At 31.7% G+C, this 60,948-nt stretch overlaps 9 protein-coding genes and 1 pseudogene across 15 annotated transcripts in view; 8 read left to right on the forward strand and 2 right to left on the reverse strand.

Moving 5' to 3' along the window:
- Positions 1-86, reverse strand: part of LOC114169987 (equilibrative nucleotide transporter 1) — a 2,347-nt gene extending 2,261 nt beyond the window's left edge. Inside the window, exon 1 of the mRNA XM_028055415.1 lies at positions 1-86. This exon is cut by the window's left edge and continues 511 nt beyond it. The gene's annotated coding sequence lies outside the window, so the exon portion shown is untranslated.
- Positions 87-1,932: 1,846 nt separating this feature from the next.
- On the forward strand, positions 1,933-4,876 carry LOC114168809 (annotated as a pseudogene). The gene is made up of 6 exons (XR_003600757.1): positions 1,933-2,173; positions 2,487-3,210; positions 3,402-3,627; positions 3,825-4,016; positions 4,109-4,265; positions 4,413-4,876. The product of XR_003600757.1 is annotated as a pheophytinase, chloroplastic-like (transcript).
- Positions 4,877-5,407: 531 nt separating this feature from the next.
- LOC114169031 (structure-specific endonuclease subunit slx1) lies at positions 5,408-7,884 on the forward strand. 2 transcript variants are annotated; one of them, XM_028054042.1, is made up of 3 exons: positions 5,408-5,666; positions 6,119-6,225; positions 7,421-7,884. In XM_028054042.1, the coding sequence occupies exons 1-3, from the start codon at positions 5,458-5,460 to the stop codon at positions 7,612-7,614; spliced, it is 510 nt and encodes a 169-aa protein (XP_027909843.1). In that variant the 5' UTR covers positions 5,408-5,457; the 3' UTR covers positions 7,615-7,884. The 2 variants fall into 2 exon arrangements, with proteins under 2 accessions (XP_027909843.1, XP_027909844.1); XM_028054043.1 differs by lacking the exon at positions 7,421-7,884 and adding an exon at positions 6,498-6,867.
- A 1,165-nt stretch (positions 7,885-9,049) lies between these two features.
- On the reverse strand, positions 9,050-10,811 carry LOC114169084 (acyl-CoA--sterol O-acyltransferase 1). Its single transcript, XM_028054104.1, has 2 exons — positions 10,603-10,811; positions 9,050-10,400 (listed from the first exon to the last, which is right to left on the reverse strand). The coding sequence occupies exon 2, from the start codon at positions 10,350-10,352 to the stop codon at positions 9,150-9,152; it is 1,203 nt and encodes a 400-aa protein (XP_027909905.1). The 5' UTR covers positions 10,353-10,400; positions 10,603-10,811; the 3' UTR covers positions 9,050-9,149.
- A 5,122-nt stretch (positions 10,812-15,933) lies between these two features.
- LOC114169885 (serine/threonine-protein kinase-like protein At3g51990) lies at positions 15,934-18,043 on the forward strand. The gene has a single exon (XM_028055265.1). The coding sequence runs from the start codon at positions 16,188-16,190 to the stop codon at positions 17,700-17,702; it is 1,515 nt and encodes a 504-aa protein (XP_027911066.1). The 5' UTR covers positions 15,934-16,187; the 3' UTR covers positions 17,703-18,043.
- Positions 18,044-23,319: 5,276 nt separating this feature from the next.
- On the forward strand, positions 23,320-27,789 carry LOC114170070 (kinetochore-associated protein KNL-2 homolog). 4 transcript variants are annotated; one of them, XM_028055548.1, is made up of 8 exons: positions 23,320-23,637; positions 23,719-23,804; positions 23,975-24,119; positions 24,491-24,638; positions 25,434-26,180; positions 26,366-26,424; positions 26,552-26,624; positions 27,493-27,789. In XM_028055548.1, exons 1-8 carry the CDS (start codon positions 23,572-23,574, stop codon positions 27,510-27,512), a joined length of 1,344 nt encoding a protein of 447 aa, XP_027911349.1. In that variant the 5' UTR covers positions 23,320-23,571; the 3' UTR covers positions 27,513-27,789. The 4 variants fall into 4 exon arrangements, with proteins under 4 accessions (XP_027911349.1, XP_027911351.1, XP_027911350.1 ...); XM_028055550.1 differs by having other exon boundaries at positions 25,446-26,180; XM_028055549.1 differs by having other exon boundaries at positions 26,552-26,628; positions 27,493-27,676.
- Positions 27,790-29,928: 2,139 nt separating this feature from the next.
- Positions 29,929-37,922, forward strand: LOC114168575. The gene is made up of 19 exons (XM_028053455.1): positions 29,929-30,422; positions 30,577-30,651; positions 30,746-30,861; positions 31,000-31,114; positions 31,222-31,350; positions 31,506-31,553; positions 31,850-31,971; positions 32,060-32,256; positions 32,352-32,644; positions 32,798-32,947; positions 33,060-33,572; positions 33,680-33,826; positions 34,770-34,845; positions 35,950-36,077; positions 36,261-36,461; positions 36,538-36,678; positions 36,759-36,890; positions 36,995-37,231; positions 37,340-37,922. The coding sequence occupies exons 1-19, from the start codon at positions 30,288-30,290 to the stop codon at positions 37,505-37,507; spliced, it is 3,123 nt and encodes a 1,040-aa protein (XP_027909256.1). The 5' UTR covers positions 29,929-30,287; the 3' UTR covers positions 37,508-37,922.
- Positions 37,923-40,643: 2,721 nt separating this feature from the next.
- On the forward strand, positions 40,644-44,259 carry LOC114169863 (peptidyl-prolyl cis-trans isomerase FKBP42). Of its 2 annotated transcripts, none has more exons than XM_028055214.1 (8): positions 40,644-40,766; positions 40,860-40,918; positions 41,032-41,217; positions 41,828-41,917; positions 42,034-42,218; positions 42,287-42,409; positions 42,540-42,692; positions 43,673-44,259. In XM_028055214.1, the coding sequence occupies exons 2-8, from the start codon at positions 40,879-40,881 to the stop codon at positions 44,006-44,008; spliced, it is 1,113 nt and encodes a 370-aa protein (XP_027911015.1). In that variant the 5' UTR covers positions 40,644-40,766; positions 40,860-40,878; the 3' UTR covers positions 44,009-44,259. The 2 variants fall into 2 exon arrangements, with proteins under 2 accessions (XP_027911015.1, XP_027911016.1); XM_028055215.1 differs by having other exon boundaries at positions 40,878-40,918.
- A 5,105-nt stretch (positions 44,260-49,364) lies between these two features.
- Positions 49,365-54,386, forward strand: LOC114169316 (protein OBERON 4). The gene is made up of 2 exons (XM_028054424.1): positions 49,365-52,751; positions 53,483-54,386. Exons 1-2 carry the CDS (start codon positions 49,733-49,735, stop codon positions 54,040-54,042), a joined length of 3,579 nt encoding a protein of 1,192 aa, XP_027910225.1. The 5' UTR covers positions 49,365-49,732; the 3' UTR covers positions 54,043-54,386.
- A 3,395-nt stretch (positions 54,387-57,781) lies between these two features.
- Positions 57,782-59,695, forward strand: LOC114169317. Its single transcript, XM_028054425.1, has 3 exons — positions 57,782-58,029; positions 58,284-58,778; positions 59,035-59,695. Exons 1-3 carry the CDS (start codon positions 57,942-57,944, stop codon positions 59,553-59,555), a joined length of 1,104 nt encoding a protein of 367 aa, XP_027910226.1. The 5' UTR covers positions 57,782-57,941; the 3' UTR covers positions 59,556-59,695.
- Positions 59,696-60,948: the final 1,253 nt, after the last annotated feature.

Consider the following 60,948-nt stretch of genomic DNA (forward strand, 5'->3'; position numbering starts at 1 on the left):
CTCGTTCCGTTCCGTTCCGGGTTACGAATGCTCAACCACCACCTTGATCACTGCCAACGGGGAAATGTAAAGTGGTTACTCACGCAACGCCATTTTAAATTAAGATATTTCAGATTCTGATTCTTCTTCCTCTTTTTCTTTTTTTCTTTTTTTTTTCTTAGCCAGTAATTCTTTTGACTCAATATTCAAATTTATTATTACCACTTTAATTAAATTAATATCACTATTGCTTTTTTATTAGTTTCTAAAACAGACTTACTTACTTTAAGCATGTGCAGCGAACACAAGAATGAATAGACACGTTTTTCTGCAGTACTGCGCCTAAGGCCCGGTCCGCAGCGGCTGAAGCCCATTATCATTCTTATAAACAAATGGGCCTTTCTTCCTGCACCACCAAAATTTCTTTTACACCTCCAACTGATTTTAAATGTCAAAAATACCCTCTAACCATTTAAGTAAAGTCACGGACATTACACCCCAAAATTACTTTCATGTCGACTTCCGAAATTCAAAATATATAACCGAAAGTTAACTTCCATAAGACAAAATATATAATCGGACGTAGACTTTCGGAAGTTAAAATATATTATCGGAATGGACTTTTAGAAGTCAAAATCCGAAAATAAAAATATATTACTAGAAGTCAACTTCCAGAAATCAAAATATTGTTTTAAATTTTATTTTTTAGTTTAATTTTTTAATACATTATATAAAAAGGTTATATATCTATCTATATATATTATTTTATTTTTTGAATATATATATATATATATATATATATATATATATATATATATATATATATATATATATATAAAATGCTTAAGAAATAAATTACATTAAAAATACTTAAACTTTATATTAAAAAATATTAATTCTGTTTTAACTATTTTTAATTTTATTTAAAGTTTATGTTTTCTAAATTTTAATTGTTTTTTTATTTTTTATTTTTTATTTTATTTATTTTTTATGTTTTCATATTTCTTAATATATATTTGAAAAATAAAATAAAATATTAATATCTATCTATATAATTTTATTTTTAACAAAATATTTAAAAAATTAAAACAATGATAAAAGATGTTTATATTTTTTTATTTCTAAAAGTCGACTTCCGATAATATATTTTGACTTCCAAAAGTCGACTTTTAGTAATATATTTTGACTTTTGGAAGTCGACTTCCAATTATATATCTTGACTTTCGAAAGTTGATTTCCAATTATATATTTTGATTTTCGAAAGTCGATTTCTGATTACATATTTTGACTTCTATAAATATTTTTCACCAAAAGTTGACAACTGAAAAACAATTTTGATAGTATAAATTACGTAACTTCACTCAAATGATTAAAGGATATTTTTAAAATTTTAAATTTTTTTGAAAATACATAAGAAATACTTGGTGTTGCGGGAAGAAACCCCCTAAAGAAAGACCAAATCAAATTATTCTAGAAGCACGTTTTTTCTTTTTCTTATGAAATATTCCGTTTACGTAAAATACGTGAATTAAATTAAAATAAAGCAATGAAAGCACATGAAAAATCTTCAGATAAAATTTCATCCATTGATAATGAAAGATTGTTGCTATGAGCTCATCACTGCACTTCACCATCACATACAAGTTTGAAGCTAAAATATCTCTTAAAAAAAGAAAAAAAACATACACGACTCTGTAATTTGACATAAAACATTCAGATAATTTTTAAATATTATTTGGATAGAGAAATCTGCATTCACCATGTTCGTGGCTGTCGATGTTTCCACGTGAGAAATTACTTTTGTACGAATAACTTGTATATTTTTTTTACTTTTATAAAACAAAAATAAAGAACATGAAGACCACGAAAAATGATATTTATAAAAAAATTATTATATAACTGGTATAATATAACTGTTGTCATTTTAGTTTTTTCTGTAGTTTGTCTGACATGTGTTGTCTTTCTCGTTTGTCATCTGCATCTCCCAGCGCTATTTTATTCATTTTTCTTCTTCTCAAAGTCGCAGAATATGAAACAAAAAGTTCAGATTTTTTTCTACTTGGCTTATGAAGGAAGAAAAACCTTCCTAGAAAGGAGGAACAAGTCGGAATCTCCTTAAAACCTGCGAGGTTTCAAAAGAGAAGCAGATTCTCATGTCACTTCCTTCATTAAATTAAAGGGTACATTGTCGTAGGTCACTGTTTTTTCCTTTTTTTAATTATCGTTCGAATTAAATATGCATGAAAAGAAAAAAGAAAAAAAGATTGTAAATTGATGTGTTCCTATTCCATGCTTGTGTTTCTGGTTAATTCTGTTTGCTCTTTCTTCTATTCTATCCCTTGATTATGCTTCTAAAGACACTGTATAAACAGTTAAAGACATTACTGGTTTTGTTTGATAGATGAAAAAAAAAAACAATTTTAACTTCCAAACTATGAATTCTACCTTTTTATTCCTTTCTTTACGATGATCATCACAAGTTCATTTGGTGGGGGTGATTATTGCAGAATTCAGTATCTGGGTATGGAAATTCTCTCGTATAGCTCTGGACCATGCTGTCAAGTGGTGAACTTGCAGAGGAAATCGGATGAAAAATGTTCAAATTCACGGTTTCCCATTTTCAGAGAGCGTGGAGTTTGTTATAGCAACACCATTTATAGAAGAGGATCAGTGAGATTTCATGAAAACAAGGAGCAGCAAAGAGATTTGGTTGGGTCTGTGACTGTTACTGAAGGGTGTAAAAGAATCAATTGCAAGGCTTATAGTGACAGATACGAGGGGTATGTGATTAATGGTGAAAAGGATTTAACAGATATTTCAGGGATAGAAGAGTCTGCAACTACGAATGTTGTGATTCCAGGTTTACCAGATGGGTCAAATGGAGAATGTGGTGCTCCGATCAGTAGTTGTTTTTGGGAATGGAGGCCTAAACTCAACGTTCACTACGATAAGGCAGGGTGTGAGAACGTGGATTCTCCACCTGTTCTTTTTCTTCCTGGTTTTGGTGTTGGATCTTTCCATTATGAAAAGCAACTGAGAGATTTGGGGCGTGATAACAGAGTTTGGGCACTGGATTTTCTAGGCCAAGGATTGTCCTTGCCCTTTGAAGATCCTACTTCAAATGGAAATGGTTCTTCATGGGGCTTCGGAGATGAAACGCAACCCTGGGCCACTAATCTTGTGTACTCCATTGATTTATGGCATGATCAAGTTCGACACTTCATAGAAGAGGTTGAGAAGCTTATAGTGTATAACTGAATGTAAATCTTATCTTATAAATCAATTTTACGAGGTTGATATAAATCAATTTTACGAGGTTGAATTAGGTTTAAAGTCTATTACTAAAATAGGATGATTTGGTGTAGTTCGGTAAGGAAGTACCTTTGTTTGTGGACATCGACCATGAAATTGGTTTTGTGCAGGTCATTGGTGAAGCAGTGTACATTGTGGGGAACTCACTGGGAGGATATGTGGCATTGTATTTTGCGGCACGTAACCCTGATTTAGTGAAAGGTGTCACACTTCTTAATGCAACACCCTTTTGGGGTTTCTTCCTAATCCAAATAAGAATCCACGCCTAGCAAATATTTTTCCTTGGGCTGGAACATTTCCCCTACCAGCAAGTGTAAGAAGACTCACAGAGTTGGTGTAAGTAACACTTCATTTTATGTTTTGCTTCGTACACATGTTAGCGTGTTTTCGATGTAAGTTGAGTTAGATTTAAAGTTTACTTCTTAATATGGTACCAGAATCATGCCTTAGAGTCTATCCTAACAAAATTTAACAAAATTTAATTGTTAAAACCTGAAATGTTTGATTAAATAGGTGATTTTATTCCTCTTTAGGTGGGAGAAAATTAGTGATCCTGCAAGTATTGCAGAGGTACTGAATCAGGTTTATGCAGACCATTCAACGAAGGTAGACGGTTTAATTTCACACATTGTAGAAACCACACGGCATCCTGCAGCATCAGCAGCTTTTGCTTCGATCATGTGTGCTCCTCAAGCAGAGTTATCTTTCAATGAATCATTATCCAGGTGCACATTACTTCTTCTCTAACTGAGTAACTAACTGGTATTAGATTTTTGGTTCCAACCTAATAATGATTTTGAGTTTGTTTGCATTTTAGATGTGGAAGAATGAATGTGCCAATTTGCCTCATGTACGGAAGAGAAGATCCCTGGGTAAAGCCACTCTGGGGAGTCCAAGTTAAAAGCAAGGTTCCTGAAGCTGCATATTATCAAATAAGCCCTGCTGGTCACTGTCCTCATGATGAAGTTCCTGAGGTACATACATCACAATTTCTTCCATGCAAGAAATCGGTCGATAACGATAAAGATATCATATATCTTCTGTTTTTAATTCTTTCACTTGTGTTTTATCAAACACCGATATCGAAAAATAATACTTTAAAGCGTTGCTATGATATGTAGGTGATAAATTTCTTGCTACGTGGGTGGATAAAAAATGTGGAGTCTCAAGGTTCTATCTCACTGCCACTGCTTGATGACTTGGTCTCTGAGGAAGAAGGTAATGTGTGGGAGTTAGAATTTATGAGAGAAGGTTCAAGAAAATCAACCATGGTGAGATTCTTCGGCTCCAGAATCTCCATTTTGGACAGAATAAGATCTTACATCGATAATCCTCGTTCCAGGTTGAGAAATTCAGCAGCTAAATCTCAATGACATGACGAAGCTGTGGCACAACATTCCTCTTATGAAGGAAATAATGTACATTAGTTATTATTTGTTTGTGCCATGTACATTAGTTATTAATGAGAATCAATCGTCATTGTTGGATGTTTTGCAACCATTAAACACCGGTCTCTAATTAAGTCATTTTTTTTGGGTTAAATATCATTTGGATCCTTTAAGTTTGAATGAAATTTGAAATTAGTTCATTTTTAAAATTTTTAACCAACTTAGTTATTTATCTTAAAAATATGTAAATTTAATTTTTTTAACCAAATTTTGTTAAGTTTATAAGACGTTTCAACTGCATTTTATGATAATATTTGAATTATTTACACTGTTTGACGCATTTTTACTTTAATGTTAATTAAAATATTATCATAAAATGCGTTTGAAGTGTAAAATAAATTTAACAAAATTTGGTAAAAATGATTAAATCCACATTTTTTAAAGATCAAAGACTAAATTGATATAAGGTTTCGAATATGGACTAATTTCAAGATTTACTGAAATTTGAGAGACAAAAAACATTTTTAACTTTTTCTTTTTTACGGAATCGATACAATTAAATATTTTTTAAATAAAATTGATGCAGTAAAATATAATTAAGTTGAATTGAATTTTGTAAGAAAGGTATGCTTAATTTAAAATTTAAAATTTAAAATTATAATTTAAGTTCCGCTGAATCTTATCACCGAAAAGTTTTATTGTAAATTTAACGAATTATAATATTTGTTGTTTGAAATGGCTGGCTACGCGAGTAACTGCTCCAACGGTACAGAGGTAGATGATGAGAACGCTGTCTACCCAATTTCGTTCCATCAAATGCCCTAATCCAAACCCTAAATTATCTAAATCGTCCTCTCCGACAAAATCAGAACTAAAATTCGATGCCAAACCAAAACCAGAGTCAGAGTCATGGTGTGTTTATCTCATCCTTTCCACCAACCATCCAATCAAAACCTATGTTGGCATCACAAACAACTTCCCTCGCCGGTAAGTTCAATTTTCCGATCTTCCCAGCTGAATCATGCCTCTCTTTTAACTTCAGTTTTCGATTAATTTGTCATCTGATTTAATTTCTCATTCTGTCTTCTGGGTGCTGATTTTATTTTTATTTTTTTGTATTTACGTGTGAAAAGTGTCGTGCTTTTGTATCCTCGTGTCTATGTTTTTCGCATTCCGAGGTAAACTACAATGCCTTTGTTCTGTAATGTAAAATTTCATAGGATTTTTGGCCCAGGAATCTCCAGTTTGGGATACTAGTTAAGCTAAAGTTTGACGAATGTAAAAATCCTTGCGTTAATGAGCTCTCATACACCCCATTCAATATTTGTTCTTTTGATCTAGCTGATTTTGCAATTTTTTTAATTTTACGAAATTGTGTTTGCAATTTACACTGAAGTTAAAGTAATAATAGACGTTTGATTCTTACTTAATTGATGTAGTTTGAAGCAGCACAACGGGGAACTTAACGGTGGTGCAAAGGCATCCCGTGCTGGAAGGCCTTGGATTTGTGCATGCCTCATTTGCGGTTTTGCAGACCGACGTGAAGGTATATGTCTGGTTTTTGTGTTCTTTTACGTACATCAGGGTACTACATGATTGTTTTTCTGTTGTTATAGGCTCAACTTTTATGGAGGCAGAAAATTGATGATTTCTTTTTAATGTTCTTGTAGATTTTTTTAAGGATATTTTCGGTTCGATGTTTTCTGTTTGTTGGGTGCTATTTGTGACAAGCCACCTGCTAATTACATGATGTAGTTGTGTTGTAGTTTTTGTGTCTAATGCGAACTCTATCCTTAACTATGTTGTTGTTGAAAACAGGACCTTCTTTGAGTCCAGAAATGTTGTTTTCAGGAAACTACCTTCGGTTTTCTTACTCTCCTGTGCACAAATTTTTATCGTGATCAATTTCCTGACTTGGGAATAATACCAATTCCTTTACCTGAGGAAATAGATTACAAATTACAAGAAGGCATACAAATTACAATAAGATGAAGAAATAGATAGAACACAGACAAGAAACAGTTTAACTAATTGGCAAATAGCCCAATAAACTAATTAATTTCTGTTGTTTGTAATGAAATCATTTGTTTTACTAGCCAATGGGGCATTTTCTTAGCTTTATAGTAATCTGATGTAATGTAACTGAGTGCTGAGATGAGAAATAAGATGAAATTTATGTATTGATTTATATTTCTCATTTTTACTGCATTGCCCTGTAATCTGTTTTCTTTTTAGGCACCATATGTATCTTTGTCTTGAGGTTAGCTATTTGATAGCCATTTTAATCTAATGGTGATTGGAAATTTGAGGTTTTTTTATCTTTTGCACCGACACATAATTCCTCCACTCTTTTGTTTTATCTTTTGCAATACCTGAAGTCAACAATTTTCAAGTGTGAGTCTAAATCTCACGTTGTAGAGAAATAAGAAAGTGAAATATTATATAAAAATGAAAACATATGAACTTATTATTTTAAAGTTTTGGGTTGAGAGTAATGTCATGGTTAAACTCATATTTCACTGTTGTGTCTCCTCGGTGAATTCTCCCCTCAGTAAAGATCCATCAAAGCCCTCTTTGCAACATAATAATCCAGCTATCTTTTACTGAATTCACTGGGATACTGTTTCTATGCAAGATTGTCACATCTTTTTGTGTATGCTTGGTTAATGATTTCAGTATTGCCACTTTCTCTTAACTAAGAAGCTGAAGCATTCTGGTTTCGTTTTTCTTGATCATTGTAGCTAGTATATTTGAATCAAAATGGAAAGCTATATCAAAGAGAGCTCCCCGCAAAAATAAAAATGAACATCTCTCTGAAGAAAGTGAAGATCCATCATTACCTCTGCTGCGACACAGACAAGCAGCTTTGAAAAAAGTGAAAGGTTCACTCGACTGCACTCACTTAGAATTCATTTGGCTTTTGGATCCATCGTGATTCAACTGCCAATGTATATTATGTATGTGTTTTAATCAATTGAACTAAGTTCATGTGGCAAAATATAGGTCATATATTTAAGAAAAAAATTCAGCAACACCCTTTTGTATAAAAAGTAAAGTCCACAATTTTGTATGATTTTTAATAAATTTAAGTAATAGTAAAGAATATTTCAGAAGGGGTGTTGCTAACATTTATTGGTTCTTAAGGTCTTTGTATATACCAACATGAGAGTGACTGAAGGTTGAATATAAAAGCAGTTATTGAGTATACGAAGCATGATGATGCAGTGGTACGAATTATATTGTTTTGGGTTTTAAAGATTTTAATATATTGTTTTAAATAAATTTATTGAGGTAAATAAGTTTGAGGTTTTAATAATCCATCTTTATTTTGGGTTTTAATAAGTTATTTTTCAAATTAGGTATTTAGTTAATTATGAAATGTTGATTTCAGTTCATAAAATAAGTATTTATTTGTGTTTTGTTCTCATTGTTATGTTGACTTCTAATTTGATACTGGAATATTTTTACAGTTTTTTCTTAACTTATTTCATATATTAGTAATGGACTTAATGTAAATCGTTTTTTTATCACTTTATGATACATGTTTAACTTTAATAAACATTTGAACATTAAAATTGAAGTTTTTTTTTTTAAAACTAAAATAATTAATCTATTGGATACTCATAAAAATCAATCATATAATATGAATTCAAAATTATTCATGTTATTATTTGTATAAGCATTCTCGTATGATATGATTTAATAATAATAACAAAATGTTAAGTAATATTTCTTTAAAGTTAATACTAAAATCGTGTAATTTTAAAGTTCCATCGTGAACTCTTGATTTATGAACATTTAAGTCGTTGTCTTTCTTTTTGATAAGTGTGTTCTATCCATTTTTTTTTTCGATATGTTTGTTCTATCCAAAATTTTTTGTAAGTGTGTTCTATCCTACTTTTTCACACACTTATAACAAGATAAAATGGGTGATGGATGATTATAAATAAAGGTCCAATTTTTCATTCATCACCTTCCAACATCAATAAAAGAACTCTTTTATTTTAAAATATAAAATAATTTAGAAAAAAATTATTTAAAATATAAATATTATTATTTTTATTATGTGTTGAAAGGGACAAGAAAATGGATAAGTGTAAATGTAAACTTTTTTCAAGACAGTAACAAAACAAAGGAAAAAACACTTCAGAGAGGATATTTTCCGCTTTTCAAAATTTATTTTTAATTATTATTTTAAAAATTGATTATTTTATATATAATTTATTTTTAATCATTATTTTAAAATTTTCTTTCATCTTTGATCATTATTTTAAAAATACTTTCTATATATATTTTTTATTTTTCTAATATTATATTTAACAACTAATTAAAAATTAATTATATATTTAAAAATAAATATTATTCCTCAAAATTTGTATAAGAATTAAAAGACAGAACACACACTCATGCTGTGTTTTCGTCGGTAATAATAATAAAGATATACTCATAAAAATTATTTATCCCTAGTTGCTAAGATTTGTTAAGAAAAATAGCCGAGAACGACGAACTGAGAGGTGTAAGGAGGTGGCCCAAGGCGGCGTATTCCTCAAACGCTCTGACTTCAATCCGACACCGGATGAACTCCGGCAGGAACAGGGAAAAGCAGGTGGCCATGACAAACACGACGGTCAAAGGCCCCGACAGAAACCTCGGCAACCGGTACCTGCCGGTGAGGGTCCTCTTCAACGCAATCTCCACCATCAAACACATCCCATGAAGGAGAAAGAAACACGTCATTCTAAAGGTGGGCTCCAACCTCCCCAGGTAGAACAGTATCAACTCGTGCATCAAACCCGACACCACGAACGTGCCCATCACCGCCGGTAGTGGGGCCCACCGGCGACCAACAACCTTCGATGCGGCTTTCACCGTCGGATCGTACACCGTTGGCCGGAGGATGCTGGTGACCATGAGATTCCATCTCCTTCCCCAGAAATCTTGGAGCGAGGTCGAGAGCAGTGGATTATTGAACTGCGGCTCCAGCTCCATCCCCAGCATGGATTTCGCCGCCGCCGCAACCGCCGCCAAGATTATTTCCAACATGAAGTAAATGTGGAAACAGTACATGCACATAATCACCTTCGGATTAATACTCTCACTGTAGTCATAGATCTTCACCAGAACGCCCACAGCAACACCCTTTAGGGCATACCCTAGAAGTGGGGTACCCGTAGTAGCACCGCCCGTTTTGGACAAGTTTTTTTGTTTGGTTTGGGTAACAGAGTTTGGCTTTATCGAAGATGGGTTGGTGTCAAAACCGGAACTTTTGGACGGATCTGAATGTGGGGTGTTACCATTTTTATTTTCATTTTTAGATGAAGAACATTGGATGGTGGTAGAAGGTGTTTGGTTTTGTTGGATCTTGATGGGGAGACATGCCACTGCGACAAAACGTGGGAGAGAGATGAATGTGTCGGAAGAGAGAGGTCCCTTGTCGAAAGCTAAGAGCAAGAGTTTGAAGTTTCCGAGCCACGCAATGAAGAACCCTGTGGTGCCACACAAGTGCACAGAAGAAAGACTCAGAGGAAGAACAATGTATAAGAAGATGATCGGAAGAAAAAGGAAGAGTCGTATTTTTCCGGCAGGAACAAGCTTTCGGATCCAATAACAGTAGCATAAAGATACCACAACTGAGAACCACACCTTCATGAGATTCATAATCTCACCCTCCATAGCTGCAATAAACCAGATTCTGATATTATCTTCTGCAAAACCAGAACTCTGAAATGAAACAGAGCAATTCTCAGAAGATTGCAGAATGAATCTGTGAGCAAGTGTTGTTTGTTAGTTTTAATGTTCAAACTTTGCAGCGTCTTTGTTATAGAATCTACACTACACACGATATTGAAATTATATAATTTAATTTGCATTTATGATTTTTCTATTCATTATCAATGGCACATAAAAATGTTAATAATAATACCTTGCTGTAACGTGAAAAACATCAAATTCAATGTTTTTTCTTTCTTCTATGATGTTCGATGCAGCAGCCAAAATTGAAGCTAAAATCTTTTGCCATTGAAACGATGATGTTGATGTGTTGTTTTTGATTTTGTTGAGGGTTTTGGGTAATTATCTAAATAAGAGATGAAAAGCAGAGGCTAATATTGGAAGAACGATAACTGCAGATGGTAAAATTCGCCTGTTATGGAAAAACTATACAGAGATAGAATAAATGTTTGACTTCGTTGACTTATTTTCTCAACCGTCCGATGCATCCAACGGTTTACCAAGCTATGGATAAGAACTTGGCTGCAGAGATTCCAAGTCATTCTATAGCTTCAACCTGAATCAAGTTATTAAATATTAAATGCAAATAAAAAATATCTGCCGTTTGAAATTTCATCAAAAAAAAATTATTGAAAATTTCATACAAGGCCTTATGGTTTTATGACAGATGTTAATAACCGTCGTAAGATATTTATCAAATAATTAAAAATATAGAAAATTCGGTTTTTAATGTGAATGTGGAGCTGATTTAAATCTTGTTTTGTTTTGTTTTGTTGATTTTCTTTGCTAATACAGTGCTATTTGGTAAAATTTAATAAATAATTTAGAAATATCTTAAATGATTACTTTTGGAATAAAAAATTAAATATTTTTCCCTTTCAAATATCAGAATAAATAATTTAAATCTTTCATGTTTAAAATTGCATTTTTTTTAGATATTAATTAATTCTTCCTACTCTCAAATTAATTATATTCATATTCAAATTCACTGGTTTCCAATGTATATTTTAAGAGTTTAATAGATCTATACATTCATTTATTTATAATTATCTACCTCGCATATATCCATGTATGTTTAATTTATTTTAACTTAAAATTTATAAAAAAAAAATGAATATCTATAAAATATATAACATACTTGTCACTTTCTAAATTAATTTTCCTAAATCTGGCTTCTCATTGTTTTAAAATTAATTTTCATACTTTTTAAGTTAGTTATAACTTTTCCTATCTTAATATTACAATTTTGTTATGTATACTGTTTTCTTCATTTCAATTTTTTTTTAATTTAAAACTTAAATATTTAAAGGTATAACTAAATTGAAGACGTCTTTCTTAAGCAACATTACTTTCAAATTAAAAAAATAAATAAATAAATAAAGGACTCAAAGTAGTCAATCGATTTTTTTTAATCCTCTTAAGTCTTAAGTTATCAAAGTACAGCAAATCGTGCAATCTCGACAATGGTTGGGTTAATTTTTCTTTTTCTTAAAAATTTATTTGCACGTTAAAGTTAAAAATATTAACATCAAAATAAAATAAAAAAAACTTACTTGTAATCTTTTATTTTTGTTACTTTCTTAAATGAGTATTTTAAGATAAAAGTTTTCGGGAAAAAACTTAAAATATTTAATTTTGTTTAAGATTAATCATCACGCTAAAAAGGTATATTTATAAAAATGGAAACTAAAATAATGTTGAATTGATTTTACAAAATTATTTTAACGAAAATAAACAACTATTACAAGTATATATTTAAAACAATTCAAATATAAATGTAAAGAAAACCGGGAAAAAATGGATAAATTGAGTAATATATAAATGAGCAAGAATTTTGAGCTCGGTACGATATTAAATTTGTTTTTATGTATTGATAATTGATTAATATCGACTTTGGTAATGTTTTAAACTTTCTAATTTTAAAGCCTCGATTTTTTTAACAATCATTAATCTATTTTAATTAAAATTCATAAAAATAAATTATCTTTACTTTAAAAATACATCGTATGTAGTATTAATAACAATTCAATGTTAACTATTGATCACAAAAATGCTTAATTTATCGCGCGATGATGTTTAATAATATTTTAAATAAACGAGGAACATGAATTTTTATCACAATCACAGATTACTAAAAAAAATAAAATATTTTTGAGTCCTTACAGATACTGTCAAATTTTATTTTAATTATTGTAAAAAACTCATTTTTTTAGTTTTGTTTTTTTCTTTTAATATTAAATCACAAATAGTTTAATGTTGAAATCATGTTTGATTTTAATTTATGTATTACAAAGTTTAGATATTATATTCATTTAGTATTTCTTTATGTATAATTTGATTAGTACAAGCGATATTTTAATAATGTCGGGTTGATTACATTGACCAGTAATGTTAACTAGTCACAGTCAAAAAATCTTAGCATATGGTCCAATTATGAGAAAAAGACATTTTTTTACATAAATAAATTATTAAATTTAGTATAGTCAAATATGACACATTCATGGTTAATAAAGTACATCACTAAAAAGAAAGTTAAATATGTTGTTGTCTTTTAACTTTTAATAATTTTAAAATTAGTTTATTTTGAAACTTTGAACCAATTTAGTCCTTAATTCGAAATATGTGAATTTAATCTTTTTAATCAAATTTTGTATATTTCAAGCGCGTTTCATAATAGTATTTGACTTAATATTAAAGTAAAAATGTGTCACATAGTATAAACAACACAAATACAATTATGAAATACGTACAAAACATCAAATAAATCTAACGAAATTTGATTAAAATGACTAAATTCAAGTATTTTGAAAGGTAAAAGACTAAATTGGTTTAAAATTTTAAAATTAACTAATTTCAAAATTCACTAAAAGGTAAGAGACCAAAATTATATTTAACCCATAAAAAAAAAAACTCCAATAGAATTGACCTTACTTACAATGTGTTGTACCAAATACCAGAATCAATGGACACTTCACCATCTCACCAACCAAAGCCAAAACCATCAAACACAACAAATCTGGTGACACTATCATTCCTCTTATGGCCAAAAATAATTATGAACATACAGATAATAACTTATTATTGGATTAGATAAGTAATTCAAACATTGAAAACCTTAAATGGTAACATGAACTCATGGTGATAACTACATAAGATGATAAGGAAGAGGAAAATTTTATGTTGTTCTATAACTAACTGTTTTTAATGTTTGTGGTTAGTTATTTGTGAAGAGTTTGGAAGTTATGGGGTGCCTTTCGAGTTTGGTGAAGGGCAGTGTCCATATTAGGCTTATTGGGCTCAGAAGTGAAGTGTCCACTAACTAATTGGGTTGGTTTGATGTGCGTAACAGAACATACCAACTTCTCATTAATTTCTATATAGGGGCCCATATATTATAATGTTTCCATTTTAATTTAATTAAAATTATGTGTTTTTTCGTCTTTAAATTATTTTTAAAAATCATGTTTTATTTTTATTATGATCGAAAGTAACTCTTCTTGACCTACCTAATCTTTGTCACACGACAATCGAAATTGTTCCTTCAATAATTGTCTTATTAGAAATTTTACTATTGGATTGTGACTTGGTCCATCTGCATTCATCATAGAATAATTGTGCAATCCGCAACAATCTCTCCATTAACAATTGTTCACCAAGAATTAGATTTATGATCTTGATTCTAATACCAACGGTTAAGATCGAACATGTACTAATAGACAAAAAATTATAGTCATTAGTTATAACACAACTATTTTCAACACACTTAATCTTTGTCATAAAACAATTGATACCACTCACAAAATTTTTTAAATAAATTAAATATGCATTTCGTCTTTATATTTTACAAAGTCGTGTAAAATATTGCCTTCAGCAAACTACACGTAAAAGTTATATTATAATTTATTGTGGAATTTTCCTTGTAATGAAAAATACTTTGCATTTATTTGGGATAATATTTTACATGTATACAATTTTGGTTAACCAAAAGTACAAATTTTTTAAAATGATTTAGAGACGAAAAGCATCTTTAGTTCATAGTTATTTAGCACAAAAAAAGAATAAAAAAATTTGAACAAAAAGTAGTGACTCCGCGAGACTTTGTGAGATTCAGAGATTGTCATATACTATCCAAACAGGTGTAATGTGTTAAAGAGATTTTACATCTTACTTCATAGTAGAGATATTTTATTGACTTGGTCTAAGTTTTGTTTCTTCTTCTTTGAAGTTTTCTAAGTTAAAATTACTTTATTATTCTCTAAATTAAATTGTAACATCTTTAAATTATAAATTCTACCAAAATGTTATATATATATATATAAAACTCTAGATGGCCAAATTTAAATTGGTTTTTATTTATAAATTTATAAATAACGCGGTTGACAAATCAATGAATTTGTCTGAAGGTGACATTGGGTCTTAAATTATGATTTTGAGTAATATTTTAACAGATGTTAGACATCATATCAAAGAAAAGTTAATTAATGTTTTTAAGAAAAAATTTATTTAGAGTTATTAAGTTATCAATTTCATATTAAAATATACCAGTCACTGTAAGTGTTCCAAACAAAATGGTTATTAAATCAAAGAAAACGCTGTCTTAATAAAGAAGTAAATAAAACGTTTGAAAATAACGTGTTCTAGAATTCTTGATAATTATTTTTTCTACGTTATCAGAAAAAATAAATTAAAACTGAGTAAATGGAATATGTCTTTTCCTATATCTTTTTCCAAATCTATTGGCTGGCACAATAAGAGAAAAAAAAAAAGAAGAAAAAAAAGTAAAAGTTGAAGTACATCACATGTGAAGCCAACCCGTGAGTTTTCTTAATTGGTATGACCCAATTTAAGGGCACACCAAACCTTCGTAAACAAACAACAATACAAACACCAAAATCATCTTATTTTCCTTTCCCTGTACTTTCTGGAAGAGAAACGTGAGATGTACGTTAATTTTGTACAATATTTTATGCTGTGTAAAAAACTATATGATATAATAAATATTTAGTCACTCAGATAATATCCATTCTGATTTAGATGTGTTAGTTTGATATTTACTTTTAAAAATATATTATTTTTTAAAAAATATTTTAATTAAGTTTTTTTTAAAAAAAATTACTAACATAATTAATAATATTGATACATATATTCATATTAAAATTTAATGATAAAAATCATGAGTTAAATTAATAGTTTTAGTAATTTTTATTTAAAAAAATCTGATTAAAATATTTTTTAAACAATTTAAACTAAATTGACACGTCTTTAAAAATATATATCAAACTAACACGTATATACGAAGTATCATCAAAATAATTAAATCTAAAATAAATTACATAGTATTATTATTATTATTATTTTATAAATAAATAAATGATGGACCTTGAGATTCTTGCGAGGGTGGGTCCCTACTTTCTCTTTTTTTTTTCTCTGTCAAATTTGTAGAGAGAGAGACACACATTCACATCTCCCAAGATACACACAGAGCATTTAATTTTAATAATAAATGATGAAACGTTTGCACATTTTTGCAATCCCATAATAAACACAACACAACAGACATAAACAAACGTTATTGTGATACTACTACTGATTTTTGGAACACTCACGAAGACATTATTTATCTCTTACCCCAAATCTTTTCTCTGCTTTGTTTTGTTGGGTTTGGTTTCATCTATCTATCTATATCTTCTTCTGGTTCATCTCCACCTCCACTTCACTCGTTTTGGTCTCTTCTTAGATTCAGAGATTCCAAAAGGGCACACACAAAACCCAATTCAGATGGGGTATCTATACCTTTCTTGCAGAGCCGAATCCGCAGTTTCAACTTCCGATTCGGTGGCTTCTTCTTCCAGAGAGAAAGAGAAAGAGAAAGAGAGAAGCAGCATCAAGATCCAGGAGTTTCAGTACAGCGACCTTGAAGCTGCTACCAATGGCTTCTCCGACCGGAAGCTTCTCGGAAAAGGGAGTCACGGGTATGTGTACAAGGCGGTGGTTCGGGGGCGTCCCGTGGCGGTGAAGCGGCCGTCGCGGCCGCATCATCACGGGGTTGTTGTTCCTCGACCGGTGGTGTCGTCTTCCGCGCCGGTGGAGATCACGAACGAGGTGGACAACGAGATCGACATCTTGTCGAAAATCCAGAGCCCCAGGTTGGTGAATTTGGTGGGTTTCACGAACGATTCAAGAGACAGGCTTTTGGTGGTGGAGTTCATGAGCAATGGGACCCTTTACGATGTTCTTCATTCCTCTCCAAGGCCTCCCAATTGGGGTAGGAGGATTCGTCTGGCTCTGCAAACCGCGAAAGCCATTGACACGCTTCACTCCTCGACGCCGCCGGTGATTCACCGTGACATAAAGTCTGCGAACGTTCTCATCGACCGGAGCTACAATGCGAGATTAGGGGATTTTGGTTTGGCTCTGAGAGGCCATGTTGATGACTACAGACTCAGGTCCACTCCCCCTGCAGGCACCATGGGTTACCTTGACCCTTGTTATGTGACTCCTGATAATTTGAGCACCAAAACCGATGTTTTCAGCTTTGGGATTTTGCTGCTGGAGATTATAAGCGGAAGAAAAGCCATTGACATCACTTATTCACCACCTTCTATCGTGGATTGGGCTATTCCCCTCATAAAAAAAGGGAAGCTTTTGGCTGTTTATGATCCTAGAATTGCACCTCCCAAGGATCCTGTTGTGAGGAAGCAATTGGCTGTGATTGCTGCAAAGTGTGTGAGGTCTTGCAGAGAGAGAAGACCCTCCATGAAGGAGGTTGTTACATGGCTCTGTGGGTTGTGTAAACTGGTGCCTCTTCATTCCTGGAATGGTTTCAACAACCCTTGCATGATGGTTGAGACTGTGGGGCGCCCCGTTGAAGCAAGGAACGGTGAATTCGGTGTGGAAGAGGGAAAGTTTGAAGCTTTGGATGGAAGACTTTCAAAGTCTGCAATGAGGTATTCCAGAAGGGTGTATTCTGATTTGGGGTTCAGCAGCAACTTGATGGATTTGATGGCCACCACTGAGGAGCCTGAATTTCTGAGAGATTCTGATGGGGTGGTGGAGCATAGTTCTAAATCTGCTGAACAAGTTTCTAGCTCCAGGTTTGGCAGTGGAAGGTATTCCATAAGAGGGAGGAACCTATACAAGCCATGTGGCAGTGACAAGGACGCATTTGGCTTGAGTAAAGGCCAGATTGTTGTTGGTCAGAATGAGACCACTTCAAAACAGAACGAGGTTTCTGGTTCAAATTCGAAGAATTTGAATTTGAATTTGAACTCTCTGGTTGCTGAGGTTGTCTAGTTGATTAACTGCAGAAACAATTTTACTGGATGATGATGATGATGATGATGATGATGCGAGGCTTGTGAGCTTTTCTTGCTTGCAAAATTGAGTAGATTTGTTGTTAGTTCATTGTTTGTGGATTTCGGAAATGATCTCTTCATTTTTAGTAGGTTTTTCTTTTTTTGGGATTGAAGGGCACATTACTGATGTCCCCTTAACGTTGTTGAAAAAGGTTTTGTTTCCTCCTCAGTGTATGAATATGATTATTCAGGAACTTATAACTGATGTTGTGTTACATTACAGATACATGAAGCTGAAAAACTGTAAAAACTGGTTGGTTGAATTGAATTGAATTGAATAACCTGTTTGCATGTATGTATGTAGTTCAAATGAATTTTCAACAACACCAGTGTTCCTTTTTTGCAATTCTTTTACCAGGTTTTGGTTTTTTATCTGTCAACTTCTCGTGTTGTTTCAAGCAAGATTTTGAATTATGTGAATTATGGCATGTTGTTGTATGCTGTATTTATTACCTTATCATTCTCTTATTCTCTCTTCATACGACCAAAATATTTCAGCAGTCATTATCTCGTATATGTTTTTGAGCAAAGAGTGAGGTTTCGATAAATGAATTACAACATGCAATTAAGAAAGAGATTTCTTGGCAAGTAGTTAAATTTGGCTTAGACTTTGCATCCATTATATATTTTAATCGAGCAAATATCATTAACTTTGGACCAAGTTTGGTTTCAGAAAATTGTGGCGTAGATTAATGTGGTGGTTTGGAATATGAAGATAATTTAGACAAAACATAGAGAAAGGGACAAAAGATTAAGGTCTCCATTTCCATGAGTGGTGGTGTCTGATGGGTCCCACTAACCCCATAGCAAAGTTTTGGTTCGTCGTCACGTTGTGATCACTCTGCATTATCACAAAACTGCATCTGCTTAGGTAACACTAACAGAGACAGCTACGTAGCAGTAATTGGGAATATTTTAAATGTTGAAGTTTCCGGTTACTTTTCTCTGCAGTACAATTCTTCTGTGCCTGTTATTTTTTTCAACCAGGATTTGGAACTTTCTCTGTCTAATGCATTAAGTGTTGTGTAGGGACCTACAGGGTCATCTCTGAAGATTAATGTGATGCATTCTTGAGTTTATAGCTTTATTCCGTGATCTTTTCGAATTTAGATTTTTTACTGATTTTTTTTATTTTGTCATTAATATATTTTGAAATCACAATATAAGAACTGTAAAAAAAGAAGAAGCCAACAAACAATTCAAATTCAATTTATTTAGTCCAAAATTTGTTTTTCACCGAATTTATTAAAAGAAATGAAAAAGGTCACGCGTTTTAATTGTTAGTGAGATTCACTTGATCAATAATAAATAGCGAGAAATAACGGGGTTAAATATGTTTTTGATTTGTCAATTTTGAAAATTGAAATCAATACTTCTCGAAAATTTTGAATTATTTTAGTCTCTTAATAATGTAAATGTGCAGATTTAGTCATTTTAACCAAATTTTATTAAGTTTATTTGATGTTTCAAACATATCTTATTTCATTATAGTATTTCAGTTTGTTTACACAGTTTGACACATATTCACTTTAATGTTAATATTAATTAAGAAACGCGATTAAAACGTCACCGTTTCACACATATTCACTTCGATGTTAATGTTAACTAAGAAACGCGATTAAAACATCAGATAAACTTACAAAAGTAAATCTATATATTTATGAAGATAAAAGGTTAAATTAATTCAAAATTTTCAATAAAGATTAATTCCAGTTTTCATTTAAAATAACGACTAAAAGTATATTTACTTGTAGATACTCATTTTAACAAATATTATTGAACTTGTTTACTTTTACTTATTCACTTAAAACATTTAATTAAAAAACCTTGCTTTCTTCTAATACAATTTCAAGGGTAAATGACAAAGACAGTGTAGGGTTTTGGGTTCTTGTTCTGAAACTTCTGTTCGTTGAAAATGATTTTAATAACAACTTTTATATTTTAATTGTCAATGTTTGTTGGGTAGTGAGACCCGGTAGTTGGAAACCAATCAACTCAGATGAAATAAAGTGATGTTATGTTCCTTCATAATATAATAATAATAATAATAATATTATTATTATTATATTTCACGATCTTATAAATAAAATTCTTCTTTGGCCATTATGCTTTTGGCGTTCTAAAAATGTAGGTGACATATATAAGATAAGATGAATCACCAATGCACCATCTTTGATTCTCAAATTAACAATCATTCATCCAACTCTCTCATACAAACCCCTCCATTTTTGTTTTTCTAAGCCTTCTTCTATGTTGGTTTACATTAATCATTGCAATTGTCAAACACAACCTTTCATCATGAATCTTAATCCTCACTCCACATCCATCCATGTATTACTTACTTCAATAACTTCCACCAATTTCTATTATTTCTTTAAAATGTTATATGTGTTAACATGTCTATCACATAAGAACTAAGGTTAGAGATTCTTATAATAATAGGATAACATTTTTCTTATACTAAATAAAACAACACAAAAATTAGTACACCCACATACAAAAACATTGAAACGATATGTAGATACAAGATCAGCAATTCATTTATTAAGAATTGAATTTCAAATCTAATTTAATCTTATAAAATTCATTTATAAAATAAAATTTATACTCATTTATATATTGAAAAACTATCTTATCTTTATGATCGTGGGATTGACTTTTAAGTTAAGTTTTAAACTTACTCGTATATTAAAATTTGTTCTTATCTCTAATGGATATGAGATCTTCAAGACACTTTTCACGTCTAGACATATATATTGGCTTCACACTTCTCACGTCTAGACATATATATTGGTTTCATTGGGGAGACACAACAAAATGAGACTTAAGTCCAACCACATAAGATATTGAGATCACTCTCAACCCAACACCTTAACGCGATGGGTTAATGAGCCTTGATCCTTATATGATGCTCAACTTTCTCATTTTTACTCAATCTGAGACTTAGACTCACACTTTGATTCCTAACATTTAAAATATGAAATTAAATATTTATGAGTAATATGATAGTGATATGATAACAATAAAACAATGGATTTAACAAAGGACAAATTTCGTTAGAATAAATTTTTTGGATTATTCTAATACTATATTAAAAAATATACTTTAAATTTAACTCAATCTTACGAAATCGATTCTTAATATCTCAATGTAGGATGTCTAACAAAAAAAAATCCCCTTTCACATATAGAAAACAATAGTTCATTCCATTTTTTTATGACACTTACTAGAATTATGAGTTCTATTCGTAATTAAACTTTAAGTTGTTCTGTGTGGAGCAGAAGATAATAAAAACCAAATTCAAAGGATAATGATATTTTAATCCTTTTTTTATACTGATATTTAATGCATTATTTTAATCATCATTAGATAATCTATTTTGATTCTTTTTAGTTATGTGATATAGTGATTTAATATGATTGAAGTAATAGGATAAAAATAGATAAAAGAATGAGTTAAAATATCACTGTCCATTGAATTAATTGTTGTTACCCAAGAAAGTGACTACACAGAAACCAAGTTATCCTCACTTGGTGAGAGTCATTGGTGCAGCCAAAACAGTTTAGTACAGACAATGGAATCCACTATGAAGACAAACAAGATTAGGTTGAAGAAAGTGTTGCTTCTTTATCCAATAAACGATTGTCTTTTCCCTTTAACTGTTAGCAACAAACAGGTAAGAAAATTCATATTCCCTTTCCTTATATCAAGGCTTTACAGCTCAGAAATTTGCATGTGTTTCTCTTTACATGTGTTGTAGCTGTCTTGTGAGATGAATGGAGAATAATAATAAGAATAATGCATAGTTTAGTCAACATCTCTCTGGTTACAAGTAATTTCTAAAACAATATGCATAAGATGCAATTGGCCCAGGACTTTGGAAATTCATTATAGGAATTGTGTTTGTTTGAGATGGTTTTTTCTTGTGGCTTTTTGAAAAACTTTAATGATGTTTTTTTCCGGTGATGGAAAAGGGTAATGATGAGTGAATGGAAGCTTGGTTCTTTCTGCAAAGGTTGAAAAAGAAAGTCAAAAGGTTCCAACAATTCCATCAAGAGACAGTACTTTTGTGTCTCTGCCTAAATGATACCTTTATGTGAATTCAATCCTTTTTATGGGAGCTTCCAATGAGAATCCTAATCCTTGTCACAGTCTTGATATTTGTGATAATGTTTAATTAATTTTTATTATCAATTAATTAAATGAATAAGCATCTAACAATTATAATAAGTAAATTTTAAATATATATATATATATAAAAGAGTTTTACATAAACTTAGAAACTCAGCTTAATTATTAACTTCTTTTTTGTATTTGAAACAATAGAAAATTTGTCACGAATGATATCATTTCATTTGTCATAAATTTCAATATTAACTTTGTTGTTTTCAATGTGCCCGTGGCGTGGGGTGTGGGGTGTGGTAGTGGTAGGCTTGAAGGTGAAGAAGGTGAATAAAAATAAATAAATATATTAATATACCAATTAGAAAGAAAATTATTTAAAAAAAATTAATTATTTAAATTTTATTTTAAATTAATTTTACGTAATTAAATTCTATTATGTTAATTTTAATTATTAGATAAAATTATAATCTTATATTTAAATCAAAAATGATTTTTTGATAAATAAATTTTTAATAAAATTGACAAAATTATTAAATAAAATATTTTTTTTATTTTTATATGAAAGTTATAAAAATTAAGTAATAAAGTTTTTGTTCTTTTTTTTCACGAAAAGTTGTTGTTTGTTAAACTTTGTAATATCATTTCCTTATTTAAATTTATGTTTTGTTTAGTAATTAGTTTATATGTTTAGTTCTTTCTTTATCATTATTTTTTGTTTATTCAGTTGCGTCTTTATTTATTTTTAAACAAAATTAATATGATATCTTTTGTTAAAGTGCTGTTAACTGTATTTAAAAGTGTCATGTACTAAAATTAAGATTTATTACATGTTAAAATTTAGATTATTTTCTACCAATTTCTTTAATTTAAATTTAAGATACCTTTAAAATAAAAGATAATTTGGATTTTGACACATATGATATCAAAAATTTTATACATATCACTTACAAATGATAATGCTGAGTTAACTGAGAGATCAATTAAAATTTTTCGTTTTTCCCCAAATCAATCCTTATCCATTATTTCAATTGAATTATAAAAAATACCAATACAAATTAAATGTCTCAATATAAAAAATAAATTACTAATTAAACATTTAATTTATTAAACCTTTTCTTTTATACATTATATTCATCAAGTTATTCAATAACTTTTTTATTAATCTTTTAACTTTTAACTCTCTATCTTTAAAATCAAATAACATCACTTTCCTCTCACTTTTTTTCTCAAATCCATCCTTACCCATTATTTGAAATTATTCCCTGAAAACAAATATAGCGTTTGGATTTGAAAATAAATCCAGGGAATAAATTTAAAGAAAAAAAAATGTTAAAATGTGAGTTTTTAAATTACAAGAAAGATATATTGAAATAAAATTATATTTTTCTATCTTTTCTATTTTTTTAAACTGGTCCAAGACAAGGTTCCCGGGTTTAACTCTGGTTTTTGGGCACAGTGTGGCAGCAACTCCACATTGAGGTGTGTGTGGCACGAGTGGTGTAGGAGAAAAATTGTGCGTTCATGAAAACGCATTGCAAGCTGCATCTTAAGTTGTTGTGATCATACCCTAAGATTTGTTACGCTCTCATTTGCAAGAAATTTGGTACTTTGAAAGCACCATTGTAGAAGCTGCACCCATGATTTGGCGCCGGAATAACTGAAGCAGAGAGAACAATCCACTAATGGCTGATTCCACTCCAACTGCTACTCCTTCAAACGACACCCAATCATGCGTTTTCCTACGAACGGTTACTCTTCGTTCTCAATCCTTCTTTCAATTTCCCCCTTCTCCAATTTTCAATTCTAACGCTGTTTTTTCGTTTCCCAAGGTCACTTTATATGATTGGTGGTTGATTAAAGCCACAAACGACTTCCAAGGAAAGCGTTTAGCCGTCGCAGGCATCTCATCGAGAAAGTAAGTCTAAGATTCCTCTCTCTCTTCGGGTTAGGGTTTTCGCGAGCGCTCTCGAGTAATGTCTATGTCGCATTTCAATTGCTTCGAGCCTGTTCGTGTTGGATGGAACGATTGGTGATGGTGATGACGAAATTGTGTGATTAGTGTAACTGTTTGATTTTCTGATTCAGGGATGAGGCGATGCGCGTGTTTGTTTCTGCTCCCGTTATCGAAAGATACGACGTGTTTTCTCTCATGACTGCGGATGGGATATACCTTATAATTAGTGGCTTCATCAACGAGCAGCGCACTATTGAAAACGGTTTCGACCCTCAGGTTTTTAGCATTTCGTGGTTGGGTAAACTTCTATGTAAAAACTTGTGGATAAGAAGATAAAATGAATTGAACCTATCTTAATGGCTAAAACCAACTTATGCATTTTAGGTTTTATAAAAGTTAAAAGAGATAGGTTCTGTGGAAATTAAGTGTGTAAGTTACTTTAGCTTATACGAGAAGTTCAATTAATTCTATTTGGTGTTTTCCCTCTTCCCTTTCTATTTGATAAGCCTTGTTTTAAATTTTTCATGTAAGTATTAATGTTTTTGGTTTGAATATTGAAGGATGTTGTTTATGGTGATAGTTGTCCCTTGTTTTATGATGCGTAATGTCTCAAATTGACTTTTGTTCTGTTTTTTCTTCATTGCCAGATTTTGAACCGGTTTTTATTTGGCTTCCCTCCAGACTGGAAAACCTGTGCTCTAGATTTCTCCAGAGAAGAATCAACCACTGCCAATGATTTGGGTAGTGGTTTTCTTGATGACGTACCAGCTAGCTGTTCAGAAATTTTATCTGATGGTAAATATTCCAATGATGTTTATAATTTATTTACATTTATTTGTAGTCATTTCTTGTACTTGATTGGTGTTTTATCATTTTTTGTGTATCTAGTTTCAATAGATACTTTAATTGTCATTTCAGGTGCGGAAGATTGCATTCGTACTTCTGTTACCTTATGAAATTGTATATATAGTGTTTAAGTATATAGAAACACGACTGAGTCCATGTTATATTATTCACCAGTGAAAAAGGCCAAGTTTATAGACTTCGCTCTACAACTGAATTCTTAGAAAATAGCCCAATAACCCACGTCTAATAATATACTCCTAGTTGTGGGGAAACGCCATAACTGAAACAAATAAAACAGAAACATATAATTCCAAAAAAGGATTTCCTAAACTAAAATTCTCTGACTCAGTCAAAAACTTCTTTGGTATCACCAGAGGAGGCACCGGGAGATCACAGATATGATTGCAATGTGTCAAAGGGGATAGATGGGGTTAATCATTTTTGTAGTGGTGGTGGGAAAAGACGTGGTGCCAGATTGCATGATATTAAGTATGCCAGCAGAAAAAGCAGGCCGCTTCTGGAGGTATTTCGAATCATCCAGATTACGGGAGAACTCTACTTCAATGGCTTCTGAGAATTGTGATGTAGGGGGATCGAGAACTCCAGCATTACCCATATAGTCACAATCGAGGATTAATATTCAGTTGATGATCGTAAATGATTTGCATCTTTTTTATTCGTGTCTTGTATTTGTTTGATGTTTTATCATCTCCTTTCTATCCAATTTCTATATAGATATTTTAGTTGCAATCGCAGGTGTGGAAAATTGTACTCCTACTTTTTTGGCATCACCGGAGAAGGCGCAGGGTGATCAGGAAAAGGCATTCCCTGAAAATGAATGCAACGTGTCAAAGGAGGTGGCTGGTGTTAATGTTGCTTGTAGTAGAGGTAGGAAAAGACGAAGTGCCAGGTTGCATGATGTTAAAGTATACCAGCGGAAGAAACAGTCTGCTTCTGGATTGCCTCCAAAGAATCCAAATAATAAGAACCATATTTCAGAGGCGGCCTTGGATAATTGTGATGTAGTGGGACCAAAAAGTCCGGAAACACCTATTCAGTCACAATCATGGAGACAACTACGCACATCATCTGAACAGATAGTAAAAAAATCTGCATCCAGAATTTCTAGAACATTGTCACCAAAGACCGAAGGCTGTCAAAAGAAAAAAGTGGGCAGGCCTAAGGGAACACTGAATAAATCTGCTTCAGCTGGGAAAAATTCGCGATCAAGAGATCTAAGTCACTTGACCAAGGGAAGCCGACAGAAAAATTCCACTGTTTCTCCTGAGTCATCGAGTTTCAGAACATTGTCACCAGAGACCGAAGGCTGTCATAAGAAAAAAGTGGGCAGGCATAAGGGATCACTGAATAAATCTGCTTCAGCTGAGAAAAATTCGCGATCAAGAGATTTAAGTCACTTGACCAAGGAAAGCCGACAGAAAAATTCCATTGTTTCTCCTGAGTCATGGAGTTTCAGAACATCCAGATCTGGTAAATTTGTTATTACTGTCTGTTCATAAACTACTTATCAGGCTTATAGCTAATAGATGTACTTTATATTATTTTCATGCACTCTCTTATCCAACTCTCACCCAATGCTATTCTTAACCTTTTTGATGTAATTTGAAACGTCATTTACTCCAGACTATAATTTTTTTGCTTGGGTTATGTTGCAGGCAGATTGCTTGTTCGTCCCTTAGAATTTTGGCGCAATCAAATACCAATATATGATGCGGTATGTGATTTCTTTGAGTAATGGTGCAACTTTTTCTTGGTTGCCACCGAATCGTATCTCGTGTACACACTAAACATGTCTTCAAATAATATCTATTAACTTTTTCTTTTTGAATGTTATAATTCAGGATCATGTGCTTAAAGAAATTAAGGATGGTGCATCTTTGATATCACCTTGTAAGGTTTCTTCATCATCATCGAGTAGGTATTGTTAAATTATTCTAATTATTCTTATTAAATTAAATTATAGCTTTCCATGTGTAGAGATCACACTTCCTTAGATTAAAATATCTATGCGCAGTTGTGGGTCTTTGGGAAAATCTAGGATTCAACTTGATGGCTTCATTCATCATTAGGTAGAATATAAACAGAAGTTCTCATACTAATTTATGAAACAAAATATCTTTATATTCTAAATTCTAACCCGTTGACATGCGGAGTTTTTAGTAATAGGATAAAATATGTTCATGGATTTTTCATTTTTCATTTTTAGTTCAATAGCGAAAAATTGACTGGTATAATATGTTTATTTCTGTTTGAGTTTTAACTAGTCCTATTAAGAAGTTAGAGTATTATTAGTGTTGGATCTTCAACAAAAATCTTAAACATAAAATCTATTATTTTCAATGTTAAATATTTTGTATTAGGGGGAGAAATGAAATCTCCATTTTGGAGAATGATTTCTTCTATAAAAGCCCTCAATCTTCAAAATGGTAAAAAAATAATATTTTAAATTTTCTTCTAAAAAATTCATTGTAGAACCTATAAAATTTTACTTCAAACATATATTTGTTTTCTTTTTGTAATTATGCATTTAGGTATGGACAGATCTACACATATTTGAACCTACTCATTTACCACTACATATAAGCATGAGAAAAACATTCTTGTTTATGTATTTTCACCCACTTGATAAATCATTTCCTGGGTTCTCCCCCTGCCACCCTAAAGAAAAACATTCTGGTTGAATTAATTGAGATGCTTCTGTTTCGTCACTGAATTCTTTGGGCTGTATAAGATTTGATTGTCACATATTGAATTTTGGGTAACTCAGCTTCCTGTGTTCCAGGAAGGACTGACTTTGATTGAGGTGGGAATGTTGCTGAATCGACGATGAAGTACAGAATGATATTGTAGCTGCTTAGAGGTTGGCATAGTATTGGAAGTGTAACCTACCTTCATCATTTTATTGTATTTTTAAAATTTCCATCGCAGAAAAGACAATATGCATATTTATGTAGGTCTATATGACATGGAATATTTATATATGGTTAAAAGCTTACGTACACTTTACTAACCAAGTTTCTTAGGGCTTGCACACCTTGTTTATAAGTTTTTTTGAGTAATTTTGATCTATTAATTGTTACATCTGGTTTATTATCTCTGTAATTTTGCGTTTTGTTCGATTTGGATTTATAGATGAATAAAGATAATGTAGACAAGTAGTTACAAACTCAACTTCATCTAATACTTCATTAACATCATACATTAGTTCTATGGGATTATATATATCTATTATTTCACAAATTAATCAACTATATTTTTCGTTATATGTGAGATTTTTTTTACATCCAACAATATCATTTTAATGTCAGCATGAGTTTCACATAAGATAATTTTACACATAATTGCCTATCAAATAACACGTAAAAGAAGAGGACACTTAAAAAGCACGTCACCATCAACTATGTTCATTTCATTTTAACAAATAATTTTACAAGGGAAATACTAGTATTTTTAAATTATTATAAATAATATAATTTAGATGTTCACTCTTAAACAAAAAAAATGATGTTACTATATAAAATAACGATGACATGAGTTTAAGGGACACAATTAAATAAAATACAAAATTAGATGTTTACAGTGTAATACGTTGATTCACCAATTTCTGCACGAGTATCTTACTTCAGTGGTGGACGTAAAAAGTTATTTTTTTAGAAAAAAAAAGTGGAAGGCGATATTTTTTGAATTAATAGAAAGAAAGTGAAAATAAAAAAATTATTGATATGATATATAAAACTATTCTTTTATTAATAAAATATTTTCTTTGAAAAAAAGCATATTCAACTGTGTGGCACCGAAACTAAATAGTCTTGTGTTATTTTTGGTAGTAACCGGGAGAGAATTTTAAATTGTGAATTTCTAAAATATTATTTTTATTGAAAGTTTATTTTTTCTTCACCTTTGAAGAAAGTAAAATAATTTATTAAATGATTATAGGCAAAACATTTTTCTAACTGCTTCGAAGGAGAGAAAAAAATTAAATATAAAAAAGCCTAACGTCTTGCAAAATTTAACCTTAAGAAATACAGCAACGTGTAGCGAGTAACAACGTAAATACTCCAACTTATTTATTTGTAGAGTTAAATGTAAATTGATAAATAAATATCTATATTATTATATACATTAACTATGTTTTTTTTTTCAAACTATCATAAATAGTTATGTTTAGCTTATAAACTAAATTTTAAAGTTTATGTAATAATTTATGAAAATTAATGTAAAGTATCTTTTTAACAATCGACATACATACAGAACTTGTATTTTAGTTCACTATAATGCCGTTTATTAAGAATGATATTTTAGCTTCACGGACTAAATACAATATAATTTAATTTAGAGATCAAATAAATTTTTTTGTAATAATTTGGAAATGAAAAATATATTTAACATTTATAACAGTGATTGCATCATTAAAAATGTTTAAAATTAAAATGATAAAAACTTATTTTTTTATCATGATAATCTTTATTGTAAAATAGATTTTAATTTACAATCAAAAGCTTTATCAAAACCAACTATAATATTAAATAATATAAACATGATAACAAAAATACTTTATTGTGAAAAACATAGAATTTAGTAATTAAAATTCTACACAAATTTACTTCTAAAATTATACTATAAAAAAGAGAAAAAAAATACATTAAAACTAATTCAATAAACTATAGTACAAGTATGCAATGACAACTATAGACAAAAAAGAACAGGGCAAGACTTCTAGGTTGAAAATTTAAGAATACTTTTATCTGAATTTGTAAGTTATTGAGTATTTATGGTTAACGTGATTTAATATCGAAAATAATTTTGGAATAAAAGGAACACGTGTCTATTTCAATGTTTAACAAGAATTGGCGGTGGCTTGAAACTAAATATCTTAAAATAGCGGGTTACATTAAGAAACTGCTTAAATATGCAAGACTTTTACTAATTAAAAATTGACTTTATTAGAGCGTGATTAGAGAGAAAGAGGAATATTTTGAATTTTGAAAAATCGTTTTAATATATATATTTTTTTACAAAAGAATTTAACTAAGAAGACAATAATATCCGAAATTACGGTTGAAATTGAAAATTTGAAAAGGGTAATGATTGGAGAAAGGAAAAGGTGAGTTGGCGGGAGAAAGGAGAAGGAGTGGCGTGGTAAGTGTGAGGTGTCGGAAGCAGAAAGGGAAGACTATAAATACAGAGGGGAAGCAAAGCTTGGCATGATTGGAAAAGAAGAGCATCTCACAAGACGCACAAAACACACGCACGCGGAAAGAGAGAAAGAATGAAAGAGAGAGAGAGAGGATCGAGCCTTCCATTCCGGGGTTCTCTCCTCGGATAGGAATAACAGTTCAATTCTCCTTCTCATTCTCATTTCTTTTCCCTCTTTCTTCTTCTTCTTCTTCTTCTTCTTTCTTCTTCTTCTTTTTCTTTTTCTTCTTCTTCTTCTTCTTCCCCCTCCCTCCCTCGCATCGTTCATTCTCCGATCTCTCATCTTCTTCTTTCTCTCTCCATTTCCAATTTCATGTGCTTTCTCTTCCTTGCATTATTGTCTGCTATTTTTTTTGGAATTGAAAGAAGAAGAAGAAGAAGATGAGCGTGATCTCACGAAACATATGGCCGGTTTGCGGAAGCCTCTGCTGCTTTTGCCCCGCGCTGCGCGAACGATCCAGACATCCTATCAAGCGTTACAAGAAGTTGCTCGCTGATATTTTCCCTCGCTCACCGGTACGTCACGTTTTTTCCATTTCAAATTCGATTCGATTACGTTTCTCGTTCATTCTGATATTCGTTGATTCATTGATTGATTGTAATATTGATTCGTTGATGAATATGAATCATGGAATTGACGATGTTTTTTTTGTGTTATCGGTGAATGCAGGATGAGGAACCGAACGAGCGTATGATCGGCAAGTTATGTGAATATGCCGCAAGGAATCCTCTCCGAGTCCCTAAGGCATGTGTTTAATTTAATCTACTTTTCCTTTTAATTCTAATTTATTTATATGCTTGTAATAAATATAATTATTGCTTGTCTCCGTTTGTTTCAGATAACGAGCTATCTAGAGCAAAGGTGTTATAGGGAGTTGAGAACCGAAAACTACCAATCCGTTAAAGTTGTTATATGTATTTATAGGAAGTTGTTAATTTCTTGCAAAGACCAAATGTGAGATTCTTTTTCCTCGGTTTCAATTAAATGACGCTATGTTCTTTGTGTCTGCATATCGTGTCTTATATAGCCTCTGCGTATGAAAATAGCTTCCTGAGCGAACAAGACAAGCTCATATTGCCCTTCTTACTTCAGGCCCTTGTTTGCGAGTAGTTTGCTTGGCATCATACAGATTCTTCTTGATCAATCACGGCATGATGAAGTGCAGATTTTAGGTTGCCAGACTTTGTTTGACTTTGTGAACAATCAGGTGGGTATTCTTGATAGGTTCTTTATTTATAAGTTTAAAATACACACAACAATTAAAGTATTTTAGTGCGGAAGCTTCAAATGCATGGAATGCTCTTATTTGTGCAGAAAGATGGTACTTATATGTTCAATTTAGATGGGTTCATTGCAAAACTCTGCAATCTAGCTCAAGAAGTTGGCGATGATGACAAAGTACAACCTTTACGTGCTGCTGGCCTTCAAGTCCTTTCATCAATGGTAATTAGAATGTTACTCGGACATATGCTGCATACCGTTTTGTGCTCTTTTCACCGCTGATTCATTTTTCAACATGCCAAACATGATAAAGTTATCAAGGAAGAGGTAATGCAGCGCTGAAGTGAAATTGATACTACTGTTTTCATGTTTTACAGGTTTGGTTCATGGGAGAATTTACTCATATCTCAGTGGAATTTGACAATGTAAGTTAGTAATATATTTACTTGACAATGTAAGGAATTTTCCCTAACTCTTTTTATCGATTTAATCATGCTAGCTTTGATTGTTTAACATAAAACATTGACTCTGCGGGTGAAAATCACCTCTATTGACTAAAATATTGTCATATGAATTTGGCTTTCTCATAGACCATAATTTGTTTTTTTTATTATAGACCATAATTTGTACCCCCTCCAATAATAGTTCCATTGAGTTATTTGTCTTACATTTCGGTATACATCTTGCATCTGACAGATTTATTCGTCTCTTGTTACCTCAGGTTGTTTCAGTTGTTTTAGAAAATTATGGGGATGTCAAACAAGATTCTCAAAATGAGAACTCAATGAGGCTTTATTCTTGGAGAGTGATAGTGAATGACAAAGGAGAACTTAACGTGCCTGTGTAACTGCACTCCTTATCATAATTACGTATGTTTTGAGTTGCTCATCAGTTATAATCACTATTGACTACTTTTTCTCCACCTCCATAGGGATGATGCCAAGAACCCTGGATTTTGGTCACGGATTTGCGTACAAAATATGGCAAAATTAGCTAAGGAGGGTACAACAGTTCGACGTGTTCTAGAGTCCTTGTTCCGCTATTTTGATAATGCCAATCTATGGTCTCCAGAACATGGGCTTGCTCTTTCTGTTCTGCTTAACATGCAGTCTATTATTGAAAATTCTGGTATTTGTTTTCTTGAGTGCTTTAACATTAGCTTTTTATCTCAATTTCTTTCCCCTATTTTAACAATTTATAATTCGTTTTATTGTAATTTACAGGACAGAATACACACTTGTTACTTTCCATTTTAGTCAAGCACCTTGATCACAAGAATGTCTTAAAGAATCCTAATATGCAACTTGACATAGTTGGGGTTATTACGCATCTCGCCAAAGAAACAAGGGTTCAACAATCTGTGGCTATAATTGGTGCATTAAGTGATATGATGAGACACCTGCGAAAGAGCATACATTGCTCTCTAGATGATTCAAACTTGGGGTCCGAAATAATACAATGGAACCAAAAATACCGAACCGAAGTAGATGAATGCCTTGTACAATTAACAATTAAGGTGAAAACAAACTCCCCACTATTGATTTTAATTGACAGTGTAACAAATTAGATTAACATATAGATCTGTATGCACAGTTGGATGTGAACCGTGGACTTTTAATTTTGAATGATCTAATGTTCTTTTGCGCTTACTGGCTATAATGTTATGCAGATTGCAGATGCAGGTCCTGTTCTTGATACCATGGCCGTGTTGCTGGAAAACATGTCTAATATTACTGTTATGGCCAGAACCTTGATTGCTGCAGTCTATAGAACTGCTCAAATAGTTGCTTCAATACCAAATATATCATATCAGAACAAGGCAAGATTAGTTAAATTGCTTTCTTTACCATGATTGTAATATTTCCTCGTTTCTTTCTGACTTTTCTTCGTCCTTTTATGTTTGTCTGCAAATTTGGAACTCTACCCTATAGTCATTCCCTGAGGCATTATTTCATCAGTTACTTCTGGCAATGGTCCATGCAGACCAGGAAACCAGGGTGGGTGCACACCGCGTATTTTCTGTTGTTCTCGTGCCATCTTCAGTTTGTCCTCAACCCTCTCAAGAGTTCGCTTCCGCAAAGGGTGCTGATATTCAAAGAATGCTCTCAAGAAATGTCTCTGTGTTTTCTTCTTCAGCTGCACTCTTTGAGAAGTTGGAGAGGAAACAAAATCCACTGCCAGAAGATAGTAATGCAGATGCAAAGGTTGATAACTCCATTTTGAATAGATTAAAGTCAACTTATAGCCGGACTACTAGTACGAGAAAATCTGGTTTGGGCAGTGCGGAATATATGGATAACAGGAACTCAAAGGGTAATAATAATTCTTCCGTGATGAATAGATTGAAGTCTAGTTACAGCCGTGCTACTAGTGTGAGGAAGTCGCAACCGCTAGTAACCCCAACTGTGGAGGAAAATACTACAAATACTTCCACTAAACAACATGTATATACTTGCACTTTTTTCTGTTTTAAATTTCTGCAATAGTGAAAGAATTACACAGTGAAGCACCAACAAATGCCACCACTATTCTTATGACTATTATGTCGCAGGTATTACCCATTAGATTGAGTAGTCATCAGATTACCCTTTTGCTATCATCAATCTGGGTTCAGTCTGTCTATTCCCAAAATACGCCTGAAAATTTTGAGGCGATTGCTCATACCTACAGCCTTCTGTTGCTAGTTGCTCGGAGTAAGGTAACATGCTCGCTTTTGTCATTTTAATTTTAATATCTATAAATAGATTATAAACAAAATTTTGATATCAATTTACTTTGCTTACTCAACGTTTTGTTTGGTGTTTTACACTTCTTGCTCAAACCAAATTCTGATGACAAAAGAAGCTGAAGCTAACATGCCACGTGTTTTTGACACATTCCACGCTTCCCATGAATGATGAGACAAATTAGTGTAATTGGCATGAACTTCTTGACATATTACCTTCTAATAAATACAATTTTAGAAGCTTGATTGAAAAAAGGCTAAGCGATTAACTAAAACATGATTATAATACATATTAAAACACAAAGAATTATAGTTAAGTAATAAAATCTTTGTTATAATAAAGATTTATGTGTACTGCATTTTAAAAACATTCACTGGTAACCATGAGTACTGTACATCAAAGGTTCTTTTATTAATTTTATGCGCTGCTCACTAGTTACCTCAATATCCATGGTGTATATTACTCCATTTCTTTCCAATGTGGTGTTTAATTGTTACCAACAGTGTGATAAAATAGCTGTGGTCCGAAGCAACATGCTTGATTTGGAAGTTAAATTTGATTAGATATTAAGTTTATTGAGTGGTCGCTTTTAATTATTACCTTATTTATATGATTGATAACTGACGGCATCTCATGTAGATGATGAAGTAATTTACTAGTCCAATAACTTCAATTGAATTTTCAAAGTTCAATTACATTGCTCATAATTTTCTAATGAGTTCTGGTATTGGCAACGGAAGTATTTCTACTCTTTATCGCTGTTCAGATGTTTTTATTTCACAATCAAGTCTGTGTAATCATTATGGGTTTTAGTTCTGTAACTGAAAATTCTTTCAAGTTTTTAAGGCACAAGTTATCTTCTAGGAGTTGCTTTTATTTTATCCTCATATCTTGCAAGTTTTATCTCTCCTGCAGAATTCGTCTCATGAAGCTCTAACTCAAAGTTTTCAGTTGGCTTTTTCCTTGAGGAACATTTCTCTCAATGAAAATGGTAGCGTCTTGATTCCCATATTATTTGATGTGTGTATGTTACAAGTTTTCATATTTTTTTCTTTCCTAAGAACGAGCCTCAATATGATCAATGTTTGCTATAGATGGATATCTTATAATTCATTTTTAGAATTTTGTTATTTATTTCCAAACTTTCCTTCTGAAAGGTTTGGTAATCAAGATTAGAGAGACCGTTCCTGCCTCTATTATGCAGGAATGACATTTCCTTAAATTGTCATCTAGAGAAGACGTAACAATTCCATTTCAATAGCTGATTCTGCAAAGACAAGGATGACTTTTCCATCCTTGTGAGGTGGGAATGATCATTCCCTTCATGTATGAATGAATTAATTCTTGTTTAATGATTCCATTCTAGATTGATTCCAAATACACGAAACATTCTCGCAGTAATATATATAAACTAACATGCTAATTAAACTCATCTCTGGCTTTTCCTAATTGAATCATTAGTAGAAACTCCCAATTTGTGTCTCACAAACAAGTTTAAATATTACCATATAATTAATTCTTTAGGTTAAAGGTGGCATTGCTTGTAATTAAAAGTATGTTTGTCTGCACTTACTTTTTAGATGAAATATGAGGGTAAGGTTAACTAATATGGCAGTAAATTTTCTACAGACAGTTTGTCAATTTTCATTTCATTCTAATCAAAAGAGAACTTTCTTTTTTGAGTTGATGACTATCCAGGGGTTACTTCAAATTTCTCTTGTTTTAAACATGTACCTGAATGGAATAGTTTTATGGCTGATGTGATGTGATGCTGATTAGTATTTTTCCTTTATTGGGTGGAAGCCATAAACATTTATTTGGACTCCTATGCAATATCACCTATCTTGGACTTAAAGTAGCTGACCAGAAAAAATTTAAAATAAGCATGACAGTCTTCTGTGATGTATAGAGTTACTGAGATTATTTCTTACATAGTCAACCAAATCGAACTTGAGAGGTTATAGCACGTACATTTTTTGTTGAATATGTTTTTATATTTGGTTTATTTTATTCTTTTTTCTACATGGCTTTCTGACAAAAAGTATTAAAGTTGGGTTGTTAAGGTGCCTAGTTTTGAAACACTTATTTTTTCCAGTAAAGCTGCAACCATCACGCCGCAGATCTCTCTTTACACTAGCAACAGCCATGATTGTCTTCTCATCCAAGGCCTACAACGTTCTCTCTCTCATTTCTATTGCTAAAACGACATTGACTGATAAAACAGTATGTATATGCTGTTCCATACAAAGTTTTTCATTCAAGTTGTTATATTTTCCTTACTTTCCCTACTTTCTGTTATTTCTTGCTAATGCATTGGTTATTTACACAACAGAACATGCTATCTATTTCCTTTTTTTGGTGGTCAACTGCTGTTTGTTTTATCTCTTAGAATTTTTGTGCTTTTAGATGGATCCATTCCTGCGGCTGGTTAGTGATGCCAAGTTACAAGCAGTTGCTGATACAGCTAGGAAGCCAAGTTTAGCTTATGGATCAAAAGAGGACGATGAGGATGCTTTGAAGTCACTTTCAGCCATAAAGTTAACAGAGAGCCAGTCTAAAGAATCATTTTCTACCATGATTGTGCAGAGTCTTGGAATATCGTTTAATGTAATGACTAAATATCATGTAATGCAGCATCAGCTTATCATAACCAGTGAACTAAGTTTGAGTCCTTTCTCTGTAGGAATCATCCATCCTAAGAGAACGGCTGCTCGAAGATTTTTCACCTGATGATGCCTGTCCTTTGGGATGCCAGTTATCTGGTGACACATCAGGGAATGTGTATCAGTCTGGTGGACTAAAGGATGATAAACTTCCTGATATGGTAACTTGTTCTGTTCTGCTTTTTTTTAAGTATTTTCATTTATTTAAACCTTCGTTGCTTACTCTTATGAAATAATGTAGGTTGACATTTCATTATTTACTATTGACGATGACATTTCACATGGTGGGTTGGAGGGCCATGCTAGTACTGATCCACAGGAGCAGTCTTCACAAAATATAAGCCTGTTGAGTGTTGATGACATATTGGGCTCAGTAAGTTCTTGTCATTAACATTTAAAGTATTATTATAAAAATTAATAAATTCATCGTAAATGACAATTATAAAATGTTCTTACAAAAAATGATATCATCTGAAGGTTTCGGAAACAACAAATCAAGTAGGAAGAATTTCTATTTCAACACCGTTTGACATGCCTTACAAAGAAATGGCTCTCCATTGTGAGGCCCTCCTCGTGGGAAAGCAGCAGAAGATGTCTACTTTCATGAGTACCCAATCAATACAAGGATATTCATTTAAGATCCCTCCTTTTGAATACCGCCAGGACAGGGACGGCATGCCCTCAAGCTTCAATATTCAACCGCCTTTACCTTCGGTACTTCTCTACTTCATAATTCAAAGACATTTCAAGAAACTGCTTTCTGCTAAGCACTCACACATTTATTTGATGCCATAGTATTTAAAAAGTTGAATTTATCTGCAGAGTGGAAATCCATTTTTGGATACTAATATGGACTCTACTTCACACAACGCATTGTCTGACGCTGCTCCAAGGCCTTGTGCAACAGCATACCAGCAGCATCAAGCTGCCTTCTTTCAACTGCCAGCATCACGTCCGTATGATAGTTTCTTGAAAGCCGCCGGTTGTTGATTCGTTGTAGAGAAGAAGAAGATGATGATGATGATGATTTTCATAGTTGAGCTTCTTGATAATACTGTCCTCACACTAATTCACATAGTAGAAGATGCTCCCAAAAGTTGCACTGGCTGCTTTCTTCGCCATGAATTCGCAACAATATTTATGGTTGGATCAGTGTTTTTTAGGGCAACAATTATCAATCAAACTGTTCATTGAGTTATATATCTTTTCCTTGATTTGCTTCCGGCAAGTTGGCGTATCTTTTATTGGCGTCCTTGCAATTTTTTCATAGATGTTTTTGTGTGCATAGGTTACCGGTCTTGCAAATGTGTACGTCTCTCGTCGTTCCTTTTTTCGTTTTTCTTTTTCTTTCCTTCATTCATTGTTGGGGTTTGAGAATTTTGTAAATACAATTCTTTTAGGCGGAGAATCCTATCTTCAAACCCAAAAAATCAAAACCACATGAACTTGATCATTCATGACTCAGTTTTTGTCCTGGAAGGAAGCATCCAGAGCATGTGATGGATGATCTAGTATACCACTCTTGCTATCCTTCTTTTCTCGTTGGGAACTTCATTCATAAAAACCCAGGCAAACTACTCATGTAAAATAAACCCAAACCATTCTCTTGTATTCCTAGCTATCTTTAGAAATTGTCCTTGTTCATTTACAAATTAAAAAAATAAAAAATAAAAAAATAAACGTGTCCTAAACACATTTACAAGAACTTGCAAAAACATCTATATATTTACATTGTATGTCTGGGAGTGGGCGATCACCAAAATCTCACTTTTTAGTAACTGAAGTTTAGTAACTGAAGTCATTTCATTAGTTTCAGTCTGAACTATATAGGCTGCCCTTTTTATGTGTATATCATTTAGAATGGTCTTAAGTAAAACATCGATAGACTGTATCTGATAGTATCTTAGTGGTTTTATAATGTTACTTATCATTTTTTTTTAGAATTAAATTTTGAGAGTTGCAATGACTCCAAAGTATAATTTACATTATTTAAAACTAGTGTAAACACAGGCGCCTGCGTGTATGCATTTTTCGAATTATATTTATAATTGATGATATTGTAATGTTATTAAGTTAATGAACAAAATAAAAGTATATTTATAAAAATTAAAGTGAAATGTATGGAAAAAATATGAAAAAAATAATTGTTGATGAATAGTATGAGAAAAAAGAAAAAGGAGATAAATAAATAGTTTTATAAAAACTTGTAAAATTAACCGTTAATTTTTAAAAATTTAATAAATAATTAAATTGTAAAGAGTAAAATTGGAATTATGAAATGTGGACACAAAAGAGGGAATCCCCTTTATATAATTATAGATAGATATTTATTATGATTTCAATATACTTTAATGCTAAAATTAGAATCTTCGATCATTCCTTGTTCTCTTAAATATTATTGTGATCCAAGTATTATACAGCAGAATTATCCAATGATCCAATTTATGTTAAATGAAATTCTATACATCTAAGATAAATAAATTAAATTAAATTTAAAAATATTTTTGAGAATAATGTGTTGATACATGAAATAATAAGCAAGTTCAACCCAATATAATTTAAAAACCAAAATTAATCACAATTAAGTAATTAATTTTCAAAATAGTTTTTTAATAACAATATAAGTTTGTAAAATATAAAGAAAAACACCATTGCTATACAAGTTAAATACACTACAGAAAACATTTGTTCTTTAAATTTCATCAAAGTTTTTATACAATCTCCCAATTCAGATAAATTCACATTTTGTCTAAATTATCGTAATACGATAAAACTGAAAAACAAAAGTATATATATATATATATATATATATATATATATATATATATATATATAATTATTGATAAAATAAATTGTAGTTACTAAAATAAAAAATATTATAAGGAACATTACGAGTAATTACTTAATTTCAACTTTAAATAAGTAGCTACTAAAATAATAAAAAAAAGTAAACAATGAATAATTATTTAAATTTAAAAAATTAGTTATTTAATTGATAAATCCGAATAATTCTTTTTTTATCAATAATTATTTAAATTTAAAAAATTTATGTTTTCTTTATACATAATTATAAATACTATAACATGTCCATTTTAAATTGTTATTTTATCTCTATAATTGTGTTTTAAAAAATATTTGGTTTTAAATTAATAACCATCTAATCTATAATTATATATAAATAAATTTTCTTTTTCGTGTCTATCATTATAATTCTTATTTTACTTTTTATAATATAATTTGTTTTAAGACTAATAGTGATTTTTTATATTTTTTTATTAAATTATTTTAACAATTATTTTCTTTTTTTTTCTTTTTTTATTCAACCGTCGTTATTTTTTTCCTTTTTTCTATTATTTATTTTATTTTATTTTAATAAATAGAAATATATTTTGTATAATCTAATAATTTTAAAATATTATTATATACTAATATAATATGAAACGTATTTAAAAAATACGTGTAATAATAATTTATTTTATATATTTATACTTGTATATAAAAAGAATTTTCTTTTCTTTTATTTTATTTTATTTTCTTTTTTGTCCTTTTATCTATAATGATATATAAAATTATTTATATATAATTTTATAATTATAATTATAAAAATAAAATTAATTTTTTTATTTTTATCTATATATAAAATAAATTTTCTTTTTCATATCATAGTTATTTTTACTTTTATATTTTATATACACAATAAGTAAAAAGCTATTTATAATAATAATAATAATTTTTTATTTTTTTATTCGGCTCACTTTTAACTGATTATTATAATATTAATATTGAAGATATTATATGATTTTTATTTTAAAAGGGATTTTCTCGTTACATCTACACATATTCTCTTTTCTCTGCTATCCAAAATGTAAGACTTTTATAAAGCTTTTCTTTTGTCATTCCAGACTACTATTTTTCTCGTTTACTTGACTTTCTCAATTATCTAATTTTTATTTTAAAAATAATTGTATATCACAATTTTAATTATTCATTTAAAAATTACTAGTATAATTAAAAGTATTTAATTATAATTCATTTTATGCATTTCAAAATTTAGTAAATATTTATCTTGTAAAAACTCAATGTAAAAAAAAAAGGTTATGTTTGATATTAAAATAACCAAATGCTGGAAAAAAGCAAAAACCTTATTTCTCCCTTTGTAATCTCAGCTTCACTATTTCAGTTATCTCTCCCTTCCTCTCTCCGGAATCTTCTCCGATCTAAGGAGTTAAACCCAACTGATCCGGTCAACGTAAGACAGTTCCAAATTTTTTCCCTCCCATGATGTTTGGTTCTTCACAAAATCTATGTTTTTCTAATTAGTTTTTCTTTATTTCTCTTTAAGTTGTGTAAAATTTTGCAGAATGGAAGAAGTTCAAGAGTCCCAACCCCAACCATCGCTTGGTACTTCACACGCTCTTCATGAAATAAAAAAAAATGATTTTTTTTTTTTTTTCAACTTCACATGCACTTGTTTAAACCTCTTTTTATTTTTTCTGAACTGTTAATGGCTGCAGGTCAAGAAGATGAAAATGAAGTGATTACTGAAAGTTCAGCATTTGTTAAAGGGGAACCAGACCCAGAATTCAGTAGTAGCCCCCCAAAAGTTGACTCTGAAGTTGAGGTCCTTCACGAGAAGGTCACCAAACAAATCATTAAGGAAGGCCATGGCCAGAAGCCTTCCAAATATTCAACTTGTTTCTGTGAGTACTAGTCTCAGTCATCTTGTTTGCAATTGTCCACGATTCATGTTTTGATGCATGTTTCCTACTAGTGTGAAAGCTCCATAGTTACATAATTTAATTTGTAATTGTGTATGTAATTGGTTTTTTACACAAATGGTTTTATGCCTGTCAATTACTTGTGCTGTTACTTGAAGCTACCATAAATTTAAGGGCTAAGTCCCAGTCCCAGATGGAACATGCTTTAATTATAGCAGTAATGAAGGGGAATTTGAGGGTATATGCTAAAGTACTTTCAAATTATGAGATATCAGAATTTCTTTTTTCCCTTGGAATGGCTTGCATTGTGTCTAGGTATGCATAGCAACTCGACCTGTAATTTAAGCTATTGATGGCAATGATTTGATGTGAATATGTAAACTGATTGGACATCAAATGTTGTTTCTCAAAGTAAATTTCTTTTGTTGAGTTTTAAGGGTGACAAAATCTAGAATGACCAATATTATAACGGTAGTAGCTCACTACTTCCTAATATCTGCCACTGTACCATTCTTAGTAGCCCTTTCCTATAAAAACTTTTCTTTTCATTGTTGAGTCAAAATTATGATTGGTGGATGGTATATGGTCGTAGTCCATTACAGGGCTTGGTCTGAGAAAACACAGCACAAGTTTGAAGACACATGGCAGGAGCAAAGGCCAATTGAAATGGTCTTGGGTAAAGGTATGTTCCTGGAAGTTTAAAGCATTGGATTTCTTTTTCGTTAATCAATAGGCTAGTTGGCTATCTCTTCTAGACCCTTTACTGTCCTTTGATTTTGGTGTATTTCTCTTAAACAGAGAAGAAAGAAATGACTGGGTTGGGCATTGGTGTGGCAAGTATGAAAGCTGGGGAGCGTGCATTGGTGCGTGTAGGCTGGGAGTTAGGATATGGAGAGGAAGGAAGCTTTTCTTTTCCAAACGTTCCACCCATGGCGGATTTAGTTTATGAAGTTGAACTCATTGGCTTTGATGAAACGAAAGAAGTAAGTTGCATTAAATACATTATGGTTGTGGACTTGGTAAGATGCTTATAGCACCTTATTTTTTGCAGGGGAAAGCTCGCAGTGATATGACCGTGGAAGAAAGGATCGGTGCAGCAGACCGGAGAAAGATGGATGGAAATGCTTTATATCAGGAAGAAAAACTAGAGGAAGCTATGCAACAGTATGAAATGGTTACACACTTATGTTTCTTGCGCTCTTCTACATAGTTCTTTAATGCTCTTAGTCCATGGAAATTTCTTTCTTCACTTTTTATTTGAGGTTTTTGACAAATTTGTTACTGTCTTGGTTGGTTCTTTTCAGGCCATAGCGTATATGGGAGATGACTTCATGTTCCAGTTGTTCGGGAAATATAGAGATATGGCTCTGGCTGTAAAGAATCCGTGCCATCTTAACATGGCAGCTTGTTTGATTAAGCTGAACCGTTATGAAGAAGCTATAGGACAATGCAGCATTGTGAGTATAAGACAAGACTTTAACCAATCAATTCATCATAAAATGCTTTCTTTTTTTTTTGTCTGCGTGTGTGTGTGTGTTTTAATTTGTAAGCCACACTATTCATCGGTGTTTCAATAATTCCTTTTCTAAATATAGAATGGCATTATAACTATCTCTTCTGCTAGCTACTTTCGCCCTGATTTGGAATTGTGAATGGAATACAATATTATGAAAGTCAAATTGTAGTCTAATAATATGCTCTGCTTTAGTGGACATTAGTGAGATCATAATCTCTCTTTGAGAAGTTGAAGACAGCTAATTTGTTTTGTCTCAAGGGTGTTCTTTTTAAACTTATTGAAGGGAAACTTCGAACTCTTTTGTGCTTTTTGTTCTTTTGCATTATTGATTACCCTGTCAGATCATGCCAAAATAGAAAATGCGGACTTTGTCATCATTCACTACTAAGCATGTCCTCTCATATTTTGTCTAACAAATTATGTAGTTGCTGTCCACATTAGAGTTGTTTTTGTTACCAGTTTATCAAGTAACTAAGGGCACCGCATTAAGTTTATTCGCTATGCAATTGTGTAGGGTGTTGTGTCATCTCATCTAGAATACCAATTAAGTCTAATATCTTAGAATGTTAGCAATCCACGATTATGAATTATGATGCAATCTTAAACCGTGATTTTCTGACAGAAACTGAGATAATCTTTTTCACTCTGGAAGATTTTATTTACAGTCTATTTGAATTTACGGCATGAGTATTTGGGAGAGCCATGAATGACTTTCAGCCTGTTTCAATAAACTTCTCTGGGCAATTTTTTGAAAACAACTTAAAACTTGCATAACAACAACTCACTCTTATTTCTTCTATTATAGAAACACATGTTTACCTGAGGAGTAGTTATTGAGTAAGTGCTTTATTAAGTTGTTTACCCAAAAGTGAAGTCATTTTGGTCACCCACTTGTGTGTAACTTTATGATGGAACTTGCAGGTACTGGGTGAGGATGAGAACAATGTGAAGGCATTATTTAGGAGAGGAAAGGCTAGAGCAGCACTTGGGCAAACAGATGCTGCAAGGGAAGATTTTCTTAAGGCACGTAAACATGCCCCTCAAGACAAAGCCATTGCAAGAGAACTGAAATTGCTTGCTGAACATGACAAGGCCGTTTACCAAAAGCAGAAAGAGATATATAAAGGAATATTTGGACCAAGGCCTGAACCAGTTCCTAAGACAAGAAACTGGCTCATACTTATTTGGCAGTGGTTGCTTTCAGTATTCAATGGCCTTGTCAGCCTCTTCAAGCGTGAAAGGCTTAAATCTGATTAAACAAAAAGACCACCTCTTGTACCACTCAGAAAATTATCATACTTTTACTGTTTTCCTTTTGCTTGTGGAGGAACAATCAGATGTTGAAAAAGCACTGGTATTTCACTCGTAGGAGTTATCTTTGACAATGCTATCAATCTGCTCTTATGTTGCTTTTCATAGTTTGGTGGTGGTTTGTTCAGAACCTCATTGTCACTAGAATTGAAATTGAAATTATCAGTTTCGCTTAAATCAGATAGTTATTTTATGAAGATTTGTAGTATGCCTTTGAATTCATTCATGATTAAGGTAGCTTTAGTTTTTTGATATTTTCTTTACATCACTTACCTTAATCTTATCTCATTCAGTGTGAAAATTGTTTCCTTCTTGAGCGGAGAAAATCTCAAGCATCCACCCTCTTATGGCCATCACATTCTTTCTCAATTAATCAATATACAGAGAATCACAAAGACAATATTCACATAGCAAAGTAAAAACATTCATATGTTACCTACACCATATTTTCCCAACATAAACTATAAACTACATCAGATTTCTGTGATGCAGATAAAAAATAACCAGTGCTTGCTACCACATGGGTTTGGGCACAGTGGTCCAAGCAAAATAGGCACACACAAGCATCTGGGATATGTACACATAAACTGCAAAAGATATACTCATCAGCAACAAGTCTTTCCAATCACCCTTTTGCTGTGGACTCAAATTCTGCTTCACTCTTTTCCCTGTCTTCTCAATATCACTTAACATTTTCCATTTGAACAAGTTCACCTTCGTTCCTCCCTTCTGATCTTTCTTTTCTTCCGGATCTGGTGTTCTTCCCTGGCAGGATAGTTGAATCAAAATCCTGGGTCTGTTTCTGCTTGTGAATTCATGATGAGAAGAAGCTACCCTTTTGCTGCAGCAACAGTTGCCTACAGTGAGAGCTGCCATGGAAGAAGAAGAAGAAGGATCAGATTGTGCTTATTGATACACAACTGTATTGAACATATAAATATCAGATATGAAGGTTTGATTTTGAAGCTAACAAGCAGAAGAAGATAAACCTGTCACTTGGTAATAGGTGCTCTCTTTCTTCACGTTAAAGAACAACAATTTTGTCGCACAATATTAGACTTAGATATTTTCTTCTTCAAATACCTAAATGGATAAGGGGCACTATTTTCCGTACAACCACCTGTGGTGAAGGAACAACAACCAGGGCAAAAAAAGATACCTTTTTTTTATAGCTTTCGCAGTTTTCATTGCAAAATTTCATTCTTCTTTTCACTTGTGTTTATACTATCAACTGTTGACATAACAACCTTAACGGTTGTTCAGTAACATTATGTTATTTTCTGTCTAAAATTTATTTGTAATAGTTAATAATTTCATCTTTATACTTGAGGTTACAAGTACTAATTAATCAGATACTTGATTTTAGCTGAATCAATTTTTTATCTTTCAAAAATAATAATTAATTGTTTCTCATTTAACATAAATATTTTACTTTTTGGATTGATTTTAAAAATCAAACTATTTTACGTTGAAAAGTTAATTCTAATCAATTTTATTTTATTTTTGCGCAAAACATAAAACATACTAAATTATTTAGAAAATGTTTAGAATTTAAAATCTAAAATGACTTATGTGATAAATTAAAGCATTCAAAATTTTAAATTTCACATCTTTCAAATATTATTAACAATAATTTGATAAAACATATTAAATTGACTTATTTTAAAATATATTAATACTTAATTAAGTAACAAAAATAAGAATATGATTAAATATAATAAACCAAATCATTAACTAAGTCAAATTAATATTTTTAAACTGTATTTAATTGTTTATCATTAATTACCACCAACAAATATGAACAAACGGTGCATTAGAAAAATAAATTTGTGAATACTTTCTTAACATTTATCCCAAAAATAATTTAGCATTTGCAAATCGAGATCAAGAGTATTTAAACTTGTTTTACTTTAAGCTCTATGGAAATTTATCTCCGAGTAAAAACGAACGGTTTTGATGGGGCTGCGAGTGTAAGTATACAAAGATAAAGTGAAACCGGGCACAGCGAATAAAAATAGTCAAATAAATAAGCGTCAACACGTGACGTCAAAAGCATGTACAAGAGTCAAATGATGGCAGCTTTTATCACGTTCACGCTATCATTCCCTATAAAAGTAATTCTCCGACCATTTTCTCTTTAATATCTTTTTTATTTTACTTTACTTTTACTTGCTCCAACACTTTAAGCAATTAATAAAAAGGCATATTTTTGCTAAAAATAATTTACAAAATTATTAAATAAAAGATTAAATATATTTTTTGTCTCTTAATTTTCAGTAAATTTTGAAATTATTTTATTTTAAAATTTTAGATTAATTTAGTCTTTTATTTTTTAAAGTGAATTTAATTATTTTAATATAATTTTGTTAGGTTTATTTGATATTTCGTACACACTTCAGAATTGTAGTTGATTTGTTTATATTGTTTGATATATTTTTCTTTAATGTTAAGTTAAATATTTTTATGAAACGCGTTTGAAATGTTAAATAAACTTAACAACAATTTAATTAAAATAATTAAATTCACGTATTTCAAAATATAAATGACTAAATTGATCAAAAATTTCAAAATAGATCAATTTTAAAATTCACATGATTCATTACGAGAAGTAATCTTTATAATAAAAAAAAAAACATTGTATACCACATCTATTAAGAACTGAAATAGAAAATATATAGTAGCATACTCTTGTAAACTAAATACACAATGAGCCTTGACTAAACTTATTTAATCTATTTTGTAAAACATTATTCGTAATTATTTCTTTAATAATTCGTAATCTAAACTAGAAAAATCTAGATTTTTCCTAATATCAATAAAATAAAATTTATTTGATACAGTCTGGTTTTTATTTTTTTAGCTATCACACAATTAAATTAATATATGTGTGTATGTTTGTGAAATATTGTTAAAAACACGTGTTATATTTTTCAACAATTTTTTTTTGTTTAAATTTTAATGTATTTTATAGGTATTTTTATTATAAGAAGTTGTTTCTAAATTTATTTTTTAATGATCAATTTACATATAAATTTTGAGACTAAATTTTATAATTATTAAAATTTTGATAACTAATATTATTAACCAATTTATAAATCAATTTACTGACCAATTTTAAAATTATTTTAATTAATTTTTAGTTTGTAAATTGATATATAAATTTGTAACTATAATAAATAATTAATTTTTGTTACTAATAAGATATTTTTTACACAGAGTATTTTTTTATCAAACAATGATGATAAATTGGTAGTAATTAATTTTAACGAAATATAAAAATACAGATTCTTTTAAAGAACCCATTTAATAAACTTGTTAAAGTTGATGAGTTAAAGAAAATGTAAAGGCAACTCAAACCATATTAAGCATAAATCATAATTAAAATGTTTTAAATATTAAAAATTCAGATTAATTCCTAAACAGCAGCAAAATATATTAACATGTAAACTAAAATACTTAATTATATTTGCATAAATAGTTTTATTATTCAAAAGTTTATTTAAATGAAAATATAATATAGTCGACGAGTGTTAGTAGAATTGTCCTTGACAAATTTATGTCTAAGTGTTAAAATTTACTATCAAATCGTTTATTCTCATTGTCAATGAGCAATAATAGAAAAAAGTGAAAGACAAGTTTAGATTAAAATATACAAAGGAATTTCAATATTTTAAATCTCGTATATAAATGTTATAGTTATAAAATTAAAGTTCAATAGTTTTTTCTGTGTTTGTTTTTTTTTTCAGTTTTATCTTATAAATATATTTAATTTAGTTTCAATTAAAAAATGATTCAATATAATACATTGTGTTAAATTTACAATAATGTATATTAATAAGTAACATTTCTTGCTTATATTACGTTTTAATTTCATCTAACAAGTCAATATGTCATTTATTATTTATATTACGTATTATTATATTATAATATTAGATGGATGAACTAAACTACGTTAACCTGTTTTGGTGAAACTGAAATAACATTATAAAAAAGTAAAATGCAATTTCAAACCATCATTGTAATAATAAAATTACTAAAACTATTAGACTTAAAATTAATTTAACATGCTAAATTATATAAAAAATACATTTATATGTTTATCAATAATAATAATAATAATAATAATAATAATAATAATAATAATAATAATAATAATTTGTGGTGTGAGTTTTAAATGGTTGAGGTGTGTTCAACCAAAGGCTCATTACTAGCTACCTAACTAGTTTCTATGTTTGACTCCACTAATAAATGAAAAGTTATCAAACACCAACTTGCTAGCTTTTCAAACACAATTATAGTCAAAAAATTTTAAATTTGCAACTTTCACCAACTTGGTTACTCAAACTTCCAATTTACTCAAGAGCCACAATTGCAAAATACACCTTTTGCAGATAAATTTGGAATATGATGTCAATTTTGAAATGGAACAATTCCTTACTTGTAACAATTAATAAAGGGAATAATTTGTTAAAGTAATTGTAATTTTAAGTTGTAATAAATTCCACCTTAATAGTGTTCTTTGGTATAAAAAAATAAAACCTATTGATATATCATAGTTTCTTTTTATAATTTGATTAAAATATGTAATATTTAAAAATGGGTTAAATATGTTTTTATTTTTTATAAATTTCAGTAAATTTTGGAATTAGTCTATTTTAAAATTTTGTATAAATTTAGTCATTTATCTTTCAAAATACATAAATTTAATCATTTTAATCTAATTTTATTAAATTAATTTGATATTTTATACATATTTCAGAATTATATTTGAATTATTCATATTATTTAACACATATTTTCTTTAATATTAAATCAGATACTATTATAAAACATACTTAAAATATCACAAACTTAAGATTAATAAAATATGATAATAGCCGTCACAAATTAGTGTATAACTAAATTAAACAAAACTTCAGTAAATTCAACTAAATTTGAGTTTGATTTAACAACAGCTGCTCTTATTATTCATGCATGACATTATTGGTTTTGATTGAATCTGAAATGGAAGACATATAAGAGTAACACGTGTCAGACAACGAACGGTGCAAGAAAAGGAAACACACAGAATTGGTGAACCCAACACATGCAATTCAAATCAGTCCAACCACAACAGTACAAAGTACAAACAAGTCAAGTGCGTTCCTATTTTTATAATACCACTAAAATGCGCTGGATATGCGCAGTGCGCACCTTGCTGTTCCGTTTCGCTGTCCCACCTCTCCACGCATGAGGAGTGCGTTGTGCGCACTTTGCGTATCAAAGTCCAATTCCTTCTTCTTTTTCTTCTTCTCTCTCTTCAGTGTTAAACTGCGTTGACTGAAATAAAACCTTCACTTTTTTCGTTTCTTTCCTTTTTCCCATTCTCTTCTCTTCTCTTTATTATTATACATCGCCGCACCGCCACCATTCGCCGGAATATCTTCACCGGTAACTTGTTCCGATCACTGCACTTATTTTTACGTTATCGCTTTTGCTTCTTGTTTACCTTGTAAGCACCTTCTCTGTTCCGTTATCGTTATCGAACTAGGGTTTCCGAAACCCTAGCTGTTATTGTTGTTGCTATTACTGCTCCATGAGTCTGGGACGAACCTTGTTGGAGTTATTCAGATTCATCTGGTTGAGATAAACGACGGCGATTTTAGACTTCGTTTTGGTGATTTTGTTAGTATGAAGAGATTGAGGTCGAGCGATGATCTTCACTCGTATGGCGGCGAGAAGAATAGCAATGGTTGCAAGGATTCTAGTAATCTCAACCGTTCGTTTTCGTCGGCGCAGCGGAGTTTCTATTACAAGCCCGATAATGCGCGCAAGGGTTTGGTCTCATCTTCGTCGTCCCGGTACGAGAGGGATCGGGCTGTTGAAGAGGACCGGGAGGGTTCTAGGGTGGTTCGGAAGCGATCTGAGCACGATTTCGAGGGATTTGATCGGAGGAAAGGGTTCGATCGGTACAGAGAGAGTGATCGGAGTTTAATGCACCGGTCGGAGAGTTTCTGCAGCGGTGGGTCGCGGAGGGATCAGTTTCCGAAGGGTTTTCGGTCGGAGAGGGATCGTTCGCGTAGGGAGGGGAGTGTGTCGTCTTGGCGGAGAGGGTTGAAGGATTTGGATGAAAGGGAGAGGGTGGTGCGTTCGCCGAAGGGTTTGAGGGATGTGAAGTCTCCGTCTTGGTCCAAGGATTCTGTGTCTGAAAGCGAGCAATCTAAGAAGAGATCTTCTTCTCCCAGACCCTTCAGAGAGGGTAACTCCAACAAGTCTAAGTCTAAGTCTCCCACTTGGTCTAAGGATTCTGTTTCGGAGAGCGAGCAGTCCAAGAGTGTTGAGGTGAAGAAAGCTGAAGAGGAGTTATTGCAGCAGGTTCAGAGTGGGAGTAGTAGTGAGATGGAAGAAGGGGAGCTTGAACCTGAACCCCAAACGGAAATGGTTGCTCCTGCGAGTGAAGACTTGCCCCCATCTGTTACTTTGGAGACTGATGAGAGGCATGTTCAGAAGAATGAACGCCACCCCAATGATGATGACACTGATGCTTTGATGGATGAGAGACAGGAGTTGTCGACTAAGGAAGAGGTGAAACCTAATGAGGAGGTTGGTTTTGAGGTTAAGGATGCAGAGAAAGAGGCTGATGAGATGCCGGATGTCCAGGAGGATCCGACTGAGAAAATGGCTGTTACTGAAACTGAACTTGGTTCTGTGGGGAATGGTGATGACGATAAAAGAGAGCAGTGTTTGGATGTCGGTGCTGGGTGCGAGGAGGAAACAAAGAAGAGTGGGGATGTGGAGAAGGAGAAGCTGGTGTTGAATGAAGACGAGTCTAAAGAGGACAAGGGTGTAGATCTCGGAACCAGCACGGATATTGTCAAACCTGAGTTAAATGATGGATTGTCAACAGAAAATGAAGTCCCCAAGGAAGTGGACAGAGAAGTGACAATGGAGGGTGTGGCCAACAATGTGAAGGATAAGGGAAAAGGAATTTCTGTTGCACTTGCACCTCCTACTGATGTTGCTCATTCTTCGGATGATGGCTTGTGGATGGAGAGAGGATCGATGGACCTCCCAACGTGTTCTGTTGATGTTATAGAAGGTCCAAGCACAAGGGGATTTGAGTTGTTCTCCAGATCTCCAGTTAGGAAAGTGGAGAAAGTGGACCACTCAGTTCTCAACAAGCACAAGGATGACTTGGAGCAGCTTGATCTTACTCTTAGCTTGCCCAACGTTTTGTTACCTATTGGTGCTCATGAGACTGGAGCTCATGAAACAACATCACAAGGCCCTGGATCCCCCAGTCAAGCACGGAGTGTGCAGTCTTTAAGTAATACATTTTGCACTAACTCAGATGGTTTTCCTGCATCAATGTCCCTTTCAGGTTCCCAATCATTTTATCACAATCCAAGCTGTTCTTTGACAAAGAACTCAGTGGACTATGAACAGTCTGTTGGCAGTCGCCCTTTGTTCCAGGGAATAGATCAAGTTTCCCAGGGGTGTTGGCAAGGTCAGTCTCAGAGTGATTCCAAACAGAAAGAAGTTCCTTTTGGTCAAAGAACCTCGGTTAGTGGAAATGGCTCCCTTTTCCAGTCTCAGGCATCATGGGGTGTTTTAGACAGTCAAGCTCTGAAGGGTCAACATTCCAGGGTTCTAGAAGGAAGTTCAAAAGTTGCGGGTGGACTTGACAGGCAATTGAGTTTTCACAAGCAGTTTTCAGGGCAGTCAAGACGGCATGATGATGTTAGATCTCCTCCACAGAGTGTTGGGTCTCATGATATTGGATCAAATTACAGCTTTGAGAAAAAGAGGGAGGCTAGAGACAGGAGTAGTGGTAGTCTATATCGAACTACCAGCCAAAAGGAACAAGAACAACTTATGATGGGTGGAGCTGATTTTGTTGAGACAATCATTGCAAGAATTGTTTCTGAACCTGTCCATGCAATGTCCAGAAAATTTCATGAAATGACAGGACAGTCCATAGCATGTCTGAAGGAGGGTATTCGTGAAATCATGCTCAATGCTGATAAGCACGGGCAGATTCTTGCTTTCCAGAAAGTTCTTCAGAACAGGTCTGATGTAATCTTGGATGTTCTATTGAAGTGCCACCGAGTGCAACTGGAAATTTTGGTTGCTTTGAAAACTGGTTTAACTCATTTCCTTCACCTAGACAACAGCATTTCGTCTTCTGAGTTGGCTCAAATTTTTCTGAACTCAAGGTGTAAGAATCTTTCATGTCGAAGTCAGTTGCCTGTAGATGAATGTGATTGCAAGGTTTGTGCGCAGAAGAATGGTTTTTGCAGGGAATGTATGTGCCTTGTGTGTTCTAAGTTTGACAATGCCTCAAATACATGTAGCTGGGTTGGATGTGATGTTTGCCTTCATTGGTGCCACACTGACTGTGGATTACGGGAATCTTATATTAGAAATGGGCATGGGACAAAAGGGATGGCTGAAATGCAGTTTCACTGTATTGCTTGTGACCATCCTTCTGAGATGTTTGGCTTCGTCAAGGAGGTGTTTCATAATTTTGCAAAAGAATGGTCTGTTGAAGCCCTTTGCAGAGAGCTTGAATATGTGAAGAGAATTTTCTCTGCCAGCAAGGATATGAGAGGGAGACAGTTGTATGAAATTGCAGAGCAAATGCTGCCAAGGCTGGCAAATAAGTCTAATCTTCCTGAGGTTTTGAGGCACATCATGTCTTTCCTTTCGGGTAAGAATCAAATTTTTTTCATGATTACACACTTGTCTGTTCTGTTTTATTTCTGTAGGCTAAATTTTGCTGTATGTAAAATGTTTACATTAAGCTCTCATTTATGTACATGGAAAATTAAGTAATGAGTGAACTGCTTTTGCTAACTTGCAGTTAACTGCTGGTAATTTAGAAAATCTGATATTGATTACACGTGAATCAAGATACTCAAACTTTCCAGAGTCTTTGTTCCATATTGTTCGTGTTAAGTTTTTCGAATCAATGCTGAAGGACTTGTCATCTGTACTCCAATTTCTATTATAATTAAAACTAGGATAGAAATATGAAGCATTACTTTCTTTGCATTATTGGACGAGATCGTTATTGTTACTGAAAGTCATCCTTTCTATCGGAATGACAATGATGAAAATATTTTAGTTGTCAGATTTGGAATACTTTTGACTAAAAGATTCAAGTATGAGTGGTTTATTTTTGCTGCAGCAAGTCATGCTGGTATGTTTGGAATTTGCGGAAATCATTTTGTACTGAATGTAAAACCTGGGGAAAATGTGATGGTGTTATAGATATGAGATCTGTGCAAAATTTAAGATATTACAGACATGAGATCTGGGTCATGCTATTTCCTAAGTTATATTTTGTTGAGCATTGATTTTCTTGAGGTTTTGCGTATCTAGTTTTTGTGAAAGGTGAACTGTAAGGGCCTGTATTTACATACGATGTGGTGATTGCAGATGGTGATTCTTCCAAATTAGCCATGACAGCAAACTTTGCTGGGAAGGAGCAGATTAAAGAAAACAATGGAGTAGCAGGTCCTAGCCAGGAAGCAGCAGCTTGGATGAAGTCTATTTATTCAGAAAAGCCACCTCTGTTAGAAAGGCCTGTGAATATCCTTCCTACCTTTGATCAGAATGATAAAAGAACACTTGCGCAAGAGTTGCAGATGAGTAGCATCCAGAAGGACTACTGTTTTGACGAATTGGAGAGTGTAGTAAAAATTAAACAGGCAGAGGCTAAAATGTTTCAATCACGTGCTGATGATGCTAGAAGAGAAGCTGAAGGGTTGAAGCGCATTGCCCTTGCAAAGAATGAGAAAATTGAGGAAGAATATGCCAATCGAATTGCCAAGTTGCGATTGGCTGAGACTGATGAAATTCGTAAACAAAAATTTGAAGAAGCCCAAGCATTAGAGAGGGCACATCTGGAGTATTTAAACATGAAAAGGAGAATGGAGACAGACATTAAAGATCTGTTATCCAAAATGGAAGCTACTAAAATGAGCCTTGCCATGTGATCAGATAAAAAACAAAAAAAATCTAGAATAGTACTTTCAGGTAAATGTATTATGCCCCATCCTGAAATTTGTAGGTTCTGATGCCACCACCTTATTTGTGTGAGCTACTTTAGTCCTGATCCTTAGTTGTATCTATTTGTTGTTGTAGTTCATTTTGTTTTTAAGCTGCTAACCAAAACCTAAACCTGTAGAGTCATCACAGCAGTTATTAGTCTTATGAAAACAATATCAGTTATGAAAGCAAGTTAAATAGATTATCATCCAAATGCACTTACAACAATGTCCAGCAGACGAGATTATGAAATTATAACATTGGTGACTATTGTACCTTCAATCTTCATTAATGTTGTATCTAGTCAAATCATGATTTCATGTTTATCCCTTTCTGATGTTTCATGTTCATGGTAGTTTCGCAGGTCCTTTTCTAACCTCAGAAAGTTCAGTGCTTAATCAGTATCAGGTACTTGTTTGGATACAGGTTACAGCAAGTGTTTTTTGGAGTTTTTTTATTGGAAATGTAATTTTTTTCCGGCGGAGAAACTTTCAAAAGTTCTTTTAACATTCTCATTGCCAAAATAAAGAAATCTGCTACTTGGTTTATTTTTCAACAGATTCAATTGCTCAATGATAACCAAATTATATAATATTTTCCAGGTTGACAAAACGCAGTAGTTGTTGAAAAACTTTCTATTCAAATAAACTTATTTGTAATTGTTTTATTTGTTTACTTTTTTAAAGTGTCATCGAGAAATTTATCCTAATAAGCTCGTTCTTATTTTAAGCATTTTGACGAAGATGGATGATATTTTCAATGAATGCTCCACTCATTCTTTCGGCGCATCTGAAACATAAAAATTTGAACATTACAGTCATAATATTTTAAGTGTGATATTAAAAGATACAATTGGTTCTGTAAAAACAAAAGAAGGGTCACAAACATGTTCACACTTCTCAAAAACTTAAGATATTTCTATTTGGTTTTTAGAATGAAGGATTTCCCTAGCTAAAAAAATAAAAATAATCCACAAAAGAAGTCCGAAGAATGAAATAGAAGTTTCTTATACTTATATTTATAATTATCGTACTCATATTTTGATTGTGCATTATATATTCCATAATTATTTTCAGATGTTCTAATTTTGGGTAAAAAAATATTTCAATAGGTAAATTTGTGGGAAAATAAGTTTAAGTTTTAGTTAAAATACAAATGGCCAGAAAAAGATGATTGTAGTTTGTAAGAATTGAAATTATCATAACTTATGTATAATTAAACTCAAACAAAGTATTATTTAAAACTACGAACATATATCAGTACAATAGAAATATAATTATCGTACTAAAAAGTAATTAAGTAGTGACATATAGCAGACTCTAATTATTGTCGTATTAAATATAATTATTATCGTATTAAATAATTAAAAAGTAATTAAGTTATCATATTAAAATACTCTTTATCTTTTTAATTTAAAACACTTTATAAAGTATTTTTAATACTCGAAACATGGTCCATTGATGACTATTAGCAGGCTCTAAGATCCATATGGAAGTGAAGATAGGGTGAGAGTTTTTTTTAAAAAAAAACACACATACCTTAATTATTTTAATTTTAAATTACGAATACATTTTTCAACAAATACGAGTATAGAACAGTTATGATAAGATACTTTTCATTGTAAAATGTTATTCATAATGAAATTAAAAATGGGCAAAAGCAATTTCTCTTTTCATAATTTTCCCATAATTTGAAAAAAAAGGTATAATTTTATTTGTCTTCTTAACAATTACAAGAAGAAAAAAAAATGAATGATATAAAGAAGACATAGAGGTCTCGTGAGAGGCCACCTACACCCCCTTAAATGCCAAACACGGACTTTGGTGGAAAAATTAATTAATATTCACGAGTGTCATAATTAAATTAGTTACGAGAAGAATGTAATACAATTTTTTAACGAAGTTTTTTATAAAAAATTATTTACTAAATAGAGATGGATAAGGATAAATTATTGATTTTTTTAGTAATTTTAATCAATAGAAAATATAAAATGTGTAAAATAAAAGTATGCTCATAACATTTTCAGATTACCGTGTTAACTCTTATAAATCTAACACATTTAAGAAATTAACTTCTCTTAGATATCACGTCAAATACAAATAAAATAATTTTTTTCATCACATACATTTATTTTGAAAATTTGAATATCAAGAACTTTTTGCCTCTATTTTTCTTCTTTACTATATATATAAAACTTAATTTTTATGTATATTTAAAGTTAATATATTATTTATTAATAGGTTGTCATATCCACGATACTGTGTAAGTCTTTCTCTGAACTACTATATATAAAAAATAACCGGCTTTTAAACACAATTTAAGAACATTCATCTAAATAATAACTTAAGGATATTTTAAAATTGCATGAGAATTGTCTTTCAGTGTGAAGAAGTGGCATTATAAGATATTAAAGAAAAAACATTATATGATAGTACAAAAGTAAAAATGGTGAAATATAATTTTTATCATTGGATTTTATACGAGATAATACTAAATAAAAGTAGCATTTTTTTTTTATGAAATAGCCGTTACTTTCCTTAATTAATTAATAAGATTTAAAATTACCTTAATTAATTAGTAAGAGATGCATGTGGTGTGCCGTGGTACCTTAATTTGTTATGATTAAAAAAATAATCGCTAAGCCAAACCAGATGCCGGTAGCAGGAGTTACGGAGAAAAACTAGGTTTTGAAAAGTCAAACGATTAAATTAATATCATAGTTTTAATACAAATTTTTTACTTGTTTAACGTTTTAAAAATAAAGATAAGCTTAAATGTTTATAATGTAGGATGGAGATTAATCTCACTTCATCTTAATGTCATATAATATTTATATTCGTATATTACTCTCTTCAAAATTTAAAAGAAACATACTAAATTAAACCAAGTATGTTAAAGTAATATTTAAATGTTTAAAGATGTTGAATATTTTATTTAATAAACAAAGATATTATTAAAAAAATATTCGGAATTATTTAGCATTTTTAATATATTGTTGACTGGTTGCTCAAGAAAATAAATTTGATTACTAAAATTACTTAGTACTTATTTCATAACATTTAATAAAAAATGGTAAATGTTTTTTATATATTTTTTAACACACTTATAAATCAAATGTTACTCACATTCCATTGGCTTGAATACTTTAAATTATACTTTTGGTTTAACTAAATTTCAAGTTATTTGTAAATTTGAGTAGATTGAGTTATTATTTGGTTCTTTTTGGTTTATTAAAAATACTATTAAAAATTTTCAATTGAGTATTAGTATTTAATTTATTAATGACATAATTGTTATTTTTCATATTTATTTTCATATGTTGTAGTTAATATAAAATGATATTACAGTTTATTATTTTAATTGAAAACATAACAAGTCGTCCATCAATAATGATGACAGTAAAATCTTATGGTTGTTTTAGGTAATAACATAAAAGTTAACAGTAAATATGATTATCTCATTATTGAGCATGAAAATAATAAAAATCGTTTGTTATTTTAAATTGATCATCCCACCATTCTTATATTAACCACATACAAATCTCTTAATACATAAATAATAAAAACTCAATTAAAAAATATAAAAGTTGAGTACTTAAAAAGGAATCAATAGTTTTAGGAGTGTCTTCAAACTTGATTAAGCTTATATTTTATATGACAAAACAAACTTGCAACTCACTGCAGAGATTGAAAAAGCATGGAAAGAGGAGAATTATTAGCAACAGTGCTCTGCTATTGCACCATAAAAAGGAGTAGAGTTCATCTTCTCATCTTGCACACTAAAACTCTTCTCTTCCTTACCAACCCCACTTCTTGCACATTTACATTTGCTTGTTTAGGTGGTGACAATGTCACTGACATTCATATTCACACTTTCTCTGGCCATACTATGTGCTGCTTCAACCTCTGCAGCAGTTCAACACAGGTCAGCAGAAGGTAATGTTCTTTTTTGACATCGTTTCATTCGGATAATGATACTATGACTCTCATATTTTATTTTGTGATATGATTTAGTGTGAGCCATCGATTAATATATCACTATTTTTTCTTTTAAAAAAATCAATGATCCACGTTAAACACATATGAAGATAAAGAATGAGAATAATAGTATAATTTTGTTTCCAATTCTGATTACAAAATTGTATCATATGATTTTGATTACTTTTTTTTCTTTTTTGGTTTTCTGATAGTTTACTTGCAGAATGGTAACTTTGAGGAGAAGCCAGACCCCAGATACCTAAAGAAAACCAGACTCATTGGGAAATATGCTCTTCCAAAATGGGAGATCAATGGTCATGTTGAGTATGTGTCTGGGGGCCCACAACCTGGAGGCATGTACTTCCCAATTGGTCATGGTGTGCATGCTGTGAGGCTTGGAAATGAGGCTTCCATCTCACAAAGCATCAAGGTTAAACCTGGGAAATGGTATGCTCTGATTGTAGGAGCCTCAAGAACTTGTGCTCAAGATGAGATGTTAAGGATCTCAGTGCTTCCACACTCTGGAGATGTTCCTCTGCAGACCCTTTATAGTCTCAATGGTGATGTTCTCGCTTGGGGATTCAGAGCCATTTCTTCTGTTGCCAAAGTGATTCTCCACAACCCTGGAATTCAAGAAGATCCCGCATGTGGTCCACTGTTGGATGCTGTTGCTATTGCTCAATTCAACCCTCCAAAGCCCACAAGAGGTAATCAATCATATCTCATTATGTATTTGCTGGTTTTTTCTTTCGTGATCAGGGAGAGATTATATATAGAAAAATAACTTTCCCTTAAAATGACTTTTTAAGGAACTTTTCATTTTTCATTTTTTATTTTATTATATTTCAAAATCACATACATATCAGATTATCAGACAAAATTTTCAAAATTTAATTGTCAAAATATCATTGTCTATATTGTCTATATATATATGTGTGTGACATGAGTCTAATGTGATTGCAGATAATTTGGTTAAAAATGGTGGCTTTGAGGAGGGTCCATTCCCTATTTTCAACTCTTCAAATGGTGTTCTGCTACCTCCCAAACAAGAAGATCTTGTGTCTCCACTACCTGGTTGGATGATAGAATCCCTCAAAGCAGTGAAGTTCATAGATTCAGAGCATTTTAATGTCCCATTTGGACATGGAGCAATAGAGCTTATTGCAGGCAGGGAAAGTGTGATTGCCCAAATTCTCAGAACAGTTCCCAACAAAGTCTACAACATGAAGTTCACAGTTGGAGACGCCAAAAATGCTTGTCATGGATCGATGATGGTTGAAGCATTTGCAGCAAAAGATACCCTCAAAGTTCCCTTCAAATCTGAAGGAAAGGGAAAATTCAAGAGTGTGAGCTTCAAGTTCAGAGCAATTGAAAACAGAACCAGAATAACATTCTATAGCTCTTTCTACCATACAAGAATTCACGACTACGGATCTCTTTGTGGCCCTGTTATTGATCAAGTTATAGTGTCTCCTCTTGCCTAAGCACTGTTTCTACCAAACACAGTAATATTTAGATTTTGCATTGTACGTGGAGATGAAAATATTGTACCAGTCTTGTGACTGAATTTGTCCTTTCCTTTTCTTCCTGTAATACAAGTGAATGAGATCAATTTCTATGTTCATCACAAACCTCCATAAGATAATGTTTTGGAGTTTGTATTTCCTCAAATACAGATACTTGCATCTGACCCGCGTAACTTTGTATTCTAAGTTCCACATTAATAAAAATTAGAAAGTTGAGACCGTATCGATCTCTTATGTGTATTGAACTCATGTCTCATTGTTATCGTGTCATTTTTCTCGAAGTGAATCTTTATGAACACACAGCACAACTAAATTATTTTCCCTTCATGCATTCCTAAACTATCAAAAGGGATCGCAGATGCATGTGCTGAGGCATCAGTAACATGACATTAGCATCAAACACCAGAGCTACAAATATTTTATTTTATGCACACTTCACAAAACATAAGACTCGTCGTAAAGGAAGTACGGAAAGATCTTAAATGCGTACTTGTGACCAAGCATGTGACCAAAGAAACACAAAGTTAGATCCAAGAAAGACATCTCATATTCTGAATAGTTTAGATACAGTCAAATGAACAAATGCATAGATAGATAAATCTATGTATTTATGAGTCATTCCCCATGTTCTGCTAATTAAAGAAGAACAAAAAAGTAGAATTGCATGTGGAATTTGTCACCATGAAGTGCACAATGAGGTCTATACCATCAGGTTTCTCTGTTTCACTGGTTAAATAACCCATCTGGTTTAAGGTTTTATGATGTGTGAGGAGTTTATCAAGAGCTTACGGGTTTATATATTTCATACGGTTATACTTATTCGAGAAATTGTGATTCTATATTATATAAGGTATATGAGACCACTTTTACTCCAAAATTTTAAGATAATGATATTATGAGTCTTTATTCTTATATAGTATTTAACTTTATCTATTCTATCCGATGTGAGACGTTCGTTCAAACTTAGACTATTCAGAACGAGAGCTAACATAAAAAAAGGTGATCATTGAGTTAACGTCAAACTAACTTGAACTATAATTGATACAGAAAGATAGAATACAACGTGGGTCATATGAATAGTTACCATACCCCTAAAAAAGTAGGCACATTGCACTTATCTTATCACTGTTTACAACTATGTGCAATTATTTCATCCAAATTCCTATTGCCTTCAAATCTCATCATCATCACCCACAAGAAAAATTTTAACTGCAAAATCATATGCAGATACCTAAGCAAAGAGTATACTGAATGAATCAAAAGCAGAACAAACTCTTGGTATCTTCTGCCAGCATTCCGAAATCTCATGAAACAATCAGAATTTTTCATATATCTACCTACGTAACATAAT

Source organism: Vigna unguiculata, chromosome 11, assembly GCF_004118075.2.
Source record: "Vigna unguiculata cultivar IT97K-499-35 chromosome 11, ASM411807v1, whole genome shotgun sequence".
Classification (NCBI taxonomy): domain Eukaryota; kingdom Viridiplantae; phylum Streptophyta; class Magnoliopsida; order Fabales; family Fabaceae; genus Vigna; species Vigna unguiculata.

Excerpts from the sequence above, each read along its gene's own strand:
- LOC114169863 (XM_028055214.1), top strand. The coding sequence starts at position 40,879 with ATGGAAGAAGTTCAAGAGTCCCAACCCCAACCATCGCTTG. Across the intron at positions 42,219-42,286 it reads GCTTTGATGAAACGAAAGAA|GGGAAAGCTCGCAGTGATAT; the intron begins GTAAGTTGCATT and ends TATTTTTTGCAG. Across the intron at positions 42,410-42,539 it reads CTATGCAACAGTATGAAATG|GCCATAGCGTATATGGGAGA; the intron begins GTTACACACTTA and ends GGTTCTTTTCAG.
- LOC114169031 (XM_028054042.1), top strand. The coding sequence starts at position 5,458 with ATGATGAGAACGCTGTCTACCCAATTTCGTTCCATCAAATGCCCTAAT. Across the intron at positions 5,667-6,118 it reads ACAAACAACTTCCCTCGCCG|TTTGAAGCAGCACAACGGGG; the intron begins GTAAGTTCAATT and ends TAATTGATGTAG. Across the intron at positions 6,226-7,420 it reads TTTTGCAGACCGACGTGAAG|CTAGTATATTTGAATCAAAA; the intron begins GTATATGTCTGG and ends TGATCATTGTAG.
- LOC114169885 (XM_028055265.1), top strand. The coding sequence starts at position 16,188 with ATGGGGTATCTATACCTTTCTTGCAGAGCCGAATCCGCAGTTTCAACT.
- LOC114169084 (XM_028054104.1), bottom strand. The coding sequence starts at position 10,352 with ATGGAGGGTGAGATTATGAATCTCATGAAGGTGTGGTTCTCAGTTGTG.
- LOC114168575 (XM_028053455.1), top strand. The coding sequence starts at position 30,288 with ATGAGCGTGATCTCACGAAACATATGGCCGGTTTGCGGAAGCCTCTGC. Across the intron at positions 30,652-30,745 it reads ATCCTCTCCGAGTCCCTAAG|ATAACGAGCTATCTAGAGCA; the intron begins GCATGTGTTTAA and ends CGTTTGTTTCAG. Across the intron at positions 31,115-31,221 it reads TTGACTTTGTGAACAATCAG|AAAGATGGTACTTATATGTT; the intron begins GTGGGTATTCTT and ends TTATTTGTGCAG.
- LOC114169316 (XM_028054424.1), top strand. The coding sequence starts at position 49,733 with ATGAAGAGATTGAGGTCGAGCGATGATCTTCACTCGTATGGCGGCGAG. Across the intron at positions 52,752-53,482 it reads CATCATGTCTTTCCTTTCGG|ATGGTGATTCTTCCAAATTA; the intron begins GTAAGAATCAAA and ends TGGTGATTGCAG.
- LOC114169317 (XM_028054425.1), top strand. The coding sequence starts at position 57,942 with ATGTCACTGACATTCATATTCACACTTTCTCTGGCCATACTATGTGCT. Across the intron at positions 58,030-58,283 it reads TCAACACAGGTCAGCAGAAG|TTTACTTGCAGAATGGTAAC; the intron begins GTAATGTTCTTT and ends GTTTTCTGATAG. Across the intron at positions 58,779-59,034 it reads CCCTCCAAAGCCCACAAGAG|ATAATTTGGTTAAAAATGGT; the intron begins GTAATCAATCAT and ends ATGTGATTGCAG.
- LOC114170070 (XM_028055548.1), top strand. The coding sequence starts at position 23,572 with ATGGCTGATTCCACTCCAACTGCTACTCCTTCAAACGACACCCAATCA. Across the intron at positions 23,638-23,718 it reads CATGCGTTTTCCTACGAACG|GTCACTTTATATGATTGGTG; the intron begins GTTACTCTTCGT and ends TCGTTTCCCAAG. Across the intron at positions 24,120-24,490 it reads AAAACGGTTTCGACCCTCAG|ATTTTGAACCGGTTTTTATT; the intron begins GTTTTTAGCATT and ends CTTCATTGCCAG.